This window comes from Enhydra lutris, unplaced genomic scaffold (genome assembly GCF_002288905.1).
Source record: "Enhydra lutris kenyoni isolate GAN:26980312 unplaced genomic scaffold, ASM228890v2 scaffoldscaffold51, whole genome shotgun sequence".
Classification (NCBI taxonomy): Eukaryota; Metazoa; Chordata; class Mammalia; order Carnivora; family Mustelidae; genus Enhydra; species Enhydra lutris.
The window spans coordinates 5,084,499-5,156,587 of NW_019154135.1; the positions used below are offsets into that span (position 1 = coordinate 5,084,499).

General features: G+C 41.8%; 1 protein-coding gene across 1 annotated transcript; it reads left to right on the forward strand.

Moving 5' to 3' along the window:
• The first annotated feature begins 4,071 nt into the window (after nucleotides 1-4,071).
• On the forward strand, nucleotides 4,072-42,424 carry LOC111157033 (biliverdin reductase A). Its single transcript, XM_022518238.1, has 8 exons — nucleotides 4,072-4,149; nucleotides 11,032-11,064; nucleotides 25,771-25,892; nucleotides 27,646-27,765; nucleotides 29,466-29,563; nucleotides 34,264-34,371; nucleotides 36,291-36,462; nucleotides 42,078-42,424. The coding sequence occupies exons 2-8, from the start codon at nucleotides 11,053-11,055 to the stop codon at nucleotides 42,334-42,336; spliced, it is 891 nt and encodes a 296-aa protein (XP_022373946.1). The 5' UTR covers nucleotides 4,072-4,149; nucleotides 11,032-11,052; the 3' UTR covers nucleotides 42,337-42,424.
• The last annotated feature ends 29,665 nt before the right edge of the window (nucleotides 42,425-72,089 follow it).

A 72,089-nucleotide genomic window follows, 5' to 3' on the forward strand; every position in this document is an offset into this window, starting at 1 on the left:
TGTTAGGTCACAAATTCAGTCTCAATATATTTAAAAGGATAGATATCATACAGAGTATTTTCTTTGACTACAATGGGATGAAATTAAAAGTCAGTAACAAAAACAAAACTGGAATATTCACAAAATTGTGGAAATTAAACAATGCATGTTTTAAATACCCAATGGATTAAAGAAGAAAATAGCAGGGGAATTAGAAAATACTTAAAGATTAATGAAAACAAAACCAAAACATTTATGGTACACAACAAAAAATGGTACTAAGGTGGAAATTTATAGCTAAAAACACTTATATTTTTAAAAAGGAAAGAGGGGCACCTGGGTGGCTCAGTTGTTTAAGTGTGTGGCTTTGGCTTAGGTCATGATCCCAGGATCCAGGGACTGAGCCCCACATCAGGTCCCCTGCTCAGTGGGGAGCCTGCCTCTCCCTTTCCTTCTGCCTGCTGCTTTCCCTGCTTGTTCTGCTTGCATACTTTGTATCTCTCTAATAAATACATAAATAATATATAAAAATTTAAAAAAGAAAGATTTTAAGTCAACAACCTAACTTTACAACCTAAGGAACTAGAAAAGAACAACAAACTAAATTCAAAGCTAGAAGAAAGAAGGAGATAATAAAAGATTAGAGCAGAAATAAATGAGAGAGAGAAGAGAAAAATAATAGAGAAAATGAATACCAAAAGTTTATTCTTTGAAAACATTAGCAAAGTGACAAACCTTTAGGTAGATGAACTAAGGAAAAAAATAAAAAAGATGCAAATAACTAAAATCAGAAATGAAAGTAGGGACATTACTATCTATTCTGCAGAAATAAAAAGGACTATAAGAGAGTACTAAGGAACAACTGTACAGTAACAAATTGGATAACCTGGATGAAATGGATGGATTCTTAGAAACACAAAAGCTAAAAAGACTAAATCATGGAGAAATAGAAAATCTGAAGCGAACTACAACTAGTAAGGAGATTGAACCAATAATCAAAAATCCCCACAGAAAGAAAAACCTTGGATTTGCTGGCTTCACTTCGTGAATTCTACCAAACATTAAAAGAGGACTAGTACAAATCCTCAAATTTTTCAAAAAATTGAAGAGGAGAGAATGTTTCCTGAGTCATTTTGAGGCTTATATTACCCTAATGCCAAAGCCACACATAGACACTATAAGAAAGGAAAATACAGATGAAAATCCTCATTAGCCTTGATGAAAAAATACTCACCCAAACACTAGAAAACTATTCAGCAGCATACTGAAAGCATATACACTATGATCAAGTAGGATGGTTCAACATGAAAATTGGTAAATTTAACGTACCACATTAAGAGATTAAAGGAAAAAAACTATATGATCACTTCAATTAATGTAGGAAAAGCATTTGACAAAATTCAAAACACTTTCATGATAAAAACTAGGAACAGAAGGAAACTACCTCATCTTCATAAAGGCCAGACATGAAAAATTCATAGCAAACATCATACTCAATGGTGAAAGACTGAAAGCTTTTCCTGTAAGATCAGGAGCAAGGCAATGATGCCTACTTTCACCACTTCTCTTTGAAATAGTACTGGAAGATCTAGCTAGTGCATTTATTTATATTTTATTTATTATTATTATTATTATTATTTTAAAATTTATTGTAGAGATAGAGAGACAGAGGGAGAGGAAATCCCAAGTAGGTTCCACACCCAGCACAGAGCCCAAAGTGGCAGCCAATGCATTTAGACAAGGAAAAGAAATAAAAATCCAAATTGGAAAAGAAGAAGTAAAATTATCTCTGTTCATGGATGATATGATTTAATATGTAGAAAATTTAAAATCCTACAGAAAACTATGAGAACTAATAAGTGAATTCAGGAAGGTAGCAGGATAAAATCAACACACAAAAAAATCACTTTCTATACACTAACAATGAATAATCTGTAAAGAATGACAAAAATAATGTCATTTTACAACAGCATTAAATAGAATAAAATACTTAGACTTTAACTTAACTATGGAGGTGAAAAACTTGCACAATGAATACTATAAAACCTTGCCAAAAGAAATTAATGAAGACATAAATAAATAGAAACGCATCCCATGTTCATGTATTAGAAGACTTAATATCATTATAGTGTCAATACCACCCAAACTAATATACAGATTCAATTCGGTCCCCACAAAAATTCCAATGGCTTTTTTTTTTTAGAGAAATAACAAAACTCATCCTAAAATTCATAGAATATCAAGCGACCATGAATTGCCAAAACAATCTTAAAAAATAATTTTTTAAAATTTAAATTTTTATTTCAAAATTCAATTATAAAGCTATAGGCAATTGAAACTGTGGCACTGGCCAAAAGACAGATATATCGACTGATGGAATAAAATAGGAACCCCAGAAATAAACCCTCACATATATAGTCAAATGATTTTTGACAAAAATGCCAAGTCCATTCAATGGGGAAAGGATAGTCTGTTCAACAAATGGTGCTGGGAAAATGGGATAGCCACATTAACTCAAAATGGGTCAAGGACCAAGACCTAAAACAATAAAATTTCTAGAAGAAAATAGGAGAGAAGTTTTGTGATATCAGATTTGGCAATGATTTCTGATATGACATTAAAGGTAAAGGTAACAAAAGGAAAATTAGAGAAATCGACTCCATGAAAATGTAAAAATATTTTGTATCAGAAGACACTATCATCAGGGTAAAAACGTAACTCACAGAATGGGACAAAATATTGCAAATCCTATATCTAATAAAGGATTAATATCCAGAATATATAGAGAACTCCTAGAACTCACCACCAACCAATTTGATTCAAAATGACTTGAATAGATAATTCTCCAAAAGAGATACAAATGGCCAACATGCTCACAAAAAGGTGTCCAACATTATCAGGGAAATGCAAATTAAAGCTATAGGGAGATGCAATCTCATACCCATGGGGATGGTTACCATCAAGAAAAGGGAAATGAGTGTGAGGAGCGTTTTCTCAGAGAAATGGGAACCCTTTGTGCGTTACTGGGGGAAATGTCAAGTGGTAGAGTCATGGAAAACAGTAGGGTCTCAGGTGTTTGTACACCCCTTTTCATAGCAATATTATTCACAACAGCTAAACTGTGGAAGCAATCCAAGTGTCCATCAATGGATGAACGGATAAACCTTAAATGTTTAGCCTTTAAAAGGGAGGAAATTCTGCAATATGGTGATATGGATGAATTTTGAGGACATTTTTCTAAATGAAATTAGCCAGTCATTAAAAGACATATACTGGGGGCACCTGGGTGGCTCAGTGGGTTAAAGCCTCTGCTTTCAGCTCAGGTCATGATCCCAGAGTCCTGGGATCCAGCCCTGCATCAGGCTCTCTGCTCGGCGGGGAGCCTGCTTCCTCCTCTCTCTCTGCCTGCCTCTCTGCCTACTTGTGATCTCTGTCTGTCAAATAAATAAATAAAATCTTAAAAAAAAAAAAAAAGACATATACTGTGTGATTCCACTTATAGGAGGTCCTTAAGAACAATGGGATCGTAAAGGCAAAAACTATACTTTGCCAGGGGGATAAGGGGCACTTACTGTTTAATGAGTGGAGAGTTTCAGTTTCACAAAATGAACACGGTAGAGGGATCGTGGTGATCAGTGCACAACAATGTGAATGTACTTGATATCACTGAACTGTGCGCTTAAAATTATTAAGATAGTAAATTTTATGTTATGTGTATGTTACCACACCGACAGAAGAAGAAAATAAAGACAAAACAAAAATAAAAATGCTTTGCCTGCTCTTTGATCTGGACCCGAAAAGGACGGCGCGGATTCACGTGTTGGGGGTCCGGCCCAGAAAAGGGGCAGAGCATAGAGTGCCCAACCACCTCCCCTCCCCCGACCCCAGCGCGGAGGCCTCACAGATCTGGGGCTACCGTCTTCTCCAGCTTCCCCTACCCGGGAGCAAGGAGAGTCTCTTGGCAGCCAAGTCGGTTCACAGCCAGCCCTGCGGCGCTGGACTCTGGGGCGGGGCTCTCCTCTCTCCGTCCCCCACCTGCGCTCTCCCCGCCTACCCTGCGATTCTTCCGGCCTCGCGCGCCTCGCCCAATCAGAGCGCGCGCCTGCCTCAGGGGCCGGGCCCGCGGCAGCTCAGAGACTGCGAGGAGCCAAGCGTTGTGCCCAGCGGCAGGTAAGGCGCACGGCGGACGAGTGAATGGGGGTCGCGGGCAGCTTTTAAGAAAACCTTTGAGCAGGAGCTTGGAAAACTTGGCCAGCGGGAGATCGGGCTCCGCCCTGAGGTCTCGGGCCCAAGGCCCAGGCCTAAACCCCCAGGCGCCTCCTGGACGCCTCCTCTCCAGCTCCACTGGGCCCGGAGGGGAGCAGGCTGTCCCGAGGCTTGGCTGACCCGGCATCGCGGCGAGCCCTCCCGGGAAGGGGCTCCCTCATATAGCCAAAAGGCAGACTGTTCAAAAAATTAAATCTATTTTATTTTAAAAGTGTTTATGGTTTCAGTTGCAATGTAGACGTAAGTCGGCCGGAGCTGTGTACGTGCACGTAGCTGAGCCCGTGGTTCTGTCGCGGTAGCGCGAACGTGGGCTGACAGCTCGGTCCACGCGACATGTGCGTGGCTGGGGTTCTGCTCCTCGGGTACGAATCCTGCGCAAGACCCTGAACCTCTCCTGGCCGCGCTTTCCTCTTGGGAAGCTGCAAAGTACGGGTATTTCATAGACCCTTGTGAGGGTTGCATGAATTAAGGACACTAAAAAACTAAGGCTGAGCTCCCAGCAACAGCAGGGTTAAATATATACAAAGATCTTTCCAGGTGCTGATAACCCTGAGTTGTTCGACGAAGGAATTAAGGAAGTTCACAACAAAACCGCGTAGAATAGTCAGAAATACATACATATACATATACATATACACGTCTAGTTACTGGGAACAGAGACAATGTAAGAACAGAAAATAAGTCTGGGCGCAAAAAAGAGTAAGTGTGTCAGTGCTGTCCGACAGAACTTTCTGTGATAGTGGAAACGTTCTATATTTAATTAACTAGCATCCATAACCATATGTGTCTCGTGGCTATCTGACAGCACAGCGCAGGTTTCTAGTTGGGTCTCATATTTGTTTCTAGGAAGGGAAACTTGGTTAGTTACATAGTTTGGTCATCTGAAAAGTAAGGCATGCTAGAGACTTCTCCCCACCTCTGCTCTGGCAACCATCACTTTATTCTCTGTTTATAAGAGCTTTTAACATGTTAGAAATATAAGTTACTCCTACATGTTCTGCTTGTGTGGAAGGTTTTTGTTCAGGTCCCCTCCCCCACTTGTTAGTCATGCTGTGGAGTTCATGGGTTCCTGTAGCTCTCCAGCAGGAAGAACCGGTCTTTTAGTAACAGGGAACCAAGGTTCCCGTCTTTCTGGGAAATCAATGTCTAACAACACCTATGGGCCCCAGAATGTTCTGATCTCAACCCAGTTTTGAAACGGAGTTGCACACTGTTTGCAATTATTTGAATTAATTAAGTTACTTTAAAAAAACCCAGAACCATACCCTTATAAATTTGAGTACACTAGAGATTTGTTCCTTAATAAGAGTATTTTTGACTCCTGTTATCTCATTTTTTCCTGTCATATCTATCAACATCAAGATCACTTTTTTTTTTTTCCCAGTAATTAGTGCTTTATCATCAATTCCAATAGAAAACAGAATTGCAGATCATAGAAAACCACAAATAAGGGCTCCTTGCTGGCCTGGTCAGTGGAACATGTGACTCTTAATCTTGGGATTGTGAGCCCAAGCTCCATGTTGGGTGTAAAGATGACTTAAAAATAAAATCTTAAAACACCACAAATAATCTATATCAGTCATCATAACTACAATGTTGAAAAGTGGTACTTTCAAGAAAAGGGAGAAGGTTTCAAAATGCTGACAAGGAGGAACTGGAGGGAACAGAGCAAGTAGGAGTGGCAGGAAGGTTGGGAGGGGAAGAGAGTGGCTTAGGTTTGGAGAGAGTGTCCAGGAAAGCTTTCCCTCTTCAGCCCTTTTGTGTGTTTTAGCTTCAATGGCAGCTGCTTCCCTGGCTCTGACAACTCCAGCCTTGTCCCAGTTTCCTTGTGTCGGTGCCCCTGAGAGAACCAGAAAAGAAGTTAATAACCTCCAGTGAACCAAGACAAACACTGAGAAAGCTAAACCAAAGGAGAACAAAAAAGGAGAAGTAAAGTGGGTTAGAATTACAACGTGTCAGCACCAAAAAAGAGCCTAGGGGTCATCTAAGTATGTCTAAGTTCATCTGTGCCCTTTCTTTTTTTCTTTTTGTGGTGCAGAAACCAACAAATGTACCTTGGCCTTGGTCATTTTGGTGGTGGATGCCCATGCCAGGTATAGGATTCTGGGTTCTTGAGTCACGGGCGGGCTGTTATCTCCCAGAATGATAGCTTAGTCTGAAGGGAACTTAGTGCATCACATTTTGGGGTCAAAGCTCATACTCCAGCACTGTTTGGTAGATCTGCTGCAGTAGATGTGGGGAAAGGAGAAACCTACTTTAAATTGCTTTTAGCAGGCTTTTTATTGCAAAAGTCCTGATTCTTTTTCTTTAGCTGTCTAGTGAACCACTGCAGCCTGAACTATCATTTGTCATTATGTGGTAATTCAGGAACTCACTCAAGATTCTTCTGTTTGTTTTTTGTTTTTTTAAGTACTTGATCCTAGACAGACATACCATATATTTCTGGATGGGAAGACCAATGAATTCACATTAATTTAATATACAAGTTTGATACAGTTATAGGCACAGTCCCAGTAGAACTGGATTTTTTTGCTTTTATTTTTTTTTAACTTGACAAAGATGTTCTAAAATCAATCTGGAAGCCCGAGCAAGCAAGAATAGATAAGAATACTCCACAAGTTAACGAGAGAACTTGAGCTACCAGAAAACAAAAACATATTGTTAAGCCATAGTCATATAAACAATGCATTATAGGCATGGGACTAAAGGTCAATGACACAGCAGAAAAAGTGGAAAAAAAAAAAAAAGAATAACCGTATTCATAAGACCTTATGAACGAGTCATGGGGGAAATGATGAAATAGTCCATTAATGATTTGGGAACAACTCAACTATTTGAGGGAAAAGGGAAAAATACAGACGGAGTCTTATCTCATGCCATACACCAAAATACAACTTAGATGGATTAAAATACAAAAATAAAAAGGTTAAAAATCTAAAAAATAAAAGTGTGTCTATAAATGTTTCTAAATATAATATCAACAGTCAGAAACATAAAGGCTTTTAGTGTTTGACCATTTAAATATTAAACCCTTGAAACAAACAAACCTGAATTTCTTGCTATAGGATTAGGTCTTAGATATTTAAACTAATTTTTTTTTAAAGATTTTATTTATTTTTTCGACAGACAGAGATCACAAGTAGGCAGAGAGGCAGGCAGAGAGAGAGAGAGAGAGGAGGAAGCAGGCTCCCCGCTGAGCAGAGAGCCTGATTGGGGCTCGATCCCAGGACTCTGGGATCGACCTGAGCCGAAGGCAGAGGCTTTAAACCACTGAGCCACCCAAGCACCCCAGGTCTTAAAGAATATATTAAAATATAGAATAAAATTCTCCCTGGGTTCTTTTCAAACTTTAATTAGTCTTGGCAGGACAGTGGGGAGGAGGAGAACGGTGTGATGAGCTGGGAGAGTGTAGAAAGGCAGAGCCAGATCTCTCCTGGCCGGGGGGGGGGGGGGTTGTACCTCTTGGCGGTGCCATCTTATTATAAGGGGAATTGAAAGCTGGAGGGGAAGGAGCATGGGAAGGATACCCCAGTTGAAGGATCTGGCCAGGATACCTCAGTTGAATGTGCTTTATACATGAGAGTAATTCATCCTAGGTAGTAGACTACTGATACCTAATGAGATAGGATTTCTTTTTTTTTTATTTACTTTTAAAAATTATTTTTATTAACATATAATGTGTTATTTGCCCCAGGGAAACAGGTCTGTGAATCATCAGGCTTACACATTTCACAGCACTCACCGTAGCACATACCCTCCCCAATGTCCATCACCCAGCCACCCCATCCCTACCCCCCATCCCCCAGCAACCCTCCGTTTGTTTTGTGAGATTAAGAGTCTCTTATGGTTCCTCTCCCTCCCGATCCCCTCTTGTTTCATTTTTCCCTTCCCTACCCCCCACAACCCCCTGCCCTACCTCTCAAATTCCTCATATCAGAGAGATCATATGATGATTGTGAGATAGGATTTCTCAGTGAGCTTCTGTCTCACACACGCACATTTCTCCAAGTCATTCTATGTTTTCTTTTGTTTCGCTTTCCCAGATTCTGTGGGGAAGCAGTTTATAAACAGTGTTTTGTAGACGTTTTTGATAGGAAAACTTTCCTGGAAGTTCTCATTTGAAAGGAAAGGCAAGTAGCAATGTTTCTACAAGGACGAAGGACTCAGGACAATTTAATGATTTCTCTTGAATGTGATGTGGGCACTGGAGATACATTGGAAGTGGCAGAATTGCTAGGTCGGGGTTGTGTGCATTTGGAATTGTCATAGATGTTGCAGACTGCCCTCTTACAGAACCGATCCCCATCTGTAGGCTCCCAATAATGTCAGAGAGCGTGTTCTTCCCTACCCTTTCACCATCGCCGCACCGTGGCGAACATTTTGATCTCTGGCAGTCTGATGGGAGCATCTTTGCGAAATAATAATTTGCATTCTGCGATCATAAATGAAGTTGAGCGTTGTTCTTGTTTTAAGAGCCTCCTGAATTCCCTTTTGTGGAAATCAGAGAACATTAGGGACGAGACCTGTCAGAGAACAGACCTTAGGGACAAAGTCCAGTCATTCAGCCTACAGATGAGGAAGCAGTTTGGACATGGTTCCTTAGCAGGACCAACACCAGTTCTGTTTGTCATGGTCGCTGTCTGAGGGAGTGTAAGACAGGATCTGTAGAGGTCTCTGGAGTACTCGGGGGTTTGGCTCTAGAACCAGAAAGTCTGAAAATCACAGTGCAGTGCTGCAGTGCTGAGACTGGGAGACCAAATGCTTTTACCCACCCTGAACTTCAGGAACCCCATCTGGAAAATAGAATTGGTGTTAGCTTTTTTGCCGAGGGTCTGTGGGTTAGTGTTAATATCAAGTAGTTGATACAAGTAGGCTCACAGCTGTTAGTATCCTCCTTGTATTTGTGTGTTTTGTTGTCTGACTTACCCACCCACATGTAAGCTCTAAGGGAGGCTTAAAGTTCTTAAAAATATGAGTAAAACGCTATGGAGTTTTGGGTAGGGCATCTGCCGGAGAGAGCAACCAGGGGGGTGTTCTCTGGGGACACCCTGTGGTCCAGGCTGCTGCTTAACACACATCCTCTTCTAGTTCTAGCTTTTCCCCCCAACTTTGCTATTAATGACTTCATTGTCCTTCCAAGATATGTTATGCGTAGGAAGACATCACAGGCATCCTGACTTCCTGAGATCTGAGAGGAAAGCTAACCTGCTTTGTTACTTCCTCCTTTTTAGGTTTGTCTTCTGCAGGTTCCCTTTTTCATGTTTTTCAGGAATCATGAAAAGACTCTGGGTTATTAAAGGAAAGACAGCATGCGTGCCGGGTAGGTTAGGTCATGAGACCCAATCTCAAAGCACAGAGGAGGAATGAGAAGAGGGAAGGGAAGGGAATTACTGAAAATGGGTTATTTTCAACACACAGCCCAGGTGACCATCCCAAATGTTCCTAGGGTTGTCAGGAGTTAATTTCTTTTTTTGTTTGTGTTTGTTATTTTTAATAACGGGTGTTCTTGATTTTGTTCTTCTCATTCGTGGTTATCATCAGGATGTCCAACCCTTTCTATATTTTGAAGCAGAATAAGATCAAATGCAAGGATGGGTCCAAGGACCGAGGCCACCACTGCCTTCCCTTCCCAGAGGACCTGGAGGGCCCTCCTCCCTCCCCTCCAGCTCTGGGCATCCTGTGCATCGGCTTCCTAGACATCCCACTCCAGTGAGGGGGCTGGAGAAGCTTTAATTCTCTCTCTGTCACCTCTAGTCATGCAGTCACCCTGCCATTGCCTGCCTGAGTCTTAGTCGAAATAAAGGGGCAGTTCTAACAGTGCTGACAAGTGAATGAGAAGGCTCATTTTATAGGCCTCTCAGTTCTACTCTCAGTTCTCATGTCTCTCCTATGTGCCTGTTTGCTCCTTCTTTCCTCCTCCTTCATGCTATGGGTTCAGAGTAGCCTCTTAAACTGTTCTTTTAACATAATACATTTAAGTCCTCTCGAAAGTCATCTAGGAGGAAGAAAAAGATGTTTTTCCTACTGCCTTGCTTGTCTCCATACAAGAAAGGCAGATCTGGGGCTCCTGGGTGGCTCAATCAGTTAAGGGAGCCTCTCGATCTCAGCTCTTGATCGCAGGAGGTTATGAGTTTGAGCCTCATGTAAAAAAAAAAAAAAAAAAAGAAAGAAAGAAAAAGAAAAAAGAAAAAGAAAGGCAGATACAAAGCTATCCCTTCCAAGCACCAACTTTGGGACACGCACCATTCTTTTAAGTACACATAGGCATTATAGTTACAGTCACTCTTCCAGTATAGGGGACGGACCTTCAGGGTTGGAAATGTCCTTCTCTAGAAACATCATTGGCATATGACATCCCAGCCTCCACCAGCCTCAGAATCAGACACTGGCCTGGGTACCATTACTGGAGGGTTAAATGTGGTGGAGGCATTTGGGGACGATAGGGCCAGTGGGATAATAGGTAGTGTGGGAGATGGGCGCCTGAGTGGCTCAGTTGGTTAAGCGTCCAGCTCTTCGTCTTGGCTGGGGTCATGATCTCAGGGTCATGGGATCAAGCTCTATGGTAGGCTGTGTACTCAGTGGTGAGTCTGCTTGAGATTCTCTTTCTCTCCCTCTCTTCCCCCCTCCCCCTCCCCCTCCCACTTGTGCACTCTTTTTCTCTCTAAAATAAATGAAATCTTAAAAAAAAATAGGAGTGTGGGAGAAAGTGGGATGGCAAAGGGAGTGTCTGCGTGGAGTCTGGGGCAGGTGTCATCAGAGTCCTAACCTCTGCTTTTGTCTTCACAGCCACGGAAGTAGGAGAACAAGATGAATGCGGAGGTGAGTACTTTCAAAGGACCAGTTTAAGGACTGCTTTTCTTGCATTTTTCCTCATTCTTCCTTCACTGAGTTTCTTCTCTCCCTACAGAACTTTCAAAAACATTGGCACAAACTTGAAAACGTTTCCCTTCCTGCCTGCCGATGTGCACATGGCTCTGGGCGATATGGAAAAATTGGGCCCTTCTGCGTTCTTATCTGTGTCTGACCGGCTTCAGTTAGATTGGAATTTACTGATTGTACCTCAAGCTGAAATAACACTGAAGGGCTGGGGCTGGAGTGGGCAGCAGGGTGTAGGGGTGCTGGGCCTAGAGCCTTACTTTGTGTTATTCTGGGGACATTTAACCTCTGCTTACTACGACATTTCTCTTCATTGTCTCCTAGGGGCTCTCAGTTGCACTATCCCTGTTCTTTGATCTGCTGAGATTTCCAGTCACTTTGCCCTTTTGTTTTTTTCTGACTGATCAGCTCCTTCCTGCCTTTACTCCTCTCCAAGAGGAGAGGATCACCCTTGGTCCAATGTCCCCAACTGCTTTTCCTCTTCTCCCATTGATCCACATGCCAAAATCAGGACAGTGGTCTTGGGTGAGTGGCACAGCTTCGTGCTGTTGGCAGCTGGCGAATGTGTCCAGACCCTCACGGGGTGCTCAGCACAGCCCCCGCCCCCGGCCTCTGCGGAGCTGCAGGTGGCCCCCTTTCCCATTGCCCTGAACGGCCAGCTCCCGTCTTCTCATTCCTCCCGGCTCCCTCCTCACTCTTAGTACGTGGACCACTTCCTACTTTACAGAGAAAAATGAGAACCATCAGACATCATCTCTCTCAATTCCTGCCTTCCCATTCGTCTTACTCCTCTTGTCACAGTGAAAGGGATGTTTATCAGTGAGAGAGCTCCAGGCTGTGAGTGTAGGAAAACCCAACTTCATGTGTTTTTCATCTGGGAAGTCCCATTGGAGGGCATGCTTCAGGGCCGGCTGATCCACTGGCCCGGCGATCGTCATGATCCAGGATCATGTCATCTCTCTGCTCTTCGTCCACATGTTAGCTTTGCCCTGGAGACGGTGCCCCGATGGCTATAGGATGGCTGCCAGCCGCAGTTGAGGCGACGTGCTTCCTCATTCACTCTGAGCAGGAGAGGAGGCAGCTTCCTGTAGCTCTCCCAGATAAGCAGGGGCCTCTGTTTTATAAAGTAACACCCAATGCCTCCTCAGGTCTTAGTGGCAAGAATTATGTCACATGCCCACTCCTGGACTAGTTACTGGGTTAGAGGAGCTAAAATGTTGCCATTGGCTTACACTAACCAGCCCCCCCCGAAGCAGCTTACCCCCATGCCTGGGCTGGATAGAGGAAGAAGAAAGGAGAGTAGGCCTGTTGTATCCAGTGTCCCTAGAAACCCCCGTCCACACTCTGAATGGCAAATTCTGTTGTCTCTGCAGACCTCACCCTGCCTCTCTAATTATCTCCTTTACCAGCTGCATTGTAAGCCTCATTTTTGCTGACTCATTCTGACTCATATTTCCAAAGGCTTTATTTTCTTTTTTTAAAGATTTATTTATTTATTTATAGAGAGAGATCGCAGGTGGGGGAAGAGGGAGAGGGAGAATTCTGGAGCAGACTCCCCACTGAGTGCAGAGCCCGATGCGGGGCTTGATCCCTGGACCCTGAGATCCTGACCTGAGCTAAAACCAAGAGTCGGCTGCTTAACCAACTGAGCCATGCAGGCTCCCCTCAAAATGCTTTAGTTCTTACTTTCTTCAGAAAAAACCACATGTGACATTTTGTCAAGCTGCTATAATCCTGTTTTTCTCAAGTCTTTCGAAGGGAGGCTTCTTGAAAGAGATGTCCGTAGGTAATTTCTCCATTTCTTCCTCTGTCCAAGTCATTCTCAACCTACTGCAGTCAGGTGTCTTTCTTAGTGAAATTCATCTTAAATAATAATTTTTAAAAAATTATTTTTGTAATAATCTCAATACACATACATAGTACGAAGCTCAAAAGCCACAAAATGGTAAAAGTCCAAAGTGAGTCTCCTACTGACTGATCCTACTAGCCTACTGGCCTTCCCCACTTCAGGGCTGACTTCCTTTAAGCACTTTCTGGTGCCTCTGACCCCTTATGTGAAGGGCCTTGTGACTCACTCAAATTCTCATGGAGTTCTGAAGAAAAATTAGAAACTTTGCATTGATAGTAAGCTTATACAGCCTGGCCTGGTAACAGTTCCCCCAGTCATCAGTTACCCCTTCTTTCCTGTCACTTTGACCCTTACTTCTTGGATGGCTTTTTCCTCTCAACCTTTGAAAACATTCCTAGGCCTTGGGTTCCCCTTTAACCATCCCCACTTCTCTCCTGCCTTAAACGCCCATCGTTCAGTGTCTGTGACCACTTTCTCACTTCCCTTTTATGTCAGCTTCACTGCTGTCTGACTTGGTTCTCATTGTTCCACCAAAACTTTGCAAGGAAGGACCACCAGTAGCATCCCTATTGCCAGATTTGGTGGAAAGTTCCTTTTTGAAGCATTTGACCCTGTTGGCCATGTTCTTCATGTAGTTCCCATGTTGTCCCAGGGTTTCTGCCTAGCTCTCTGCTCACGTCTTCTCAGACTCTTAGGCTTGTGGTCTGCCTGCTTTTGAAAGCTTTGTGTTTCCCAGAATACTCCTCCTCTTGCCCATCGTCCTGGGCTGCTCATCTGATCCCCCAGTTTTTGTTAGTCGTATGCTTAGGAATGTACCCAGTGGATTTGTTCGACCACATCCTACTCCCCACCTCCAGATCTGCCCACGAGAAGCCTGGATTGCTCGTCTCCACTGAGAGGTTCTCCAGGTGCTCCAACTCTTTCCAAAACAAGCTGGACCTGCTGTTTTTCTGCTGCCCCAAATAAGCTCCTCAGGGAATAGCACCATAGTCACCTGTGTGCGTGGCCTGGAAGCTCGACATCCTTCTCCCTCCTTTCCCACGCTCCATGCTGTAAATCCCGTTTTCTTGATTTAGTCACTAAAATGGAAGTGTAACAGTACACTGTACCAGGCTTTAGACTCGGCTTGATAGCGTTAATGGTAAAAAAATTATAGATACGGTACTTGTACTCATGGGATTTGCTGGTGAGACCATAATACCTTCCAAATCTGTCTTTTTCTTGCTTGACTTTCCGCCTCCTTGTCCTTTCCTCACTTCCAGTACTTACTCTCCTTTCCTTTCCTTACCCTCCTCTAGGTCATTCTCTCTCCCTCTTGGGGGGCAGAGGAGGACACCTCAAGCATAGAAGGTACTCCTCAGCCCCGGTTCGTGATGTGTGGTCCTTGCTGGTGTGTGCAGGGCTCCTCTCTTGTATTTATTTTCTGATTCCTTGTGGTCTTTATCCTTGTTCTCCCCTTTCCAAGACAGCTATGCTATTGTCCTATTGGATTAAATGATTACCTTCTTGTTTCCGTGTATTCATGAAAGTGTATGTTACTGTTTTTGTACAAATACCCTTTACATTTACATTTCGTAAAATGTGTTTTTTGTTTTTGTTTTTGTTTTTTTGGTGCACAAGTTGTGTGCATTAAAGCACATGCATCAGTTTGCATAGCCATTACCACAATCAGGATTTAGACCCTCACTCCGAAATACTCCTTGCTTTCGTTGCTGCTCACCGCGAGCCCCTGGCAACCACTGTGTAGTATACTTTTAATTTCACTAATTGTATTACTGTGTAATGGTTTTAGCTTGTTCTCTTTCTTATTTTTTCCACTCAGGACTACATTTTCAAGATAAAACAAAGAGTTAATCTGCTGCACAGTACCCCACGCTGTGCATAGTTTAATCCTCACAAGACACCTATGAGCAAGATGCTATTATCACCTCTGTTTTGTAGATGAAGGAAATGAGGGTTAAGTAGCTTGCTCAAGGCATGGGGTCTTGGGGGCAGAATGGCCATGCAAGCTCTGATGTCTGACTCTGTGAATGCCTGTCTTCTTGTGCATGTTCAGCTAATCGTTTGGTTTTTTTTTTAAGATTTTATTTATTAAAGAGAGAGAGTGAGGGAGAGCATGAGAGGGGAGAAGGTCAAAGGGAGAAGCAGACTCCCCGCAGAGCTGGGAGCCCGATGCGGGACTCGATCCCGAGACTCCGGGATCATGACCTGAGCCAAAGGCAGTGGCTTAACCAACTGAGCCACCCAGGCGCCCAGTTCAGCTAATGTTGTCCATGCAGTTCATTTCTGCGACATGAAAAGTTTCTCAGGTCTTTCTTTCTGGAAGGGATACCTCCTTCTCATTAACTCCCATTGCTCTTTAACTCTTTTTTTGTTACCTGCCATTCTCTGACATCTAATATAGCTCTCTGTGTGTCTTACTCATCTTAGCATACCCGCAGCACCTGGTGTGATGCCTCATACGTTGTTTGTACTCACCAGATGGCGGTCATCATTTAGTCAGGTGATCGGATGGTTCAGAAACTGTTCAGTAGTCTTGTAATGCAATCCAGAACTTAGACGGACTAGTGAAAATGCAGAGGAAGGAAATCACATGCCAGAAAATTTCAGGGAAGACTTGCTGTGGCTCAGAGTCTAGCTGGAGTAGAAGGGTGGAGAGGGATTTTCAGCCTCAGCTAGTCTGATCTCAGAGGAAGTCTGTTGAATACATGAACGACTCCAGGACTTTGAGCCTTTCAAGCTGGGTCCCTTAGGGAATTCGTGGAACCACTGGCCTTTGCCCAGAAGATCAAAGCAGAGCCAGCCAGGTGGGGTGGATGGTTGGCACCTGGCACAGAAGATTGTGATCCAGGTCGCAATGAGATGGCCAGGTGGAAATTGGAATTGACCAGCTGGCATTTCTTCTTAGCTGGAGCTTGGAGGAAAGGATGGCTCACAGCTCACAGGGATTTTGGAGTCCTCAGCATAAAGGTGGTCATGGAAACCTTAGGAATAAAGAGATCCCCTGTCCCTGAAATCCAGGGATATGGGGAAGAGAAAAGAACAGAGGGACAAGGATTGATCCCTGGGAAGTACGCACATCCAGAGGGCAGGGTGAAGAAGGAAAGTGGTGAAGTGTGAAAAGAAAACCTTGGGCGCCTGGGTGGCTCAGTGGGTTAAACCTCTGTCGGCTCAGGTCATGATTTCAGAGTCCTGGGATCGGGCTGTCCGCTCAGTGGGGAGCCTGCTTCCCCCTCTCTCTCTGCCTGCCTCTCTGCCTACTTGTGACCTCTCTCTGTCAAATAAATAAATAAAATCTTTTAATTAAAAAAAAAAAAAAGAAAGAAAACCTCAGTACGAGGTGAGAGAAGCCAAGAAAGGAGGGAAAGTCCAATTAAGTTTTAAATATGTCTGAGGTCCAGGGGAGTGTAGCTGGGAAAAAGGCCTTGAATTTATCAATGAAAAGATGGTCTGTGATGAAGCAGAGAGTCGTGGCAGTGGAAACCGGGTTACAGCTGGGCCAGAAAGTGTGAGTGGAAGCAGGAGTTGTAGCCTGGAGGTGTGAGGAGTCAAATGATTAGGGTCAGTGGACTGGACAATCAGGGGCAGGAGGTCCTCAGGGAGGGGCAGCAAAGATTCTGGGCACTGTAGAGAGACCCCCAGGTAGGGAGATGGGAGTAAGCAGAGTCCACAAGCTGTAGAGTTCCAGTCTGCTTGGAGCATCCCTTGGATGTATGTATCTATTTTAAGTGTTTTTATTTTGGATAACTAATATATCCACATGATTCAAAATTCCAAAGAATTTAGGGGGGGGAAAAAAGATTTCTGAAAAGTCCTCTTCCCTCCCAGCTACTCTGGTTCTCATGCTCCCAGGCAAACAGAGTTAACTAGTTTATTGGCTGTCCTTTCAGAGAGATTCTAAATGTATACCACAAATACTTCTTTTCTCTCCAGCTGTCCCCTCCTTCTTTTGCACAAACTGTGTTACACTGATCTGTGTCTTGCTTTTCTCACCTAACAATCTATCTTGGAGCTCAGTCCCTTTAAATACATAAAGAACTTCCTTGTTCTTTTCTATAGTGGTGTGATATTTCATTGTAAGGACATACCATGATGTACATAGCCAGGCATTAACAATATATATCTTATCTGCGATTTTCTGCTATTACAGGTAAGGCTGCAGTAAACCTAAGTCTTTTCATTGTGTATCTCTGTAGGATGCATTCTTAGAAACAGATTTACTAGACCACAGAGTATTCACATAAGTACTTTCCAAGTTGTTCTCCACAAAAGTTGCATATTTTTCTCTCCCTCTTGCATTGTATGAATACACCTGTTTTTCCACACTCACCAATGTGTTGTTAAACTTTTGATCCTTGTAAACAGTGGATGAAAAACGTTAGGTTATTCTTCCTGACTATTTGGAATCTCCTTTTCCCCTCCCAGAGTGGTGGTCCATCACTCGTCCTCATATCCTTACCCCCTGAAGTTCCTCCCAAATTATTTTATTTTATTTTATTTTTTAGTTTATTTAATTTATTTTATGTTTAGTTTATTTATTTTATATTTAATTAATTTATTTTTATTTTTAAATTTAATTTTATTTTTTCAGTGTTCCAAGATTGATTGTTTATGCACCACACCCAGTGCTCCATGCAATACGTGCCCTCCTTAATACCCACCACCAGGCTCACCTAACTCCCCATGTCTCTGCCCTCCAAAACCCTCAGTTTGTTTCTCAGAGTCCACAGTCTTTTATGGTTTGTCTCCCTCTCCCATTTCCCACACTTCACTTTTCCTTTCCTTCTCCTAATGTCTTCCATGTTATTCCTTATGTTCCATAAGTAAGTGAAACCATGTGATAATTGACTCTCTCTGCTTGACTTATTTCACGCAGCATGTCCATGTTGATACAAAAGTTGGGTATTCATCCTTTCTGATGGAGGCATAAGACTCCATTGTATATATGGACCACATCTTCTTTATCGATTTGTCTGTTGAAGGACATCTTGTTTCTTTCCACAGTTTGGTGACTGTGGCCATTGGTGCTATGAACATTGGGGTACAGATGGCCCTTCTTTTCACTACATCTGTTTCTTTGGGGTAAATACCCAGTAGTGCAATTGCAGGGTCATAGGGAAGCTCTATTTTTAATTTCTTAAGGAATCTCCACACTGTTTTCCAAAGTGGCTGCACCAACTTGCATTCCCACCAACAGTGTAGAAGGGTTCCCCTTTCTCCACATCCTCTCCAACACTTGCTGTTTACTGTCTTGTTGATTTTGGCGATTCTAACTGATATAAGGTGGTATCTCAATGCGGTTTTGATTTGAATCCCCTGATTGCTAATGACGATGAACATTTTTTCATGTGTCTGTTAGCCATTTGTATGTCTTCTTTGGAGAAGTGTCTGTTCCTGTCTTCTGCCCATTTTTTGACGTGATTTATCTGTTTTTTGAGTGTTGAGTTTGAGGAGTTCTTTATAGATCTTGGATATCAGCCCTTTGTCTTTAGTGTCATTTGCAAATATCTTCTCCCATTCCGTGGGTTGCCTCTTTGTGTTGTTGACTGTTTCCTTTGCTGTGCAAAAGCTTTTGATCTTGATGAAGTCCCAAAAGTTAATTTTCGCTTTTGTTTCCTTTGCCTTTGGAGACACATCTTGAAAGAAGTTGCTGTGGCTGATGTCGAAGAGGTTACTGCCTATGTTTTTCTCTAGGGTTTTGATAGATTCCTGACTCATGTTGAGGTCTTTCATCCAGTTCGAGTTTATCTTTGTACATGGTGTAAGAGAATGGTCAAGTTTCATTCTTCTATACATAGCTGTCCAATTTTCCCGGCATCATTTATTGAAGAGACTGTCTTTTTTCCATTGGATGTTTTTTCCTGCTCTATCGAATATTATTTGACCATAGAGTTGCAGGTCCATATCTGGGCTCTCTACTCTGTTCCACTGGTCTATGTGTCTGTTTTTATGCCAGTACTATGCTGTCTTGGTGATCACAGCTTTGTAGTAAAGCTTGAAATTAGGCAACGTGATGCCCCAGTTTTGTTTTTCTTTTTCAACATTTCCTTAGCAATTTGGGGTCCTTTCTGGTTCCACACAAATTTTAGGATTGTTTGTTCTAGCACTTTGAAGAATGCCAGTGGAATTTTGATCGGGATGGCATTGAAAGTATAGATTGCTCTGGCTTGTATACACATTTTAACAATATTTATTCTTCCAATCCATGAGCATGGAATGCTCAATGTAGTGCCAGGGTGGCTCAGTCAGTTAAGGGTCTGCTTTCAGCTCGGTTCATGATCTCAGGGTCCTGGGATCAAGTCCTGCATCGGGCTCCCTGCTTAGTGGGGAGTCTCCTCCCTCTGCCTCTCTCCACTGCTTGAGCCTGCATGTGCGTGCTCTCTCTCTCTCTCTCTCTAGCAATAAATAATATCTTAAAAAAAGAAGACAATACTTTCATAAAATTAGTTATCCTAGGAATCATTTCACATTATAAGAAAATTTCAGAACAGTAACTTTCATGAGCATAAATGCAAACATTTTTAATAAGATTTTAGCAAATAGAATCATCAGTATATAAAAAAGATAATGCAAGGCCAAGTGAGGTTTATCCTAGGAATGAAAGGTATTACTGTATTAATAGATTTTAAGAAAAGTTTAAATGATCACATCAGTAGACTCAGAAAAGGCATTTGATAAAATAGACCATTTATAATTTTTTAAAAATCTCAGCAAAATATGAATAGAAAGTATTCACATCCTGATAAAGGGTATTTACAAAAAAAATCTACATTTAACATCATTTTTCATGTTAAAGACCCAGTGTTTTCTCCCTGAGATTAAAAATGAGGCAAGAATGTCTGTTCCCACTAATCTAAGTCAGAATCATAGTGGAAGACCTACCAGTGCAATAAGGCAAGAAAGTTGAATAAAGCACTGCAGATTGAGAAGGAAGAAGTGAAACCATCTCTATTTATGTTTGACTTATGGTCTATGTAGAAAATCTGACTCAATATACAAAAATCAATTATATATTTGCAATAAACAGTTTAGAAGTGGAAGCTAAAAAAAAATACTATTTACAGCAGCACTAAAAATCACAAAATACTTAGGTATAAATTTAACAAAACAAGATTCATACACTGAAAATGACAGAATAAAAGAAATCAAAGAAGAACATATGAGGATATATACCATGTTCATGAATTTGAAGATTCACTATCCCAAGTTGTTTGTTTTTTTCCCAAACTAATCTATAGAGTCAGTGTAATCCCATTCAAAATCCTGGCAGATTTTTTCTTTTTGTTAGAAATTGACAAGTTGATGGTAAAACTTTTATGTAAAGGCAGAACTACAGTTTTGGAAAAGAAGGGGAAAAAGTTGGAAGGTTGACAGTAACTGATTTGAAAACTTACTATAAAACTGTGACAATTGAGACAATATCACAAAGGTGCAAAGGAATTTCAGTGGAAAAAAAAGTTATTCTCAATAAATTTTTGTTGGAACAATTGGATATCATATGCAAAGAGGGGGGAAAGCTCGTTATGGCTTCCAGAGCAGATGGTACATGAGCTGGGCGTGAAGTCTGGGTGTATTTACATACAAGCCTGGCATACCTCTGCCTCACTGTGGACAGTTGATTCAGCCTGTGGAATACACATTCGAGAGGCTGCCTCTCTACCTAAAAATGTTTTTAAAAGAACCTTGATTCATACCTTACACCATATACAAAAACTAATTCAAATGAGAACATAAAGTAACTAAAACTTTAAGCCTTCAAGTGTAAAACCGCTGAGAGAACACATAGGAGAAAGTCTTTGTGTCTTCGTGTTAGCCAGAAGAATGATACATTAAATTTTTTTGATAACTTGGACTTCATCAAAATTAAGACTTCAAGCTCCTCGAAAGACTAAGATCTTAAGAAAATGAAAAGACATGCTACGGACTGGAAGCTGTTTGCAAATTACAAATTTGACAAATGAATTCAGTATCAAAAATACATAAAGAACTCTAAAAACTCACATAATAAGAAAACAACCAAATAGAAGTTTGCAAATGATTTGGATAGACACATCGCCAGTGTAGATATACAGATGGCAGATAAGCACATGAAACAGCCCTTAACATCACTAGTTATTATGGAAATGTAAGTAGAAGCCACGGATATCACAACATACCAATTATAATGGCTAGAATGAAAAGGAGGAGAAAAACCTGATAGTACTAGATGTTGGTGAGAAGAAAACCTGGTAGAACTAGATGTTGGTGGAACCCCGACATTGGGCATGAGAATGCAAAATAGTACATAGAGTCATTCCAGGATTCACTTTGGTAAATAGTTTGGCAATTTCTCATAAAGTTAAATCTACGTGTGACATAAAACCCAGCAAACATAACATATGATTTACTGTAAGTCTCAAACACATCACTTAAAATATGACCCAGCACTCTTATACCCAGGTATTTACCTAAGTTAAATAAGAACCATGTTTAATTTACACAAAAACTGGGACGCCTGGGTGGCTCAGTTGGTTAAGCAGCTGCCTTTGGCTCAGGTCATGATCCCAGCGTCCTGGGATCGAGTCCCGCATCGGGCTCCTTGCTCGGCAGGGAGCCTGCTTCTCCCTTTGCCTCTGCCTGCCACTCTGTCTGCCTGTGCTTGCTCTCTCTCTCTCTCTGACAAATTAAAAAAAAAAAAAATTTACACAAAAACTAGTCAATGACGACTATAGCAGCTTTATTCATAATAGAATAAATTATGAATTCATTCAAATGGGAGCATGAGAAATGCTCTTCATTTGTCAAATGGATAAACATATCTGTATATTCATACAGTAAACTACTGCTACTTAGTAAAAAAAAAAAAAGAGAAGAAGAAGGAGAAGAAGAAGAAGAAGAAGGAGAAAGAAATTACTGATACATGTAACAACGTAGATAAAAAATGCATTGTGCTAAGTTCAAGCCAGACTCAAAACACTACATATTGTATGACTTCATTTATATGACTTTCTGGAAAAGCCAAAACTATTGAGAGAGTAAGCAAACAGCGGTTGCCTGGAGTGGGAGTCGGGTTTGACTACAAAGGAGCATAAGTAATTTTGGAGGAGGATGATAGAACTATTTTATATCTTGATTTGTGGTGGTAATATGACTGTATGTTGGTCAAAACTCATAGACATTTACTAAAATGGGTGAATTTTATTAGATGCAAAAAAAATAACCAATAACATCAGAAAGGGCTTCATAAGATGCCCAGGTCTTCAAAGCTTTGAAGGTTTACAGGTGGGCAGTAGGGAGGAGCTCAAGGGACACAGGATTTGCAAAGGCTTAAAGGTAGCAAATGTACAAAGTTTTACATACTTTGCAATTGTTTGGAAAGTTAGAAGTCTAAAGGTACGCGGTGGGAGAGGTGCCAGAAGTAGTAGACAGAGCCAAGTTTGGAAGTCCTCAATGTTTGGTAAAGAAGTCTTTGGTAAAGATTTTCCTACACTCTTATTTATTTATTAAATATTTGTTTTTAAATTTTACAGACAAAAGTGGTTTTAAAATATTTAAGTGATAAGTATTATATAAAGAAGAAAAGTTTTAAGATAAGAGAGAGATGGGAGATACCAGACAGCTTTATGTTTTCTTCTTTTTTTTAATGCAGTCAACCAAAATGGTTGTTTTTATTTTAATACTCTGGCCTTTCTGCTTGCTTGTTTTTAAATTGCCTTTTAAAAAAAAATTTAAATTCAATTAATTAACATATAGTGTATTATTAGTTTCAGAGGTGGAATTCAGTGATTCATCAGTCTTATAACACCCAGTGCTCATTACATCCCCTGCCCCCCTTAATTCCATCACCCAGTTACCCTAACACTTTCATATTTAAGTACAAGACGTGTGTTGTTGAATGTTTTATGATTGGATCCACTATTTCCAAGCCCTGCAGGTATCTGCCCCCCTTGAAGCCTTTGAAAGAATGCCTCCTTCTGCCTCATCTGCCCCCAGATAACTGTGTGGGTCATCTACTCAGTTTATTCAGGTCTTTGTTCAAAGCTGCCTCCTCAGAGAGGCTTTCCCTCACCACCCCTTCAAAACCAAAGCATCCCCTCCTATAATCTCCCTCTATGCCCTTTACCCCACTTCATTATCTTGGTAGTACACACTATCACCTGACATTTATTCATGTGTTGACTTGTTTGCTCTCTTCCTTCTTTAAGATCTCTGTTAAGAGCAGGGTCTGTCCACAATACATCCCTGGAGCCTGATACCTTTCAAAGTAAACCATACATGCAAAGGCCCTGAGGTACAAAATGACTGTGACATGCTAAAAGAGGGCCTTTGCATGTATGGTTTACTTAAGAAGGCCAATGTGACAAGAGGGAGAGGGCTAGGAGATGAGCTTAGAGAAATAGGCAGGAGCCAGATCACAAAGGCCTTTGTAGACCACAGCAAGTGGTTTGGGCTTAATTCTGAGTATAACAGGTGGCCTCCAGAGAGTTGAAACCTGGGAGGTGGGTGGGGAGGGGCAGATAATTAACTGATTATATTTAGTCTAAAGATCATTCTTGCTGCTGTATGAAGAGTAGACAGAATAGGGCAAAGAGTAAAGCAAGGGAACCAGTTAGAAAGTTTGCTGGAACTGTCGAATGGATGAGGTTGTGACTTGGGTTAAGGGGTAGCAATGAAGATGGACAGAAGTAGACAGAAGGCTTATGGATGGATCCTGACAACTTGTTGATGAATTGGGTATGGAATGGGGGACAGAGGAAAAAGGCAAGGATAATTCCCAAGTTTAGGGACCTCAGCAACTGAGTGAATGGTGTGGCATTTACTGAGATGGGAGAATCTGAGGGAACTACACCTTGGGTGAGGGACTGCGGTAGAGAATGAAATATTTTTAATGTTTTTGTTCCATGAACACCAAGGGCCAGAGAGGTTTTTTTTCCATCTTAAAGTATTTTTTAAATTGCGATTTAGTTGACATATAAGAATATATTAGTTTCAGGTGTACAGCATAATGATTCAGCATTTTTTTTTTTTTTTTTTTTTAAAGAACTTGGACTTCAGTATTTTTCTATCTTTAGCCAGTGTCTTAGTTTGGGCTGCTCTGAAAGCAGATAAAGTACCATAGACTGGATGGCTTATAAAAAACAGAAATTTATTTCTTCCAGTTCCAGAAGAAGTCTGAGATCAGGTTCCATGGTCAAGCTCTGGTTGAGGCTCTCTTCTGGTTGCAGACTGCTGACATCTGGGCAGAGCACAGAGAGAAGCAGCAAGATCTCTTGTGACTCGTCTAAGGGCACTAATCCCATGCATGAGGGCTTCTGCCTCATGATCTCATCTAAACCCAGTTACCTCCCATAGGCCCCATCTCCTAATACCATCATACTAGGGGTTAGGGTTTCAATATATGAATTTTGGGAGGACACCGTCAGCCAATAACAGTTGGGAAACGAAGGGCTTTAATCAGGGGAGGGACTGCAGTTTTATCTCAAGCAGCTGCTCTGGGAAGCCTGTGGGCGATGCATGGGAAGGATGGGATTGGAAGGAGTGAGACCAGGTGATTTAGGCAAAGAAATCCTGGGCCAGCCCTAGAGCTGCGGACACAGGGAGGGGCAGAATCAGTGGGAAATGGTGACAGACACATATCACGGGTGGCAGGAAGGGGTGAATCCAAGATGAGATTCCCATTTCTACACTCAGAGACATCCAAGGAGGACTGGGTTCGAGAGTTGTGTAGAGGTCATTTCTATCAGTTTGGATGAATTGAGAGGCTCTGAAACTTTAAGAATCGACTTGATTTTTCACTCTGGTACTATTTGCATACAGCCCCTCGCAGTCCACCCAAATACTGACTGGGTAAGCTTACCCGAGAAGTCGGCTGGAAGTCGGAAGCTGTAGTGGGGAGTCTGAGTAAGGTGACCGCTCCTGGCTTGCCCCGAGTTCTGGGTGGCAGCATCTAAGAATGAGCCCTTCATGGAGGACAAGGGGAGATGGAGAGGAGAAGGGAGTGGAGGGACATTGGAAGGGGAGGTGAACCACGAGAGACTATGGACTCTGAAAAACAATCTGAGGGTTTTGAATGGGCGGGGGGTGGGAGGTTGGGGGAACCGGGTGGTGGGTATTAGAGAGGGCACAGATTGCATGGAGCACTGGGTGTGGTGCAAAAACAATGAATACTGTTATGCTGAAAAGAAATAAAAAATAATAAATAAATAAATAAATAAATAAAATCTAAAAAAAAAAAAAGAAAAAAAGAATGAGCCCTTCTGTATCAGATTGCATGCCCCCTGGAGGAAGGATTCAGGGAGTACAGAGGTACGACTTAAAGAGGGAAATCTCTCATCGTTGGAGAGGTGGTGGTGGAAATGGAACGCTAAGTGTGAGGAGCCTTCTCTGTGGATGACACTGTCAGAGCTTCTCTAGAAATATGTGCTGGAGTTAAAGCCTCTGCCTTCAGCTCAGGTCATGATTTCAGGGTCCGGGGATGGAGCCCCGTGTTGGATTCTCTGCTCAGCAGGGAGCCTGCTTCCTCCTCTCTCTCTGCCTGCCTCTCTGCCTACTTGTGATCTTTGTCTGTCAAATAAATAAATAAAATCTTAAAAAAAAAAAAAAGAAATATATGCTGGGTAGAGCTCTTTGCTCCCCTGGCTCTCAGCTCAGGGAGTGTCTTAGTCCCCCCCATATGCTACGGCTTCATGTGTGTTCTGGGTCGGCTCTTTTCCTCCCTTGTCTGGACTCTACTGGTCCTGCTGATGTGTCTTTGTTTTGCTGTTCTCTGCTAGAGGCTTTTACTGTTTTTAAAAATCCTTCCTTGGTCCCTTATATTTCAGCCTGAGAGGAAGTTCGGAGTGGTGGTGGTTGGCGTTGGCAGAGCCGGCTCTGTGCGGATCAGGGACTTGCGGAATCCACATCCTTCCTCGGCATTCCTGAACCTGATTGGCTTCGTGTCCAGGTGGCTGGCATTTGTCCTGTGCCTTGTAATTCGTGGCAAAACCAATGAGGTGAATTAGGGCTTGGGACATAGAGCTTCTCCAGACCCAGGAAGAGAGAGAGCCAGCTCTGGGGTCATTCCAGGGAACCGTGCTCAGGGTCAACCCCACTAGATCGCAAGTTGGGATGAGTCTGGGAGCCGGAGTCCTGGACCTGCAGTGGGGATATACAGCGAAGACAAAGGCAGGGAAGATGAGAGTAGGGCCTGATGGTGACACAAGGGGCACAGTGAACACATGGTGGCTTGGCCTGAAAGAAGGCCATCAGTGTGTGCCATTTAATCATTGTATCAGTTATCGTCATAGCCATCCGTGCAGTGGCCCTGGGCTTTACAAGCCTTACCAGCTATTTGATACAGATAGCATTATGAACCCCGCTTACAGATAAAGAAACTGAGCCACAGAAAGGTTATATAATTTGCCTATGGACACACAGCTAGAAAGTCTAAGGCCTAACTTTGAATACACGTCTGTTTGATTCCAAAGCCCATCATCTAAGCAACATGTATTCTTTTCCCTTTGGTAATTTTGAGCCTCACTTTTATCTCCTGTAACTCAATCAAAATCAAACTTCTCACTGTGTTTCTTCTTCTCTGACCCACACTCACCCAGTCCCTTCCTCCACCACTCACCACTTCCTTACATACGCCAGTCACCAAACTCACATAGTATAAGGTCATTTATGCATGTTAATTGTGAACAAGATGTAGGCACTGTGTTGGCTGAGGAGAGAGGGTGGGGAGCAACCTAGGTACCTCTCTCTGCTTTTTAATGCTTTAGAAATATCAAACAAAGCGTGGTTAACCACTGTGATGGTCCACACAGACCATCCGGGGCACTAGAGAGACCCGGAAGTGGTAGGAATCTGCCCTTGGTCAGTCTTCTCCCCTCAGTAAGAGTCGAAGGTACTTGCACATAAATGGGAGATCAAAATGACTATTCACCAGCGCTGTAACTCCCATTGCAGCCCTACCTGAAGCTGGATTGAACACAACAGTTGGGTTCAAGGCTGAAGTGGGGCCTCTCCTTGTCCCTTAAACCCCAGTCCTCTGCTAGCTGGCTGCTGTGCTTGATATAGTGACGTCTTCTAAACTACTCAAGTCGTATGGGAAGATGGCCAGCTCACACCCCCTGCTTTACAGCACCCCTACCTTTATCACACTGTTCCCCTTCTCACGTGCCCTGTTTCTTACATCCAACTTGCTAAGTCCTACCATTCCCCCAGGAAGCCTCCTCCAAAACCCTAGATTAGATGTTCCTCACCTTAATTGAACTACCCACCTGAACCACCAAGCATGACAGCTCTCATGTTCGTGTAGTGTTGAGCTTACATATTTACATGTGTGTCTTCCTTCTTCTCTTAGACTGTGAGTGAAGTCTGATAGTCCTAGTGCTTAGTGGTCCTCGAGACCACTTCTCCTGTGATAAAAGGAGAGCAGTTGTTTTCATTTTAGAGACAGACTAATTCAAAGACTGCCAGGTCCTACAGGCTGTTAGCAGTAGTGTCGGGACTCAATGCCAGGTCTCTTGACTTAAACCTGTATTTCTCACTCTGTGGCGGGTAATGTCCTGGAATTGGGAGGCAGGGAGGGAGTTAATTTCTTCATTTCCAAAAGCTGGTTACCAGGACATAGTTGGGAGGCGAGGAAAAGGATGGTGCTCACTTATTGGATATGTTGTGGACTTTTGTGTTGCATTTTTGTTATTCTCAAATAGACGAGAGCTTGGGAACATTGATGAAGTCCGGCAGATTTCCTTGGAAGATGCTCTTTCCAGTGAAGAGGTTGAGGTCGCTTATATCTGCAGTGAGAGCTCTAGCCACGAAGACTATATCAGGTGGGTTTTCAATGTCAGTGGTCCTTACCTTGCACAGCAGTGCAGGAGCATAAAAATGATGGGGCAAACTGAAATCTCTTAAAGAAATTTTAATAACTGAAGGGGAAACTCACAGTGGAGCCATCACCTTTAAAAATTGTCAAAATGCTAGGGGCACCTGGGTGGCTCAGTGGGTTAAAGCCTCGGCATTCGGCTCAGGTCATGATCTCAGGGTCCTGGGATCGAGCCCCGCATCAGACTCTCTGCTCAGCAGGGACCCTGCTTCTCTTCCTCTCTCTCTGCCTGACTCTCTGCCTACTTGTGATCTCTGTCTGTCAAGTAAATAAATAAAATCTATTAAAAAATTGTCAAAAAGCTAAAAACTCTAACTATGAGTTACAAATGTGGAAGAAAATGAAAACTACGTCAAACTAATATTTATTTGGTATACTATAATTTAAAATAATACAAAGAATTGAAGGGTATTCTTTGTAGAAGAATTCATTGACAGCAGATTGAATAGTGCTTGCCTCTTGTCATACTGGGAGGCGGAGCCAGTATCTTCATGGCGCTTGGGCAAATTGTTGTAATCCTTTCTAAGTTTGGATCAGCTGTCACCAATGTATCCTTTGTGCTTTTAATATTTTAAGTATCTCCAAGAGTTCCTTTAATATGAACGGCTTTTGCCATGAGAGAGGTGCAGAAAGAAGGTAGTGGTGACATCGGAGAGGGCAGATGACATTATAAAGCAAGAGAAGTGACACCTCCCCCTGCCGCACCTTCAGATGCGAAGCCTAGAGCCCTTCAAGCCTTTGGGGGGACTGTGCCTGGAAGGGGGAGCCCCACGCCCGACCTGACAGCTGACAAGGCGGTTCCAGCCACTCCCCCGAGTCTCACTTCCCTTCTCGGTCCCTACATTAAATCGCAGCTGCCCGCGTGCCATTCCCCAGGACAGGCTGCTCCCTCCTGGCCGCTTCAGCTCCAGTGTGGAAAGAAACACCTTTCCTTGGTTCCCTTTACCCTACTTTGGCACCAGAGTGTATTTCCTTAAAAAGATGATTTTGTAGTTCTCAGTTTATAAATGTTTGCACCTTAGGAGTATCTGGAGAATAAAATCCAAACTTCAGAGCAGAGCATTCTAGGTTCTGCACAGTCAGGCTCTCGGCTACTTATATGACCTTGTTTCCCTCTCCTGCGGTAGTCTACTCCCCGGCTGTGCTGAAACTCATGCCATGACCCCAGTGGACAAATCTCCGTACCCTCATCTTGTAGGTCGCACCTGGAAAATGCCTCCTCGCATGTCAGATGATACTGAAACCTTTTCAGACTGGCTGAGGCAGCCCTGGCTGTTCATGGGTGTGGCAGGCTGTGTGTATGGCTCCCACGGGTTAATAGGCTATTTACAGGTTAATGTCTTTTGTTTCTCCTCCAGAGTAGCTGGCAAAGTGTACCTAGTTGACTATATGAGTGTAGTCATGAATGATGAGTATAGTCAGTGAATGGATGAATGTTCAAATGAACACATAACCGGAACACTTCTTCTAGCCTAGGAGAAAGTGACGGGAAGTACAGGTTAGCCTCTGGCCCCCACTCTCATCTGCATTCCTTTGTGACCCAGAGACTTACATGTATTTATCACAGTCCGTTCTCTGTCATGCAGGGCGTTTTACTGACGCTTACTTGAAGTGCATTTTCTCTCTGTCTCTCTCTTTTTTCCAAAGGCAGTTCCTCAATGCTGGCAAGCATGTCCTTGTGGAATATCCCATGACACTGTCTTGGGCAGCAGCTCGGGACCTGTGGAAGCTGGCAGAGCAGAAAGGTAACGTATAGTCTGTCTGTGGAACACGGACCCTCTTTTAGAGTTTCTGCAGGTAAAATGTCTTCGGTACCATCTTTATGCCTTTAAAAGTCAGCCCTATGCCAGATATGTCCCGTGGGCTCCCAGTCTCCTAGCCATCCCCTGTCCTGTAGGCACACATAATGGGTGTGTGTGGAGGGCTAAGAAGGTGGAAGGATGAGTGGGGATTTGCAAACTTTTGTGAGAGACTTACGGCTTTTACTCTAATGAGAAGCATGAATTAGCATCGACTTACGCTAGTGTCATGATATTATTCCACTGTTATTCATGCGATATTTACATTGCTAATGGAAAAATGTCCAATTGATTGTCTTATCTGCATACTTTGTAGTTTGTGCTGTTTCTCAAGAGGAGTATCATTTATCAAATACTTACTATATCCCAGCAACTTGGGAACTCTGCTAGGCACTTTATAAGTTATTTTATTTAATTCTCCTAGAAACCCTTGGAGGTAGGTATTTTCTCAAGCTTATGTAAAAGAATGTTACATAATTCCTTATGTAAATTTGTATCTTTAGAGTAAATACCCAGTAGTGCAATTGCAGGGTCATAGGGTAGCTCTGTTTTCAACTTTTTGAGGAACCTCCATACCATTTTCCAAAGTGGCTGCACCAACTTGCATTCCCACCAACAGTGTAAGAAGGTTCCCCTTTCTCCACATCCTCTCCAACATTTGTTATTTCCTGCCTTCTTAATTTTTGCCATTCTAACCAGTGTAAAGTGGTTCGAATCACTGTGTAAAGTGGTTTGAAATCCTGATGGCTGATGATGTTGAACATTTTTTCATGTGTCTGTTAGCCATTTGTATGTCTTCTTTGGAGAAGTGTCTGTTCATGTCTTCTGCCCATTTTTGATGTAATTATCTGTTTTTTGAGTGTTGAGTTTGAGAAGTTCTTTATAAATCTTAGATACCAGCACTTTATCTGTAATGTCCTTTGCGAAGATCTTCTCCCATTCTGTGGGTTGTGTCTTTGTGTTGTTGACCTTTCCTTTGCTGTGCAGAAGCTTTTGATCTTCATGAAGTCCCAAAAGCTCATTTTCGCTTTTGTTTCCTTTGCCTTTGGAGACATGCCTTGAAAGAAGTTGCCGTGGCCCGTGTTGAAGAGGTTACTGCCTATGTTCTCCTCTAGGATTTTGATAGATTCCCATCTCACATTTGGATCTTTCACCCATTTAGAGTTTATCTTTTTATAGGGAATAAGAGAATGGCCGATTTCATTCTTCTGTACATAGCTGTCCAGTTTGCCCAGCACTGTTTATTCAAGAGACTGTCTTTTTTCCATTGGATATTTTTTCCTGCTTTGTCGAAGAGTAGTTGACCATAGAATTGAGGTTCCACATCTGGGCTCTCTATTCTGTTTCATTGATCTCTGAGTTTGTTTTTGTGCCAGTACCAAGCTGTCTTGATGATCACAACTTTGTATTACAGCTTGAAGTCAGGCATTGTGATGCCCCCAGTTTTGGTTTTCTTTTTCAACATTTCCCTGGCAATACAGTGTCTTTTTGGGTTCCATACAAATTTTAGGATTGTTTGTTCCAGCTCTTTGAAAAATCCCATTGGTATTTTGATCGGGATGGCATTGAAAGTATACATTGCTCTGGGTAGCATAGACATTTTAACAATGTTTTTTCTTCCACTCCATGAGCATGGAATGTTTTTCCAAATTTTTGTGTCTTAAATTTCTTTCATAAATGTTCTGTAGTTTCTAGAGTATAGATCTTTTACCTCTTTGGTTAGGTTTATTCCTAGGTGTCTTATGGTTTACTATGTTGGACAATAATGGCCAGAGTGGGCATCCTTGTCAGGTTACTGATCTTAAGGAAAATGCTCTCAGCTTTTCCCTGTTGAGAATAACATTCGCTGTGAGCTTTTCATAGATGGTTTTTATGATATTGAGTAATGTTCCCTCTATCCCTACACTTGGAAGAGTTTTAATCAGGAAAGGATGTTGTATTTTGTCAAATGCCTTTTCTGCATCAATTGAGAGGATCATATAGTTCTTGTCTCTTCTTTTTTTTTTTTTTAATATTTTATTTATTTGACATAGAGAGAGAAGCAAGAGCGAGCACAGGCAGACAGAGTGGCAGGCAGAGGCAGAGGGAGAAGCAGGCTCCCTGTCAAGCAAGGAGCCCGATGTGGGACTCGATCCCAGGACGCTGGGATCATGACCCGAGCCGAAAGCAGCCGCTTAACCAACTGAGCCACCCAGGCGTCCCTTGTCTCTTCTTTTAATAATGTTTTTTGTCACATTGATTTGTGAATGTTGAACCACCCTTGCATCCCAGGAATAAATCCCACCTGGTCATCATGGGTAATCCTGTGTGTTGGATCCTGTTAGCTAAGATCTTGTTGAGAATTTTGGCATCCATATTCATCAGGGATATTGGTCTGAAATTCTCCTTTTTGATGGGATCTTTGGCTGGTTTGGGATCAGGGTACTGCTGGCCTCATAGCACGAATTTGTAAATTTTCTTTCTCTTTCTGTTTTTTGAAACAGCTTCAGGAGGATAGGTATTATTTTTTAAATGTTTGGTAGAATTCCCCTGGGGAATCCATCAGGCCATGGACTCTTGTTTTTTAGGAGGTTTTTGATCGTTGCTTCAGTTTCCTTGCTGGTTATTGGTCTATTCAGATTGTCAATTTCTTCCTGTTTCAGTCTTGGTAGTTTATAGGTTTCCGGGAAGGCATCCATTTCTTCCAGGTTGCTTTATTTATTGGCATATAGTTGTTGATAATAATTTCTAATAATTGTTTCTATTTCCTTGGTGTTAGTCGTGGTTATTCGTAGTCCCCTTTCATTCAAAATTATCTTAATTTGGCTCCTTTCTCTTTTCTTTTGGATAACTCTGGCCAGTGGTTTATCAATCTTAATTCTTTCAGAAAACCAGCTTCTAGTTTCGTTGATCTGCTCTACTGTATTTCTGGTTTCTATTTCATTGATCTCTGCTCTAATCTTTATTATTTCTCTTATCCTGCATGGTTTAAGTTTTATTTGTTGTTCTTTCTCCAGTTCCTTTAAGTGTAAGGTTAGCTTGTGTATTCAGGATTTTTCTGCTTTTTTGAGTGAGGCTTGGATGGCTATGTATTTCCCCCTTAGTACTGCCTTTGCTGTATCCCACAGGTTATGGACCGATGTGTTTTCATTCTCGTTGGTTTTCATGAATGTTTCAGTTCTTCTTTAATTTCCTGGTTGACCCAGACATTCTTTAGTGGATGGTCTTTAGCTTCCAAGTATTTGAATTCCTTCCATATTTTTTTTTGTGATTGAGTTCCAGTTTCAAAGCATTGTGGTCTGAAAATAGGCAGGGAATAATCTCAGTCTTTTGGTATCAATTAAGACCTGATTTGTGACTCAGTATGTGATCTATTCTGAAGAAAGTTCCGTGTCCATTTGAGAAGAATGACTTCTGTTGTTTTAGGGAGGAATATTCTCTCTCTATATATATATCTATGAAGTCCATCTGGTCCAGTGTGTCATTCAAAGCTCTTGTTTCTTTGTTGATCTTCTGCTTAGATGATCTGCCCATTGCTGAGAGTGGAGTGTTGTGGTTTCCTACTGTTAAGGTAGGATTCTCAATATGTTTCTTTATTTTGGTTAACAGTTGGCTTATGTAGTTGGCTGCTCCATGTTGGGGGCATAGATATTTACAATTGTTATATCTTCTTATTGGATAGACTCTTTAAGAATGATATAGTGTCCTTCTGTATCTCTTACTACAGTGTTTAGCTTAAAATCTAAGATGTCTGATATGAGAATTGCTACCCCAGCTTTCTTTTGAGGTCTGTTGTCATGAAAAATGGTTCACCATCCCCTCACTTTCAGTCTGGATATACCATTAGGTTCAAAATGAGTCTGTTGTAGATAGCATATAGATGGGTCATGTCCTTTTATTCAGTCTGCTAACCCTTACCTTTTCATGGGAGCATTTAGGTCATTCACTTTGAAAAATATGATTTTATTGCCATCATGTTGCCAGTGAAGTCATTGTTTCTATAGATCATCTCTGCCCTCCCGTATTTATCACATTATTCACGATAGCAACAGCTCAAATGCCCGGCAATGAATATTTTACAAAGGTGTGGTCTGTACACGAAATGGAATATTCAGTTGTGGGAAAGAAGGATGTCCTGCCATTTACAATATGGGTAGATCTTGAGCAAAATATGCTACGTAAGATAAGTCAGAGGAAGATAAGTACTATATGATATCACTAATATGTGGAGCCCAGAGAGTCAAACCTGTAAAAAGACCCAGTGAAACGGTGATTAACAAAGGATAGGATGTGTGTGGGGTAATATTTATGTTTCAGGGTATAAAGTTGTAACAAGTAGTAAATAAGCCAATTCCTAGCTGGCTCTGTGTTTCTTAGATTTTTATGCTGCGCTGCCCCCTTCTGGCTAGAAGCGAAGTTAGTGCTTCCCGGATCTTAATCTTGCCTTTGGGACAGGAGGGTACCATCTTGGGTTCTTAGGTTGCCATTTCTGTGGCAAGCCTAGAACTTGCACCGCCTTCAGCTGGGGTATGTAAGGGTACCGGGGTCCCCCGGCTGGTTCCGCAGTCTCTGTGTCCTGTGCTGGGGAAAGACAGATCTAGAATCTGGGATGCACGTATGACAGCTGATGATGACTGCCTTTTTTACACCCGTTCTTGTCATGACAGGGAAGGTCTTGCATGAGGAGCACGTTGAACTCTTGATGGAGGAGTTTGCATTCCTGAAAAAAGAAGTGGTGGGGAAGGACCTGCTGAAAGGGTCTCTTCTCTTCACAGGTCAGTTCGAGGTGGGGTCACAGGTCATGTGGAACCGGTGAGGCCAGCAGGCTAACTGGGCTCTTACCTAGTTCTCTCGCGTGTTTGGATTCGTTTTCGCTAAAGACTCTCTGACTGAAGGCCTCTTAATGTTATCTGCCCACGTGGCCACAAACAATAGAAATACCTGTTTTTCTTCTTTCTTCAAATGAGACTGAAGTGCTTGGTGGGCCTTAGGTGAAAAAGTATGTTAGAAATCTTAAACTGACCAATGCTACCGTCCGAACCTATTAGGTGTAGAATTTTCCTCGTTAAATCTTAACGAATTGGAGGTGATTTTTCCATAGGAGGTTCAAAATGGACTGAAACAGGTTCTTGGGGAGGAGAACATTTTTATTCTCTCTGCAGAGCAAATAGAATATGCATGGCCCCTTTCTGCCTCTAATAAGCTACAAGGACATCGGCTGCAGCTAGACTATGTGATCTACTGTACATTTGATTACGTCAAGTTGGTCATTATTTGAGTAGCTCCATTAGCAATAGGAAATGAGCATCCTTGAGGCTCCTGCTCCTGGGGTTATCTTTGTATTTACTCCTTATCTGGCTCTACCCTAAGGTAACTGGGCCACTTCTCCTGAGGGCTCTCCTTATGGAAGCAAAACCCTGACGTGGCCAGGCATTGTTAAGTGGTAAAACCATTCATCTCCTCATGAACGTCCAGAAAATAACAGTGGGACATCATTTCGAAATCCACCTTCATTGTTTAACTAACGATAGAGTCATTGTAACAAATAATAACCATTTGTCTATACAAGGCGCTGTGCTAAGTATGGGACATGCATTAGTTCATGTTAATTCATATGAAAATCCTATAAAGTGGGTATTAATACCCGCATTATACAGGAAAAAAAGGAAGATCAGAGATGTGAGTAGCTTCACGGAGTTGACAAGAGCATCCGAGTGGCGGAGCCAGACCGGAGCTCAGGCCTCTGACTTCATGGCTCAGACATCTGACGGCTGCTCTCGTCCTCTGTAAAGCATAAGACCAGAGAGGGAGCCGCTGAGGAGAAGTCTTTCTTTTGTGAGTTTGATGCCTACGTCCTCATGCTTTCGAACTGTGTTGTCTATGAAACTGATAAATGTGTTGGCTTTTACTTATAACTTACCTTTTTTAAAGCATAGTCATAATTAGGGATTTCAAGTCAGTTTCCAATTTATAAGAAATCAGTGGTTTGTAAACAGCATAGCAGGTCTGTAGCGTTTTAACTTTGGATTATGTTTAAAATTTGGGCCAGGGACAGTCAGGAGCACTATCTTGGCCACACGTATTTCTCACACCAATATTCTTTTGAATATACTTTTATATAGGAGATTATGAAGACTAAGGAAACAACACTGTATCAGTTTTCTTGATTTTTGACATATTTATAAGTATTGCTGTTTTTTTCATAGCTATCTCGGCGCCTTCACCCTATTGTCATTTATACAGATAGTTATATGGTATTTATAGGAATATAGACCTTGATTCTTCTTCTTTTACAAACCTTTAAGTCACTAACTGAAGAGGGTGTAGATGTTTGTAAATGTAAGTGTGTATATGTTCTGTCTGCAAACTATACATCCATATCCATATCTATATCTGGAGATATCGAATATATATATTTATTAGAAGCATGAAATATTTTTATTATCCCGTGGGCTAGATGGATGACTGTTTCCAATAAAATGTCTTTTCCTCCTAACACAATGGAGTTGAGTAAAGAAGGCAGAAGAGAAACGCTTCTAGGAAAGAGTTTTCATTCAGGCACTAACTATCAGTGGTCGCGTTGTGCAGCACGCTGGGAGGTGAGGTCTCTTTGCCCCGCTGTGGCCCCTGCCCACAAGCCCGCTCTGCTCGCCACCTTCCTTCCCAGTCCCACGGTATCTGTCATTCCCCACAGCTAGCCCGTTGGAAGAAGAACGGTTTGGCTTCCCTGCGTTCAGTGGCATTTCTCGCCTGACCTGGCTGGTCTCCCTCTTCGGGGAGCTTTCTCTTGTCTCCGCCACTTTGGAAGAGCGAAAGGAAGATCAGTATATGAAAATGACTGTGTGCTTGGAGACAGAGAACAAACGGTAGGTTGTGGGAAACTGAGGGGCAGGAAACTTGTGTGTCCACAAAGGTGAATCTAGACAAAGCCTGGGGGGCCTAAGCCCCCCAGCCCCGACTCTAGAAGGGCCGTCTGCATTTGTAGGTAGAACAGGTGCTAGAGTTTCACTTCGGTTGCCTCCTTTCGTCCTCATAGCAGCCTTGGAAGGTAAATAAGACAGACATGAGCCCCTTTGCCAGGAAGGAACTAGAGGCTTACAGAGTTCGGGCAGGTTGTGTAAGCCACACAGGTAAGCAGTACACAGACAGTGGCAGAAATCCAGTGACCTCCGTGACCTGACTTTTTTCCAACATCTTATTTTGAAAGTTTCAGATGTACGGTGAAGGTGGATGAATTTTGCGGTGAATTCCCAAAACCACTACCTAGATCTTGCCCTTGACGTTTTACCCTGCTTTGCTTCCTATGGCATCCCTCAGTGTGACCAAAATTTAAAGTTTTGTTTCTCAGCTTTATATCATACCGCCATACTGTTCCCAAAATGTTCTAATTCTTTATTTTTTTTTATACCAAGTATTTTAAAAACAAAAGCACATTCATAGTTTTCCTTGAAAAGCACCGAGGCTCTGTAAAATATTTAAAACAGCACGTGTTTTGTACCATTTCTGTTTGTGTTTCCAGGTAGCTGGGTCTCTTGGTAATAAAAGAAACAGGTGGGTTTTGACCAAACGAGAAAAGTATTTGAGTTCCTGAATGAAGCCCGATCTGTGTCCATTTGAGGAGTTTCCTCTGGGCAAGGAAAGGCAGAGGTCACAGATGCAGATAAAGTAGGCAGAGCTTCGAAGTGCCGCATTTGGGGTAATCACACTGGTGGGGCCTGGCCCTGACGCCGACGTTGTGAGTGTTAGAATGGTGGCTGTGGTCTCAGTGTCCCCGCAGCATGTGTAGCAAGAGCTAGAGGTCATGCGGGTGCTGCAGAAACTAAGGAAAAGGGAGTCTGGAGAGGTCAGGGGATGCTTCTCAGAGGAAAAGGTGCTTTGCTCAGCCTTGAAATCTGAGTAGGAGTCAGACAGGGAACAAGATGTCATTATTGCGAAGGCAAGCATCATGCGAGGGCCTGGGGCAGATGGCAAATGCTGTATTATAATAAATTCTTAGTTTCATAGAATACTTTGTACTTCACGGATTGTACTTTTAATCTCACACCACCACAACCACGGAGGTAAAGCCGTACGCTCTGTATTCATGTTCACTGATTAGGAAATTGCGGTGGAGGAAACATCTGATGTTTTGCATTTCCTCAAACTTCACATTATATGGAAGGACATGAGAAGTTTTCATAGGTGGATCAGAATAGTTTGAATATCTCTAGTTTGTATCCAGTGTTAAAGCAGTGAATAAATGGCATTAATGTTAATTTTTGTCATCACACTATGAAATGTTTTAAAGCCTGTGTGCTTCTAAAACTAGCCGTGGGCTGGGCGTCAGTGGGTTAAGTGTCTGCCTTTGGCTCAGGTCGTGATCACAGGGTCCTGGGATGGAGACCCGGATTGGGCTCCCTGCTCAGTGGGGAGCCTGCTTCTCCCTTTCCCTCTGTCCCTCCCCCTGCTCACACTCTCTCTCTCAAATCAATAAATAAAACTCTTAAAAAAAAAAAAAAACTAGCTGGGGGCTGAAACTCGTATCATGTTAAATGTCAACTATACCTCAGTTAAAACAAACAAAACTGGCCATGGAAATTAATGTTTAAAAAGGGAGACCAACTTTTTGTAAGAGTTTGTAAAAATTATTTATTTTTAAAAGTCTGAGGCATAACCAAATTTTTTAGATGAGAGGTGGAACACCTTAGTTTTAGTGGTTTACTAATTTAACTACTGTCTCTTAGATTCTCTGTCTGACCTGAATATGAATTTTTGATTTATAGGCTATCATTGATTCATACGTGAATCATTTCAATAACTTTCAGAATAGAAAGCTCAGCTGACCTGCAGCTCTTCAAAGCACATGGGTTTCTGCTCGGCTTACATGGCCCTTGGTAGAGTGTGCCCCGTGACAAAGAAAAGCCGGCTTATCCCGTGAATGCGGTCTTAGCTGCTGACAGTACCTGGGAGGAATGCTTGGGATCTGTGGGCTGCTCTTCTGTCTCCCCCAAAGCTTGTCTCAGTCTGCAGGCCAGAGTTCCTAAAGCTGCAAAAAATGTCCTTCCAGGGTTGTTACTGCACATTAGGAGACGAGGCATGATCTTGAAAGGTTAAAGTAAGAGGATTAGCAAGACAGATCGTTACTTGAATCCCCATTGTGCCAGTGCTAGTGGATGTTTACTGAGCGCTTCCTGTATGTGTGAGGCACATAGCCCTTTAACAAAGACTTTCTCATATAATCTTTATACCAACTCTCTGAAGTGGCGTTATTACTCACACCTGGGAAACTGAGTCTCTGAGCGGTTAAGAAACTTGCTAAGGGCACAGAACTAAGTGATTGTGTGAGAGTCACACTTAGGCAGCCTGTCTCCTGTCCCCAAGTTGTCACACCTTCTCCCCAAAAATGCATGGGAAGGACACAAGAAAGTTACACCCTAGAAAACGTCATCAGGCCTTGTCTTTCCCTTATGGCAGTCCTCACCCACCAGCGGGGCAGATGTCACCGTCTTAGATCCCAAGGTCATCCAGGAAACCCCAGTGCAGCTGATTCTCAAGCCCGTGTTCTTTCCATCTTGCCGGTGGTTTTCACACTTCGTAAAAGACACCGAATACTTCTTTAACCCAAATCCTATGTGGATAGTCAGCGTACAGCAGTTACAGGTTTCAGCTGTCGTGTTGAGACCAGCTGGCAGGAGTGCTATGGAAGCCATGCGTTCCCCTGCCTGCTCGTCCTTCCGGGCCTGGGGGGAGAGCACTGTTAAAAATCACTGCCTCTGCTGGGCCGGCAGACCTGTGCTGATACTGGGCATGTGGATGTGGTTGAAGACCTTCCTGGAGAGGGTGAGAAGTAGGAAGCATTTTTGTAGCCGGTCCATGCCCAAGTTGACAAATGCAGATATTTGCAAATGAAGGTTTCACAGAGAGGAAGCGTGGAGAAGACTTCTGTGAGTTTAAAGCTTGCGTTTTTTGTTTGGGATGTCTGGAGCTAACTGTTGTCTAGGCTCAGAGCTTGAGCGGACCAGGTCCCATCCTCAGCTGGCAATAAAGTGCCAACATTCAGTATTCTCACTTAAACGTGACTAGGAGATTAGGAAACCAGGGCTTTTCAAGTTCTTCACAGACAGGACCAGAAAATAAGTAAGTTTTTCTGTCAACATCTCTCCTGATGTCTCCCTACATACATGGGTATTGGCTTGGCTCCCCCTCTATGTACTTCCTCTTAAACACACACCTCCACACTCTAGTGTAGGCCTTGGGCAGCTAGGTTAGCCAAAGGGGAGGACCCCTTTTCCCAGCTCAAAGGGAGCCCTGAGTTCTGTCCAACACCCAAAACATTCTTGAGTGACCTGCTTGGGTCCTTTTCCTTTTCCTATGACCTCATACCTAAATCTTAAACTATACCGGGGACCATCAGTCTGGAGGCAGAAAAACCCAAAAGGTAGCTTCCCTTCTTCCTTAGTGACACTGGTCTAATCTGCCCACCCCAGGCTTGACCTATTGCAGCGCAAAGGAAGAGGAGAGAGGACATCTGAGGAATGGTGGCAGGAAAGGAAAAGGCTAGAGAACTTGAAGTGTACTCAAGATTTAACACCTTCCCTGTTCACACTGAAAACTATCAGCACAGTCGTCCAACAAAATTGCTTTGTCCTTCACCCTGACTCTTGCTTTAGGAAAAGAAAAGGGAGGGGAAAGCAAAAAGAAGTAGCCAGAGGCCAACCACAAGCCATCTCATTCCCAGAACTTCGTTCTAAGAAGAAGAGGGGAAGGACGCCTCGGTGGCTCAGTTGGTTAAGCAGCTGCCTTCGGCTCAGGTCATGATCCTGGGATCCTGGGATCGAGTCCCACATCGGGCTCCTTGCTCGGCGGGGAGCCTGCTTCTCCCTCTGCCTCTGCCTGCCATTCTGTCTGCCTGTGCTTGCTCGCTCTCTCTCCCTCTCTGACAAATAAATAAAATCTAAAAAAAAAAAAAAGGGGGGGGGAACTATATATGCATGTATATATGTGCGACGATGTTGAATGCAGAGCATTCGTGTTAATTTAAAATTGAAGAGGCTTAAATATTTGGCAGTAATAAAATATTATCAGTTGTGCATGATATGCCGAAAAAATAATCAAAACACCGTCCTAGGATCATACAAATATTGTAAAACAAGTAGAAGCAGCATAATCAAAAAGTATTTTTACTTGATGATTTTATGCCATCTGCATATAGGCAAAAATTTGGAAGGATTATCTCAAGTTGAAGATTGTTTTATTTAGGTGAAAGAACCGTGGATTTTTTTTTCCATCCAGAATATCCCTAAATAAGTACCATATTGTTTTTAGAATATATATATATATATATTTTTTAAACTTTATTTATTTATTTGACAGAGATCACAAGTAGGCAGAGAGCCAGGCAGAGAGAGAGGGGGAAGCAGGCTCCTTGCTGAGCAGAGAGCCCAATGCGGGGCTGGATCCGAGGACACTGAGACCATGACCTGAGCCGAAGGCAGAGGCTTAACCCACTGAGCCACCCAGGCGCCCCTAGAATATATTTTTAAAAGCAGATTTTGTGTTTTTTTTACTGTCATTTTATTCAGTGGAACTTCTTTAGGTCAGAGCCTACCTAGGAGATTTCTCTGTGTTTCACTAAGCAGATAACACATCTTTGACCTACTACAAAGACAGAAAGGATAATCCTAGAGAAAGGAGGGACTTTGGAGAAGTGGAGTCTGTCCTATTTGGATTTTAGGGTTTTGTGACTGCTGACCGTAGCAGGAAGCTGGGGGGGAAGCAGATTTGAAACAGAAACAGGTGCTTTGTTAATCAGCAGGCAGGTGCTTCTGGCATGTGTGCTGGGCTCATTGACTTCTTTGAGAATGTGACAAAAGCACTTCTTTCCATTGAAATGCACAAACACAGGGAAAAAACAGTTTTGCACACCATCTCAGGTGGTATATACATTCCCTGTAGCCCTTATCTGGATCCCTTTATGTATGAGACTCAGGATAAAGACAAATGAGAAAGAGAGAAAGGAAGGGAGGGAGAGCGAGGGGGAGGTGGATGGGGGGATGGGTGAAACAGGTGATGGGGATGAAGGCGCTCACCTGTGACTGGCATGGGGCGATGTGCGGAATTTTTGAATCCCTATATTGTACACGGAAGCTAATCAAATACTGTCTATTAACCAACTGGAGTTAAAAACCTTTTTAAAGAGTTACGGATAAGCCAGTCTCAGAAGGAAAAACCAAAGTGATGTTCACACAGAAATCACTGAACGAATTCCCTTGCCTGGTGGCAAAATTCAGCGGAGGACGTTGGGCAGCAAAGTTGGGAACAATCCCCCGAGGCCTTGGGGAGGCTGGTGAAGGTCCAGATGCCCCCTGGGGCCTCTCTGTGGAGCAGCAGCTTCCGGGTAGATGGGAGCAAAATGAAACCTGTCACCAGGGCCTCAGGTGCCCGAGAGCATCTGCTGGCTCTCCCTTGTGACCTGACGTCTGTGATTCTTTTGTCTTCGCAGTCCGCTCACCTGGATCGAGGAGAAAGGGCCTGGTCTAAAACGAAACCGACACTTAAGCTTCCATTTTAAATCTGGGTCTCTGGAGAATATGCCGAATGTTGGAGTCAATAAGAATATTTTTCTGAAAGATCAAAATATATTTGTCCAGAAACTCTTGGGCCAGTTCTCCGAAAAGGAGCTGGCGGCCGAGCAGAAGCGCATCCTGCACTGCCTCTGGCTCGCGGAAGAAATCCAGAAGCACTGCTCCTCCAAGCAGTGAGCCGAGGACGCACGCGGGACCACAGTTTCCTCTTTACAAAGAGCTGGCCTTCATCTCGAGTCTCACAATTAAACGTGTCTTGGGTAAACAGGCTTTTTGTTTACTGTCCCGAGCTGTGTTGGGAGTGAGATTTGCGAGTTGGGGGCACGTGTTGTAGGGGCGAAGGAGGAACCACGCTTGGTCGAACTGGGCTAAACGGTTCACCTAATTTCATTCACTCTTCCCGACGGCTCTGCCAGATGGTTGTGGCCAGGTTTGTTTTCAGTAGTACGTTAGAAAACCTTGTCTGAAGTCACCCAGACAGGAAAAAGCAGAACCAGCCTTTCAACCCCACTCATGTTGGGAACCACTGCAGAGGAGTGTGTTGGAGCCTCCCTGCTTGAAGGAATTTTATTTCCCCCAACAGACTTTCACTGGGTCAGTAAGGTAGGTGCTGGGGATCCTAAAAGTGAGTAAGACCTAGCCACTGCCCTCGATAACTCACAGTGTCAAAAGGAAACAAGTCATGCCAACCAGTCACTGTAATGTCATGGGTCCAGGAAAGGAGATACGCCCCCGGTCATCTGCAGGAAGGTTCAGGGAAAGCCTCCAAACCGATCTTGACAACTAGGTTACGCATAGGAGGGCTTTTCCGGCAGAGGACCCGAGCAAAGCAAAGGATATGAGAGGCGGCCTGGTGAGTCCCTGGAGCAGTGTTGCCGGGGCATTGTGTCTGGAGGAGGGAGTCCAGAGGGGTCAATCTGATCGTGGGATCCCGGGAAGCCAGCGGAAGGAGCTGGGGTCTTGTGCAGAGGCACTGAAGAGTGCTGTTTAAAAGGCGAGTGGTGGGTCAGATTTCCAGTGTAGCTAAAGCACTCGGAAGGCTGCCAGGAGGAAATGAAATTGGAGACCAAGGAGGAGGCAGCCAGTAGAGACCCAACAAACGTGTTCGTATTTGCAGTCCTTGGCTTGTCTACACTCATTGCTCCTGTTGCGAGACTGCTAACCTTGAGGCAGAGCTGATTCCCAAGAGGCTGCCTTTTCCTTTCATTGGTGGTCCTGTTCCATTTCCTTCAAAGCTTGTGTTAGATTTCTTGCCTTTGTAAGTGTCTCCCTCTTACCTTTTGCCTACTACCACCCCATTGTGAGGTTTGACCAGTTCCAGAGCTAGGCAGTCATTGATTTTCTACCTCCATCTCCATTATTCTATACCATATACCATAAGATAAAGCAGACAGATATAGAAATTTAAATATAAAAAACCAAAAATCCTTCAGGGTATTTCTTTCTTTGACATGTAAAACAATTTGATAAATATTGGCCAGTTGGTTCTCTTGTTTTATTATTCACATCAAATATTCCTTGAGGCCAGGAAATAATGTATCTATTTTTGTGTGCTGTATAGCATCTAGCATGAGGCAAACATCAAATATGATTAAAATATAGTGCAATAGCAACTCCCATTTGGGCCTGATAATTCTGCTGCTTCAAAAATGTTGGCCATATTTGATCCTAGAGGTGGGGATGGGTGTCAAAACCAGAGCTGTACGGTAAAGTGGTACAAGCCGGGTTTATTCCAGACTCCTGCAATAGCAGAAAACAGACCCCAGTACAGAACCAGGCTCAATTCCGAATACAACATGGGCAAGTGGGGGATTTGTAGCCAAGGGGCAGGGTAAGTGGGGGATTTGTAGCCAAGGGGCAGGGTGGGGGTCAGGATGGAAAATTACTAAGAGGAAACATCAGGGGTGGGGGGATTCTGTCTAAATCAGCTTGATAAGGCTCTTGCTAAAGGCAGGCCAGCATGACCAGATTCCAGGGGTGGAGGATGAGGGATTTGATCAGATGCTAAGGGTAGGGATTCTTACAGAACTGACTTAGTAGGATTTCTGCTAAATCAGGCACTACAAAGACAGACATGGAAGTCTGAAGGTCAAGGCCTAGTTGAGAAGAGGGTTCAGAGAAGCCAGACGGAAGTTCGCTCATAGTCTTTGTCACAGGATATGTGGTTACTAGTTGATGACGACTCATCTCAAGTTTGTTTCATGCATGGTCAAGAGATTAAAAATGAAAACAACCATCAGTGTTACGAAGTGGCAAGGATGGCAGAGGGAGAAGGGAGGGGAGATAGGAGAAAACCAGAGAGATGGAGCAACAGTCCTTTAAAAATTTTTTTTAATTTAAATTCAACTTAGTTAACATATACTGTAGTATAGTTTCAGGGGTAGAATTCAGTGATTCACTGGTTGCATGTCACACCCAGTGCTCATCACATCAAGGGCCCTCCTTAATGCCCATCACCCATTTTGTCCACCTGCCTACCACCTCCCTTCCAGCAACCCTCAATTTGTTCCTTATATTTAAACGTCTCTTAAGGTTTGCCTCCCTCTCTATTTTAATCTTATTTTATTTTTCCTTCCCTTCCGCTATGTTTATCTGTTTTGTTTCTCACATTCCACATATAAGTGAAATATGATACTTGTCTTTCTCCGACATATTTTGCTCGGCATAATACCCTCTAGTTCCATCCATGTCGAGGAGCAGCAGCCCTTCGTACTCTGCTGTTTACAACTGCCTTTGTCTTCCTTTGGGGCTACTGGGCCATCCTGGCTCTACTCCGAGTACTCCTTCCTCCGGTCACCCCACCCCCCCCACATCTCCAAGCCCAACTCTCTTCCAGGGTTTCACTGAAGAAGCCACAAGCATCTGTTCCATTTGTATAAAGTACCCAAAAGTTGGTGACCTTTGCTTTAAGGATATCTTGACATCCTTGGAAGGTTTAGTGGGAAAAGGGGGATTTGGGGTCTGAGATTTCAGAACAAATTTGGCTTTCTGTCCAACTAGAAAGAGCCTTTTATTCCACTGTACTTGTACGTGTTAGGAGGTCTTGTACTGTACCTGTACTTGATCCCACTGGGTTTGTAAGTGTTAGGGGGTCTTCCAGGAGGAAAATAATTTAACAGTAGTGCCCTCAAGCCCTCTCTGCTCCTCATAGTTCTGTGGTAGGAGCAATCTACCTTAGTGGTAAAGCTGAGAAAGAGACTAGGCAGCAAAACCCAGTCACCCTCTAGGTGCCCCGAGTCTTGTTTGTCCACGTGGTGGATGACAGGGGTAGGCTCTTCCTCTGCAGTGGGGTGGCCTGATGCTTTAAAAGAACCTGAAGTTACTCTAAGAGAGGGCAGAGTAGCAAACCTTTCTGGCTATAGATCCCAGCCACATTGCCCAACCAGCTTTATCATAATAAAACTGGAAAAAAAAAAAAAAACCCACAACAACATCTTTGTCCTGCATTTGTAACTGAATTGGTCCCCAGAACTGCGAGGGAGAAAAAGGAATGTTCCTTGCTGGTCCCTTAAATCCCATGGTCCATTGCCTGAAGGAATCAAGTGGAAAAAAAAAAAAAGAAAAAAAGAAAACATTTTAGTCAATAACACTAGAGTTCCTCAAGAGGAGGCTTCTTTTGGGAAAGTCTGTGCTAAGCCAATCTCTTAATAATGTTGATGTTGCAGATGGAGGGGGATAGGAGGAGAGACTGTAATAGAAGAGAAAGCCTTGGGGACCTAGGTTGATGGGTAGAAAAGAAAAGAAAAAATAGACACATCTCTCTGCAAAAGTAATTAACAAGAATTTAATGGGAAGAGGGGAGTAAGAGGCCCAAGGCAACTAACTCCTTGATACTCAAAATGTGGGATGCTGACCAGCACCCTTGGCTTTGGCTTGGCCTAGAAACTTGTTAGAAATGCAAATCTCAGGCCCACCCACCTCAGACCTACTGAACCAGAACCTTCATTTTAATAGGATTGAACAGTGATTCATGAGCATATCAGTCTCTTAGAGCTTGTGGACTAGTAAAGAAGAAAAATGTGACTCAGATAATAAATGTTAAAGCACAACAATGAAGAATGCTAAAAAGTGAATTTTAAAATCTTGTGCTAGGGAGGGTTTTTCTAGGCAAGAAGTTCGGAAAGCCTTCCCTAAAGAATGCACTGAAGGCCTGACCTACAGGTTTGTGAAGGGGTTTCTGAACTTTAAAAGACTAGTCAAATGCAAGACATTAATATGTACTTAACTTCCTAAATTCCTTTGAAGTCTTGTAACATTTCTCTTCTTTCTTCAGCTGCATATAGACCTGATAACACTGCAAATTATACTTGCGAACGTATAGAAATGTTTTGGCATAAACTGCCTTACACAGAAAAATTACTGTTATTTTCAAATAACAAATAACATACTGCCCTGCTGTTTAATGTGACAAAGATAAGTTTAATAATTAAAAAATACAGATCTGAGGAAGGCGCGATGGCAGATAAGGGAACCTCATTCATCTGGTCCCTCGAATTCAGCTGGATATCTATCAAACCATTCTGAATACCCACGGATTCACCCTGAGTTGTAAGAAAATATATCTGAAACTCTACAAGCAGAAAAATGACTGCTTTTTGCAAGGTAAGAGGTGCAGAATCATAAATCAGCAGGGAGATATTGGAAGATAAATGGAGGTGGGAGGGGCGGTCCATAAGCTGGCTACCAGAAAGTGATATAACACCAGAGTGCAATTTTGGAACCCTTAGAAATCTGCTCCAGTGAAAGTCGTCCCTTTCTGAAAGAGGTTCAGGGGATGAAAAGGGCAGAATTCTAGGTGGGTTATTGTGGTCTCAGGATTCTGGGAGACACAGAACAAATGGGAATGCCTGAACCGGTATAGTGCCCAAGCAGTGGAGCGGGGAAACGGGTTATGGTCAGCAAGCCCAGGAGGGGACACTCCGCTTAGGTTGCCATAAACCATGAACCAGGCCAGTAGGGAGACTGCTCTTTGCCTCAGCACCCTGAAAAGGACTTGAACATGCAGGCCATTTACCATCCACTGAGAGGGATGAAATGGCTGTACCCACTACTGGGCAGCAACTCTCAGGGTGGCAGTAGCCCTGGAAATGACAGTAGGGTGGCACCTAGCCGGGACCTGGGAGCAGTGGAGAAGGGTGCAAGTGTGAACCCACAACTGCACACAATCTCAAAGACAGTGACATTCGCAGGTCTCTGGGACTCCTCCAGGAGGATCGCTGTGGGCATGAACCACGGGAGTCTGCAGGGTTTGGTGCACACAGAAATAGAGACTGTTTGACCTGGAGGGTTTATTGCAGAGGGGGAACTGTGATCTTGAGCCTCTGCGCTAGAGATTCACACACAGCCGTGTTTGCTCTGACCCTCTGAAGAGGCATGGAAAGCCTCCAGAGAACAAAAGCTACACAGAGGAACCGCTCACCTTGAGCCCATCCCCCTGACAAGGGGTGGAGCAACTCTGCCCAGGCAGAGACACTGAGAAGCAGCAGAGCAGGCCCCTCCCCCAGAAGACAGACTGGAAGAACAGGTGAATGACAAACTTAGGCATCCCCAAGACTGCAAAACTCCAGCACCAGGGGAAAATAGTATATTGAGCTCCAGGTGTTTCCTCATGACTCATTTTCCTTCAGTCTCAAATTTTCCATTTCTTTTTTTTTTAAACTTTTCCCCATTTCAACTAAATTCTTATTTTACCAACTTGTGATTTTGTTGCTTTTTAACTTTCATTTTTTCACATCTACATTTTATAGATTTATGCTTCATCCTAGTCTTTTTCTTTTTCACTCTATTTGATTTTATAGATAGATAAGTTTTGCTTTCTTTGCAATTTTCAGATATAGTGTCTTTTAACACAGAGACTAAAATTCAATCAGGAGCAAGTGGATCACTCTGCTTTGTCTGCCCTGTGAGATTATAATCTCTCTTTCCCCACCCCGTTTTTTTTGTTTGTTTTGTTTTGTTTTTTGGTTTGTTTGGTGTGCTTTTCTGTTGTGGTTTCTAACTGCTTCAGATTGTATGGGGTGTATTTTGCTTGGGTTATGATTGATATTTTGGACTCTGCTCACCCACTCACGCATCATTCTCTGGGCAGAATGACTAGAAGGAGGAATCCACAACAAAGGAAAGAACCAGAGGCAATGTTCTCTGCCACAGAGCTAATCTATACGGATAGAAGTAAGATGTAAGAGATGGAATTCAGGGTAGTAATTATAAAGTTAATAGCTGGGCTTGAAAAAAACATACGTGATAGTAGAGAATCTCTAAGGGTGGAAATAAGATCTACTCAGGCTGAACTTAAAAAGGCTATGAATGAGATACAGTCTAAATTGGGTGCTCTAACAGCTAGAGTCAATAGGCAGAAGAAAGAATTAATGATCTAGAGTACAGGCTGATGGAAAGGAAGGAAGCTGAGGAAAAGAGAGAAAGACAACTCAGAGCCCATGAAGAAAGGCTTTGAGAATTTAATGATGAAATGAAACGATTGAAATGAAACAATGTCAGAATTATTGGGATCCTAGAGGGAGTGGAGAGAGAGGGGGATAGAAGGTGTATTTGAGCAAATCATGACTGAGAACTTCCCTAATCTGGGGCAAGAAACAAGCTTTCCTGTCTAACACCCCTCCCCAAAGCAACAGAAATAGATCAACAACAGGCAAATATATAATAGTGAAGCTTGTAAATTTTAGAGAAAACAAGAGAATACTGAGAGCAGCTCAAGACAGGAGGCTCCTTACCTACAGAGGGAGGAACATCAGACTAACATCGGACCTATCCAAAGAAACCTGGCAGGCCAGAAAGTGCTGACATGATATTTTTAGGGTATTCTATGAGAAGAACATGCAGCCAATAATACTTTATCCAGCAAGGCTGACATTCAGAGATAAAGAGCTTCCAGGACAGACCGAAATTGAAAGAATAGAGGACAACAAAACCCTGCAAGAAATACTAAGGAGGATCCTGTAAGTGAAGAGAGAGTCCAAGAGTCACATAGACCAGAAAGAAACAGAGACAATCTATAGGAACAGGGACTTTATAGGCAATACAATGGCACTAAAGTCATTACTTTCAATGTTAGTCTGAATTTACATTCAGCTCATTTACACGGGCTTAATCTTCCCATCAAAAGACACAGGGTTTCAGATTGGATAAAAAGCAAGACCCATCCATATGCTGTCTAGACGAGACTCATTTTAGACCTAAAGGCACCTCCAGATTGAAAGTGAGGGGATAAAGAATCAGTTTACCACACTGATGGACCTTAGAAGAAAGCTAGGGTAACAATCCTCATATCAGACAAATTAGATTTTAATCCAAAGATTGTAGTAAGGGATGAAGAGGGACAGTATATCATACTTAACGGGTCTATCCAATTAGAAGATCTAAGAACTGTAAATACTTATGCCAAACTTAGGAGCAGCCAATTAAATTCACTAATTAATAATAAAATTAAAGAAACACATTGATAATAATATAGTAATAGTAGAAGACTAATATACATGCATAGCAATGGACAAATGATCTAAGCTGAAGATGAACAAGGAGACAAGGGCTTCGAATAACACACTAGACCAGATGGACTCCCAGATATATTCAGAGCATTTCATCCTAAAGGAACAGAATATACATTCTTCTTGAGTGCACATGGAGCATTCTCCAGGATAGGAGATCATATATTGGATCACAAATCAGGTCTCAGTTGGTACCAAAAGACTGGATTATCCCCTGCATATTTGCAGATCACAATGCTTTAAAACTTGAACTCAATCACAAGAGGAAATTCAGAAGGAACTCAAACACTTGGAGGTTAAAGAGCACCCTGCTAAAGAATGAATGGGTCAACCAGGAAATCAAGGAAGAATTAAACAAATTCATGGAAACAAATGAAAGTGGAAACATGACAATTCAACCACTGGGATGCAACAAAGTATATAGCAATACAAGCCTTTCTCAAGAACCAGGAAGAGTCTCAAATACATAACCTGACCTTAGAGGTCAGGGAGCTGCAGAAAGAACAGCAAATAAAGCCTCAGTCTTGGAGGAGAAGAGAAATAAAGATTAAAGCAGAAATTAATGAAATAGAAACCAAAAGAACAATAGAACAGATCAATGAAACTAGGAGCTCATTCTTTGAAAGAATTAATAAGATCCCTAAGTCCCTAGCTGGACTTATCAAAAAGAAAAGAGAAAGGACCCAAATAAATAAAATCATGAACAAAAGAGGAGAGATCACAACCAATACCAAAGATGTTACGCAATCTGGAACAAATAGATAAACTCCTAAATAAGATCCAACAGTACATTAAAAGGATTATTCATCATGACCAAGTGGGATTTATCCTTGGGATGCAAGAGTGGTTCAACATCCACAAATCAACCAATGTGATACACTAAATTGACAAAAGTGGTGTAACTGGTGATGAGCATTAAGGAGGCACATGATGGGAGCGCCTGGGTGGCTCAGTCAGTTAAGTGGCTGCCTTTGGCTCGGGTCATGATCTCGGGGTCCTGGGATCGAGCCCTGCATCGGGCTCCCTGCTCAGCGGGAAGCCTGCTTCTCCCTCTTCCTCTGCCTGCTGCTCTGCCTACTTGTACTCTCTCTCTCTGTGTCAAATAAATAAAACTTTAAAAAAAAAAAAAAAGGAGGCACATGATGTGATGAGCACTGGGTATTATACCCAACTAATGAATCATTGAACACTACATAAAAAATTATGATATAGTATATGTTGGCTAATTGAATTTAAAAGTGTAAAATAACCTAAAAAGTACTAGAACCATAAGATCCTCTCAATTGATGCAGAAAAAGCATTTGACAAAATACAGCATCCTTTCTTGACTAATTCTCCACAGTGTAGGGATACAGGGGACATACTTCAATATCATAAAAGCCATCTATGAAAAGCCCATAGCCAATATCACTCTCAATGGGGAAAACCTGAGAACTTTTCCCCTAAGATCAGGAACATGACAGGAATGTCCACTGTGACCACTGTTGTTCAACATCGTACTAGCAATCCTAGCCTCGGCAATCAGACCAAAAAAAGAAATCAGAGGCATCCAAATCAGTAAAGAAGAAATCAAACTCTCACTTATTTGCTATCAAAGTGAATGACAGATGACATGATACTATGCTGAAAACCCTAAATACTCTATCCCAAAATTGCTAGAATTCATACAGGAATTCAGCAAAGTGTCAGGATATAAAATCAATGCACAGAAATCAGTTACACTTCTATACACTAACAGTGTGACTGAAGAAAGAGAAATTAAGGAATCAATCCTGTTTACAATTGCAACAAAAACCATAAGATACCTAGGAATAAACCTAACCAAAGAGGTAAAGGATCCATACTCCAAAGACTATAGAACACTATAGAAAATGAGGAAGACACAAGGAAATGGAAAAAACATTCCATGTTCATGAATTGGAAGAACAAATAATGCTAAAATATCTATGCTCCCTAAACAATCTACACATTCAGTGCAATACCCATCAAAATACCAACAAAATACCAACAACTTTTTTCACAGAGCTGGAACAAATAATCCTAAAATTTGTAGGCAACCAGAAAAGACCCGGAATAGCCAAAGGAATGTTGAAAAAGAAAACCAAAGCTGGTGGCATCAGAATTTCAGACTTCAATGTATATTACAAGCTATAATCATCAAGAGAATATGGTAATGGCACAAAAACAGACACGTAGAGGAAAAGAACAGAATAGAGAACCCAGAAATGGACCCTCAGTGCTATGGTCAACTAATCTTCAACAAAGCAGGAAAAATACCCAGTGGAAAAAAGACAGTCTCTTCAATAAATGGTGCTGGGAAAATTGAAGAGCCACATGCAGAAGAATTAATCTGTCCTTTGACAGATGAAGGTGGTATGTATGTGTGCGTGTATATATATATACACGCACACATACATACAGTGGATTGTTACTCAGCCAATAGAAAAGACAAATATTTATACCAACATGGATGGAACTAGAGGGTATTGTGCTGAACACAATAAGTCAATCAGAGAAAGACAATTACCATATGGTTTCACTCATATGTGGAATATAAGAAACAGCTCAGAGGACAATAGGGGAAGGGAGAGAGGACTGAATGGAAAGTTATCAGAGAGGGGAAAAAACCATGAGAGACTCAAATATAGGGAACAAAACGAGGGTTGCTGTAGGTGAGGTTGGTGGAGGGATGGGGTAACTGAGTAATGGGCATTAGAGAGGGTATGTTATGTGATGAACACTGGATGTTATACAGAACTGATACATTATTAACACTACATCTGAAACTATGTATGTACTATGTGTTGGCTAATTGGATTTTAAAATTATAAAAAAATAAAGAATGAAACTGGTCCACTTTCTTACACCATACACAGAAACCAACTCAAAATGGATGGCAGAGCTAAATGTGTCACAGGAATCTATCAAATTCCTTGAGACGAACACAAGCAGCAGCCTCTCTGACCTGCAGAGACCTGCAGCAACTTCTTGCAAGACACGTCTCCAAAGGAAGAGAAACAAAAGCAAAAATGAACTATTTGGACTTCAGCAAGAGAAACAGCTTTTGCACAGCAAAGGAAAAAGTCAACAAAACTAAAAGGCAGCAATGGGATAAGATAGTTGCAAATATCTTATCAGATAAAGGGGTAGTACTCAGCATCTATAAAGAACTTACCAAACTCAACACCAAAAACAAAGCTCCAGTGAAGAAATGGGTAGAGGACATGAACAGACATTTCTGCAAAGAAGACATCCAAATGGCCAACAGAGACATGAAAAAGTGCTCAATATCACTCAGCATCAGGGAAATACAAATCAAAACCAGTGAGATACCACATCACACCAGTCAGAATGGATAAAATTAACCAGGCAGGAAACGACAGGTGTTGGTGAGGATATGGAGAAAGGGAAACACTCCTACACTGTTGGTGGGAATGCAAGCTGGTGCAGCCACTCTGGAAAACAGTATGAAGGTTCCTCAAAGAGTTGAAAATAGAGCTACCCTACAACCCAGCAATTGCACTACTTGGTATTTACCCTAAAGATACAAATGTAGTGATCCGAAGTGGCACATGCACCTGAATGTTTATAGCAGCTATGTCCACAATAGGCAAAATATGGAAAGAGCCTAGATGTTCATCAACAAATGAATGGATAAAGAAGATGTGGTATATACATACACAATGGAATACTATACAACCATCAAAAACCTGAAACCTTGCCATTTGCAATGAAGTGGATGGAACTGGAATGAAATAAGTGAATCAGAGAAAGACAATTATCATATGATCTCATTGATATGAGATATTTGAGCAACAAGACAGAGGATCATAGTGGAAGGGAGGGGAAAATGAACCAAGATGAAACCAGAGAGGGAGACAAACCATAAGAGACTCTTAATCTCAGGAAATTGAGGGTTACTGGAGGGGAGGGGGATGGGAGGGATGGGATGGCTGGGTGATGGACTTTGGGGAGGGTATATGCTATGGTGAGTGCTGCAAATTGTGTAAGACTGATGAATCACAGACTTGTACCCCTGAAACAAATAATACATTTTATGTTAATAAAAATACATATATTTTAAAAATTTCTTTAAGAAGATAGAAGTGATTTCTAATATACATATGGAAACATTAAAATGCCATATAATTAACTCAATGAAACAAAACTTTGCAAAAAAAATCATTCTTCTCTTTTTTTTTCAATATTTTATTTATTTATTTATTTGACAGACAGAAATCACAAGTAGGCAGAGAGGCAGGCAGACAGAGAGGGGGAAGCAGGCTCCCCGCTGAGCTGAGAGCCTGATGCGGGGCTCGATCCCACCCTGGGATCATGACCTGAGCTGAAGGCAGAGGCTTTAATCCACTGAGCCACCCAGGTGCCCCTTTTTTATTTATTTGAGAGAGAGAGAACACAAAACAAGCCAGGTGAAGGGCAGAGGGAGAAGCAGACTCCCAGCTGAACCCCCGGATTCGGGGTTCAAAACTGGGACTCCCTGTAATTAACTCAATGAAAGAACATTGTTTACAAAGCATCTCTCAACTAACATCTTCTCGCATGATGATAGATGTGTTTTCAAAAGTTTATGTGTATGTAAAAGGAAAATGCTCTATACTCAGCGAAACAACACTGCGAAGGAAGGATCTTTCAACTAACCTGTCCTCTCATGATTATAGGTATGTTTTCACATACGTTCTTATATGAAGGTAGAGGTGTTTTCTAATGTATGCATGGAAACTAAAGGAAAATGCCCTATACTTAATGAAACAATACTGTGTAAAAGCATCTTTCAACTAACATCTTCTTTCATGATGACCAAGTGTTCAAAAGTATGTGTGGATTCATAAGGAAAATGCCACATACTCAGCGAAACAACACTGTGTTGAAAGCATCTTTCAACTAACCCCAATGTTTATAGCATCAGTATGCAACTAAATTCTACCTCTGAAAATAATAACACGGTGTAGGTAAAGTAAATTGAATTTAAATTTTAAAAACTGGAAAAAATAAATGGGTTATGGGTATTAAGGTGGGTACAGGTGATGAACACTGGTTTTTTTTTAAGATTTTATTTATTTATTTGAGAGAGAGACAGTGAGAGAGAGCATGAGCGAGGAGAAGGTCAGAGGGAGAAGCAGACTCCCCATGGAGCTGGGAGCCCGATGCGGGACTCGATCCCGGGACTCTGGGATCATGACCTGAGCCGAAGGCAGTCGTCCAACCAACTGAGCCACCCAGGCGTCCCAACACTGGTTTTTATATATAAAGGATGAGTCACAGAATTTTACTCCTGAAACCAATATTACAGTATATGTTAAGTAACTACGATTTAAATTAAAACTTAAAAAAAATAAAAAGTACATTGTAAAGTGATAATTAATTTGAAATCTTTCATTTTTAAAAATTTTATTATGTTGTGTTAGCCACCATACAGTACATCGTTAGTTTTTGATGAGGTGTTCCATGATTCATTGCTTGCATATAATAGCCAGTGCTCCATGCAGTACGTGTCCTCCTTAATACGCATCACTGGGTTAAACCATCACCCCACCACCCTCGCCTCTGAAGCCCTGAGTTTGTTTCCCGGAGTCCATAGTCTCTCATGGTTGGTCTCCCTTTCTGATCCCCTCCCTTCATTTTTCCCTTCCTTCTCCTAACGTCTTCCATGCTATTCCTTTTGTTCCGCATATGAGTGAAGCAATATGATAATTATCTTTCTCTGCTTGACTTACTTCACTCAGCATAATCTCCTCCAGTTCCATCCATGTTGATGCAAATGGTCAGTATTCATCCTTTCTGATGGCTGAGTAATATTCCATTGTGCATATGGACCACATCTTCTTTATCCTTTCGTCTGTTGAGGGTCATCTCAGCTCCTTCCACCGTTTGGCTATTGTGGACACTGCTGCTATGAACATTGGGGTGCATATGGCCCTTCTTGTCTCTATATCTGTATCTTAGGGGTAAATATCTGGGAGTACAATTGCTGGGTTGTAAGGTAGCTCTATTTTCAACTTTTTGAGGGACTTCCTCACTGTTTTCCAAAGTGGCTGCACCAGCTTGCATTCCCACCAACAGTGTAAGAGGGTTCCCCTCTCTCCACAACCTCTCCAACACTTGTTGTTTCTTGAAATCTTCCTTATTTACTTATTTTATATAGATTTATTTTTTTAATTTAAATTCAATTAGCCAACATATAATTCACTGTCAGTTCTTATTTATTAATATAAGCCTTATGGCTATAAAGTTCCCCTTATCAGCAACACTGCTGCAACCATAAGTTCTGGTAATGTTCTGTTTTCCTTTTCATTTATCTCTAAATCTATTCTAATTTCCCTTGTGATTTCTTCTTCGATCCTTCAATTACTTAAAAATTTCTTGTCTAATTTCCAAAATTTTGTGAACATTCCATGGTTGGTTTTTGTTGTTGTTGTTGTTATTCATTTCTAACTCACCCCATCAATGTCAAAGATATCATGATAGCATCTTTCTAAATCTATTAAGATTTAATTTGTGACGTGACATATGGCCTATCCTTGAGAACCTTTCAAGAGCGTCCCATTTGCAATATGAGATGGCCACCATTAGCAGAGGGCAGGAAGAGGTCAAAGAAAGAGGCCACTCCAGGTTGGTAGGTGGTTGTTTCAATAAGCAAAGTGAACATATATATAAGGCTTATCTCGAGTGGCAACAAGAAGAACGAATCCCCACACCTGTCTACCAAATTTTAGAAGTTAAAAACAGGCCCTCCTGGACCTCAGTCCATATCCCGTGCAGGTATTTTCAACACTGCATCACTGTTTCATGGCTGTGTTCTTGGAGTAGCCTCTAGGAGTGGTAAAGGTAGATGGAAGCCACACTTAGGTACAGGAGATGGAATGAGAAGCCTGGATCTGGCTCACCGGTCAGTTTTGTTGATGTTCCCCAGAACGCCAGCCCTCGCGACTGGCTCTTACAATCTCATCTGCTCTCTCTCTTGCAATGCATGCTGGCTAGGCTAGTGAAGATTGGCAAGCTTGAGAAGATAAGCGGGATGGGCTCTGCCAGTCTGAGATGCCCACGTTCTCCCCTCTTTCTTTCAAGGTGTTTCTTCCATTCCAAGCATAGGTTATTTCAACAAGTCCAGCTTGCTGATGGGTGGGTGATGAGATCCAAGGGGAAGTTGAGTAGTTCTCCTCTACCCAAGGGTGCAAAGTACCTTATCCATCCCAGAGGGATGTCCCATTGTAAATTTCAACAGATAGTTCCTTTTCCAGGTGTGATAGGACTGGGTATTCTCAACAGCATAGCATGTTGATCTTAAGTGAGAGTCAGGGTAAAGGCTGTTTCCCACAATTTTTACTCCTTTATTTGCTGGATATTTCATGGGAGAGGGGCAGTCTGGTCTATGGAGCAGTGTGCCTTCCTGATTCATTCTCCACATGTATTAAAGCCTAAGATGGTGCTTTAGCACAGCAGCCAAGATCAGTGTTCTCATTAGTAATTTAATTTCTTACCTTAATATTCTTTTTTTTTTTTTAATTTTCTACCAACCCTGCCATTTGTGGGTTATAGGGGAGGTAAAACGTCCATTCAGTGCCATGTTCTTTTGCCCATTCTTGCATATTATATCTTTGAAATGTGACCCTCCCCCATCACTGTCTATTTTATGAAGGTATTGTAAGGGCCTATTCAGCCAGAGCAGCCCCACCCCGGTTGAACTGCCATTTTGCTGTAAAGCTTAAATTGACCTTGCCTACCCCCCCACCCCCCACCCCCCCACCCCCGCCGGGGAACTTATTTAAAAGCAAGTCTGGGAAACCAGTCCCAGGTAACAAAGTCCAAATACAAGGGTGGGTCAGGCCAGGTGGAGGTATTCAATCAGTGGGGGGGCGCATACTGTCTCCTAGCTACCAAGGAGTATGGCCCCCGCCCTTTGGGAGCCTTTTGGCGCCAATCCTAACCAAGGTGTGATAGGCTGGTTCAAATGTCTACTAGGGTAAATTGTAATTCAATTGGTCACCTAGCATCACTGTGGAGTTTCCTGTGTGTGTTATAATCTCATTGGCCACCTGTGTGTGGCCAGGCCTAACCACATGGCCTTTGCTCTATAAAAGTTAGTCTGGAAAGCAGGGAGGGGTCGTCCTCTCTGTAGGGGCGGCCCCAACCGGTCTGTTTGACGGTCAGTCTGACTCCTGATGGTTGGCGCGAAATAAAGCTTTGCCTGACCTTCGCTTTGTATCAGTCTCGCTCCTTTAATCATGGACCCATTATTGGGGTACCCAATTTTGGGGGACCCAACAGTATCGATACATAGCATTCAGTTTCTCTAATTCCCTAATGGTGGCCGCCTGGATTGCACGGCAGCAAGGGAAAGCTTGGGTTTGGCTAGATGCAGTAACCCCAGAAACTAGGGCCCATTTAGAACAATCACTCAGAGAACGATCAGTCTGCACTGCAATTTCTTACCTGTTAGGAATTTCAGGGAATGGCTCCAGATGTTTTCAGCAGTTTCTTTGGGCATGGTTTAGAACTCAGGGGATAGGCCAGACAGGCTGTTACTGCATTAAACAAATCCATGTACTTCAAGGGTAATTCAGCATGCCTGGCAAAATGCCATTTCATCTGGGTATTGGAGTGGCCATTCTTTCTATGCACCCAATCCGATGTACTACTGAAGGGCCAGTAGTTAAAGCTTATACCCAAGGTAGGGCATCACCTTTCTGATTGCCAGGAGATGTCAGTGTCTTATAATGAAATGAAAACAGCAAAGACTGCCTTAGGCTCCTGCAGACAGATCCAGATATCTTTCCACATATCTTGATTCTATAAGTGTTTATTTGTAATCATCGAAACAGCTTTCCAATGTCTGAGCCATATCGTCCATCTCTTTAGGAAAGCCCCCAGCTTTCAGGGCAAAGGGTTAACAGCCAGAGGGCTGCTGTCCACCCACTGAGCATTACGGTTTTTTCCTGTTTCCATCCAGATGGTGTCAGTATTGGGCGAATAGTGGTTGCAGGCCTTGTGAGTGGCTTCCCTTGACTAGATCCATCCATCTACCAAGTATCAGTGGGACTTTCCCCTACCCACTCTTTACAGGCTAGTAAAGGTCTAGGTGCGGGGACATCTGGAGGTTCTATATACTCCATAGGGCCTGGTAATGCCTGTATGCCTAGAGAGAGTGGGCTGGTGGACAGGGTACTCCTCTGCTGAGAATGGGCATGCCACTTAGTCGAAGTATGGATTTGAGCCAGAGCAGAGATGGGCTGGTGGAACATATTTTTAGCCCTCTTCTTGAAAGGCATGGAAATTCTCATCACAATGCATTTTTTAGTGAGAGGCTCCATCTGGAGGAGTGCTGTGAACACTGCTACAAACTGTTGCTCTATGGTGGTATGTAGGATTTTGACCAAAGTCCTGAAGGTACTCCCTCCTTCTTTGTCCCCGCCACAACGCCCAACCCATGACTTCTGGAGTCAAAGAAATATCTAACTCAAATAGAAGCATTGCTTGACAGAACCCAGAGCTTTCAACTGCTTTACTATTATTTTTACTTTCTGAAATGTGGCTTGCTGGTCTGATCCCCCATCCCATATGTTTTTTTTTTTTTTTTAAGTCGGGTGATATAAAATATGGAGGCACTGTGCCAGGTGATGAATAAAACTTGTCCAAAACCCCCAAATCCCTACAAAAGCTAATACCTCTTAGAGTTTGGGTAGGCTTGCATCTTATTAATTACATCTTCTGGAATAATATGAGTCTTGCCTAGCTAAAACCCTAATGTAGGGGCTGTGCCTTGAATTTTCCATGGATTTATTTTACATCCTTTCTCTTGCAGATGTTCCAGTCCACTGCAAGGTGTCCTGGAGGAGAGGTAAATCTTTGCATGTTAGAATTATATCATAAACATAATGGTCCCATCTCCCCAGTGTGGGAAAGGAGAACAGAGATAGGACCCCAGATACCATCCACAACATATGCAGTTGGCTATTCAGCTTCCTTGGTGTGGGGAGAGAGGGGATTTGAAAGCTCATCATGGTCCCTTCCACATGAAGGCAGACTGATCTTAGCTATCAGACCTCACCAGAGTCTTTTCTATGGATGTCCTAAAAGACTCACCAGAATCTTTTCTATGGATGTCCTAAAAGACGAAGCAGTTTTGCAGAGAACTTTTTTTTTTTTTTTTTTTTTTTTTTTTTTTTTTTGGCCAAAGCATCAGAACAGCAACAGCAAACATTTCAGGGAAGACTTAAAAATGGCCAGAGTTAAAGATCTTATGAGATGTCATTATAATGCAGTTGATAAGGCACAGTGTTAACCAGACTTCCTCTAACCCACTTTTATTTTCTTCAGTCTCTGTGGGCAATGTTGTGATTATCTGCTGGGGCATTTACATTTCAAAGACGTCATAAGATTTACAACTTCAAAATACATGTTCATATAGCTTCTTATGAATTTTATTAACTGTCTTTCTGAGTTTACTTGTAGCCTGTTGAGTTTCTTCAATCTAGCTCTTTTGAATTTTTTTATCAGCTGTATTGCAGATTTGTTGTTTTTCCAGTTGCCGGAGAAATACTGATAGCTTTCGACCATGGCACATTTTCTTGAGTTTGAAATTCCTTGTATTACTATATTGCTGTTTTCACATTTGGAGTTTCTTTATTGGTTATCTTCAGGTAAGGAGCTATTTATTAATGTTGTTTCTGTGGGGATCGTAAGTTTATTATAGATAGACTGCTCTATTGAATTGGAGAAAATATTTATAAATTATATATCTCAGGGGCACCTGGATGGCTCATGCAGTTAAGTGTGTCCAACTCTTGATTTTGGCTCAGGTTTTGATCTCAGGGTCATGAGAACAAGCCCTGCATCAGGCTCTGTGCTCAGTGGGGAATCTACTTTGCTCCCTGTCCCTCTCTCTCCCTCTCTTTCCCTCCAACCCTTCCCCCACTCATGTGCTCTCTCTCTCTCCCTAATATAAATGAGTAGGGGTAACTGGGTGAGGGGCATTAAGAGGGCATGTGATATAATGAGCACTGGGTGTTATACACAACTGATGAATCACAATAATACACTTTATGTTAATTAATTGAATTTAAATAAAAGAAAATATTTTTAAATTACACATAAAAAATAAATTTTAAAAATCATATATCTGATAAAGGATTGATATCCAGAATATATAGAGAACTCCTAAAATTCCAAACAACCTAATTAAAAAATGGACAAAACACTTGAATAAATACTTCTAGGTAGATATACAAATGCCTAAGCACGTTAGAAGATGCTCAACATTACTAATTGTTAAGGAAGTGCAAATCAAAACAATAGTGAGGTATCGCCTCACACCTAGTACAATAAATATTATTGAGAAAAAATAGAGACATGTCTGGGCATCTCAGTCAGTTAACTCTCTGACTCTTGGTTTTGGCTCAGATTATGATTTCAGGGTCATGAGCTTGAGTCCTGGCTTGGGTTCCACACTCAGTGGGGAGTCTGCTTGAGACTCTCTCTCCCTCCCCACTGTCCCTCCTCCTGCTTTCTCATATGCTTTCGCTCCCTCTCTCAAATAAATCTTAAAAAAAAAAAGAAGAAGAGAAAAAATAGAAAATAACAAATGTGGCTATTGGCAAGAAAGTGGAGAAATTGGAATCTTTGTACAGTTGTTGGTAATGTAAAGTGGTACAGCTTCTGTGAAATCAGTCTAGCATTTTCTCAAAAAATTGAATATAAAATTACCCTTTGATCTAGCAGTTGCACTTCTAGGTATATATCTAAAAGAATTGAAAGCAGGTTCTCAAAAAGATATCTGTACAATTATGTTTATAACAGCATTATTCATAATATCTGTAATGTGGAAGTAACCCAAAGTCCACTGACAAACAGATAAACAAAATATGCTATATATGTACAGTGGAATATGATTTAGTTTTGAAAAAGCAGGGATTTTTGACATATAATATGGATAAACCTTGAGGACATTATGCCAAGTGAAATAAGCCAGTCACAAAAAGGTAATTACTTTGAGATTCCGTTTATACAAAATACCTAGGATAGTTAGACTCATAGAGATAAAAAGTAGAATGGTAGTTGCCAGGTGTTGGGAGGAGAAGGGAATGGGGAATCATTGTTTAATGAATACAGTTTCAGTTTTGAAAGATGAAAAGTGCTCTGGAGATGGACAGTGATGAAGCTTTCACCATATGAACATACATAATACCACGAGACTGTACACTTATAATGATTAAGATAGTAAAGTTATGTATATTTTACCAGGGTAAATATATGTTATTTAAAGAAAATAAAAAGCAGGGGGACCTGGGTGGCTCAGTGGGTTAAAGCCTCTGCCTTCATAATCATGATCAGGTCATGATCTCAGGGTCCAGGGATGGAGCCCTCATCCCGTTCTCTGCTCAGCAGGGAGCCTGTTTCCCCGCCCCCTTTTGCCTCTCTGCCTAATTGTGATCTCTGCCTGTCAAATAAATAAAAAAAAAAAATCTTTAAAAAAAATAAAGAAAATAAAAAGCAATGGGAAGAAATTGGGGAGTTTTTAAGCAAAGGAGATTTTCCCCCCTTGTATTTTAGGAAGATTATTTTGTCAGTAACATGGAGAACAGATTGACAGCAAATAAGAGAAAATATTGAGGGAAGATGTAAAGACCTGAACTAGGAACATTTTTTTTTTTTTGTAAGAAAGAGTAGAGGGCACACTCAAGAGACTCTTATGTAATAAAATTAATAAGCAACTTGAGAGGTAAGAGACAGAGAAATAGATAAAAAGCCCTCAGGATTTGGTCTGGTGACATTTACGGGGTGGAGAAAACAGGAAAGGGGGCTGACAAAGAAGATATAAAGTTCAGGGTTTTCCATGAGCTTGAAGGTATGTTACCCAAATGAAATTCTCTAGTAGGACACTGGGTGTGGATAAGTCAGTGTCATGCTCAGAAGTACCATGAGTTGAGATAAAGATTTAAGGATCATGAACATATCAATGGTAAAGATCTGAAAATGAAAGAAATCATCCACAGAGGCTCAATAATATCCTAGATATTCCACAAAATGTAAAAGGAGTATATCATCCTCCCAAAAGAGCCAGTCCCTTACTAAAATTTTTCTTTCATATTAGTTTGAATTAAACCTTTAATTTGATGTGAAATAATGACCAATACTTTTCTAGAAATTATTTTTCACACTCTAAATATGCAAGTAACTATAGTTTTCGATAAGAAAATAAATCTTCTTATGGGGTAAGAATTATAACCTTAATTTAAAAAATATTCTCAGCATAAGAAACAACAGGTGTTGGTGAAGGTACTCTGTTGGTGGGAATTAGAATGGTGTAGCCACTCTGGAGAACAGTTTGGAGGGTCCTCAAAAAGGTAAAAATAGAACTACCCTAAGATCCAGCAATTGTACTACTAGATGTTTACACAAAGGGTACAAAAATACTGATTCAAAGGGATATTCACGCCCCAATGTTTATAGCAGCATTATCAATAATAACCCAAATATGGAGAGAGCCCAAAGTCCATCGACTGGTGAATGGTTAAAGAAGATGTGAGATTTATAGATATAATTATATATAATGGAAAGTTACTAAGCCATCAAAAAATTGAAATCTTCTTCTTTGCAATGACGTGAATGGAGCTAGAGTGTATTATGTTAAGTGAAATAATTCAGATGGAGAAAGACAAATACCATATGATCCCACTTATGTGGAATTTAAGAAAGAAAACAGATGAACATATGGGAAGGGGGGACAAAAAAAAGGAGAGACAGAAACAAGCTATAAGAAACTCAATAGGGGAAAAACTGAAGGTTGGTGGAAGGAGGTGGGTAGGGGATGGGTTTAATGAGTGATGGATATAAAAGAGGGCACTTGTCATGAGCACTGGGTGTTGTATGTAAGTGACGAATCACTGAATTCTACTCCAGAAACCAATATTGCACTGTATGTTAACTAAAATTTAGATTTAAAAAAAAGTCTGTTAATCTCTGTGGTATTGCATGTTTGGAAGTACTGCAATAATGTCATAGCACATATTCTTAAAAACATACACTTGTAATTTTTCTACTTAGTCCAGAATTTAATAGCTAATTATTCTAATTATTAGAAACATCTAGTTCTATGAAAATGGTAGGAACTGGTAAAATATTAGCTGTATCTATGATGAGGAATTTAGGCAGCCTGACGACAGAATTATTGAGGAATACATTTTCTCTCCTAACAAAAACTTTGCAGAGCCAAACATTAAAATGTTTTGTTTTGTTTTTGCAGAAACTATTGTATAGTAGGTGGTCAACAATTCTGCATGGAGGGTGTCAATATTGATAAAGTTTTCTTGTTGAACACCATGAAAATATAGTGATTCTCCTCCTTTGATAGGAGTTAACCATCAAGTAGCCAATAAATATTCTTTGAGTCAAATCTGTAGAAGGAAAGTAAGACACACCCATAACACTATGGTCATTCATCGTTTAGAGAAGGCTATGTTAGTGGGGGAGAGAATTATCTCTGAGTTTTAGGATGCAGAAATTGGCAGTTCATGTTGGCAGATACTCTTGAAGGACTCCTCTCTGTAGTTACCCAAGATTTCATTCAGGGATAAATACCACATGGAACATGTTGGGCAGAGCTTTCCAGAGGGAAAGACTGGAGTGTCCAGAGGAAAACCTGATGGAACTTTGGAGGTCAAAAGTAGAATAAAACATCTTAAGGGTCTTCATATATCCAAATGCTGTCTGGAGAGAGAGTTCACAATGCATTAAAACTTGAACTCAATCACAAAAGGAAATTTGGAAGGAACTAAAACTCTTGGAGGGTAAAAACCATCCTACTAAAGAATGAATGTGTCAACCAAGAATTAAAGAAGAATTTTTAAAAATTCATGGAAGAAATGAAAATGATAACACCACTGTTAAAAACCTTTGGGATAGAGCAAAGGCAATTCTAAGAGGGAAGTACATAGCAATACAAACCTCTCTCAAAAAATTAGAGAAGTCTCAAATATGCAAGCTAACCTGACACCTAAAGGACTTGCAGAAAAAAACAACAAATAAAACCTAAACCAAGCAGGAGAAGGTAAATAATAAAGATTAGAGCAAAAATCAATGAAATAGAAACCAGTAGAACAGACCAACAAGACTAGAAGCTGGTTCTTTGAAAGAATTAATAAGATTGATAGTCTTCTGGCCTGAATTATCCAAAAGAAAAGAGGAAGAACCCAAATTAATAAAATCAAGAATGAAAAGGGAGAGATCACAGCAACACCAAGGAAATACAGATAATATTAAGAACATATTATGAGCCAACAATTTGGTAATCTGAAAGAAATGGATGCATTCCTGGGAACTTATAAACTACCAGGACTGAAACAGGAAGAAATAGGCGATCCGAACAGACCAAAAACCAGCAAGGAAATTGAAGCAGTAATCAAAAGCCACCCAAAAAAACAAGAGTCCAGGGCCAGATGGCTTCCCAAGGGAATTCTACCAAACATTTAAAAAAGAAATAATATCTATTCTACTGAAGTTGTTCCAAAAATAGAAATGGAGGGAAAATTTCCAAACTGGTTCTCTGAAGCCAGCATTACCTTGATCCCAAAACTCGACAAAGTCCCCATCAAAAAAGAGAATTACAGACCAAATTCCCTGATGAACATGGATGCCAAAATACTCACCAAGATACTAAAAGACCCTGAATCACTAGGGGAATGTTGAAAAAGAAAACCAAAGCTGGGGGCATCACAATGTTTGATTCAAGCTGTATTACAAAGCTATGATCATCAAGACAGCATGATACTGGCACTAAAACAGACACACAGATCAGTGGGCCAGAATAGAGAGCCCAGAAATGGACCCTCAACTCTATGGTCAGCTAATTTTTGACAAAGCAGGAAAGAATATCCAATAGAAAAAAGACAGTCTCTTCAACAAATGGTGTTGGAAAAATTGGACAGCCACATGCAGAAGAATGAAACTGGACTGTTTGCTTACACCACACACAAATACAAACACAAAATGGATGAAAGACCTCAGTGGATACAGGAATCCATCAAAATCCTAGTAGAGAACACTGGCAGCAACCTCTTCGAACTCAGCCACAGCAATTTCTTGCTAAACATGTCTCCAAAGACAAAGGAAAGAAAAGCAAAAATTTACTATTGGGATCTTCATCAAGATAAAAAGCTTCTGCACAGCAAAGGAAAGACTTAACAAATCTAAAAGGTAACCTGTGGAATGGGGGAAGATAACTGCAAAAGTCATATCAGGTAAAGAGCTGGTATCCAAGATCCATAAAGATCTTATCAACTCAACACCCATAAAATAAAGAATCTAGTCAAGAAATGGGCAGAAGACATGCACAGACATTTCTCCAAAGAAAACATACAAATGGCCAAAGACACATGAAAAAAATGCTCCACATCACTTGTCATCAGGGAAATACAAATCAAAACCACAATGAGATGCCACCTTATACCAGTTAGAATGGCTAAAATTAATAAGACAGAAAACAACAAATGTTGGAGAGGATGAGGAGAAAGGGGAGAACTCTTCACAGCTGGTGGGAATGGAAGCTGGTACAGCTACTTCGGAGATCAGTATGGAGGTTCCTCAAGATGTTAAAAATAGAGCTACCCTATGACCCAGCAATAGCACTGGGTATTTATCCCAAAGATAGAGATGTAGTGAAAAGAAGGGGCACCTGCACCCCAATATTCATAGCAGCAATGTCCACAATAGCCAAACTGTGAAAGGAGCAGAGATGTCCTTCAACAGATGAATGGATAAAGAAGATGTGGTCCATATATCCTAATGAAATATTACTCAGCCATCAGAAAGGATGAATACCTACAATTTGCATCAACATGGATGGAACTGGAGGGTGTTATGCTAATTGAAATAAATCACAGAAAGACTATTATTATATGGTTCCACTCAGGTGGAACATAAGAAACAGTACAGACTATTATAGGGCAAGCAAGGGAAAACTGAATGGGAAGAAATCAGAGAGGGAGACAAACCATGAGAGACTCTGGACTCAGGGAAACGAACTGATGGTTATGGAAAGGAGGTGGGTGGGATGGGGGGATGACACAACTGGGTGATGGGTATTAAGGAGAGTGCGTGATGTGATGAGCACTAGGTGTGATAGGCCAATGATGAAATACTGAACACTCCTCACGAACAAGTGATGTAGTACATGTTGGTTCATTGAATTTAAATTTAAAAAAGAAAAAGAAGAAAAGGGAGGCAGAGTGAAGTTATATGTCTGCCTGCACTTTTGCCACAGCACTGCTATGAATTCACTGATAATCACCATGCTTTCCCCTCTGTGTATATAATTCTGTGTAGGACATGAAATCATTTTCCATACATGTCCACTGTCTCATTGCATAGTACATCAAACGATCCTTTTACTTGATGTATAAAAAGAGACCCAACTGATTAATGTTTAAGCATAACTTTGGAACATATAAAAAGCTTTTCTCCAAGGAAAAAAAAACTTTTTTAATGAAAAAAACAAAAACAAAAAAACCAAAACCACTGTACTTGTTGACTATCTGTTTGGATATTCTGTCCTTGATGTAAGTGGGGTGGTACGGTCCCCTAATACTATTGTATTACTATTAATTACTCCCTTTGTGCTATTTAGCTGCTTGATGTATTTGGGTTCTCTCATGTTGGGTGCATAAATATTTACAATTATATCTTCTTGTTGGATTGTTCCCTATACAGTCCTTTGTTTCTTGTTACAGTCTTTGTTTTAAAGTCTAACTTGAACAATGTAAGTATTGCTACTTTGGCTTACTTATGACTTCCATTTGCATGATAAATGCTTTTCTTTCCTTTCACTTTCCATCTACACATGTCTAGGTCTGAAATGAGTCTTTTGTAGGCAGCATATAGATGGGTTTTTTTTTGTTTTTGGTCCATCCTATCACCCTATTTCCTCTGATTGGAGTGTTCAATCCATTTACACTCAAAGTAATTATTAATAGGTATATATTTATGGCCATTTTGTTACTTCTTCTGTTTTTGTTTTTATAGTTCTCTGTTCTTTTCTTTTCTTGCTCTCTCCTCTCATGGTTTGTTGGCATTCTTTAACGATATACTTGGATTCCTTTCATTTTAATTTTTGCACATCTATTATCAGTTTTTTTTAAATGATTTTATTTATTTATTTGAGAGAGAGAGAGAGAGCAAGCATGAGAGGAGAGAGATCAGCGGGAGAAGCAGATTCCCTGCCGAGCAGGGAGCCCGATGCGGGACTCGATCCCAGGAGTCCAGGATCATGACCTGAGCCGAAGGCAGTTGCTTAACCAACTGAGCCACCCAGGCACCCTATTATCAGTTTTTGATTTGCAGTTACCATTAAGTTTGTATGTAACATCTTCTGCATGTAGTCCTTTAGCTTTTGTTTATCTGGGAAACTTTTATTTTTTTTAAGATTTTTATTTATTTATTTGACAGAGACACAGTGAGAGAGGGAACAGAAGCAGGGAGAGTGGGAGAGGGAGAAGCAGGCTTCCCCACGAGCAGAGAGCCTAATATGGGGCTTGATCCCAGGACACTGGGATCATGACCTGAGCTGAAGGCAGACGCCTAATGACTGAGCCATCCAGGCGCTGCATCAGAAACTTTTTTTTTTTGATTTTTTTTTTCAGTGTTCCAAGATTCATTGTTTATGCACCACACCCAGTGCCCCATGCAGTACATGCCCTCCTTAATACCCACCACTAGGCTCACCCAACCCCTCACCCCCCTCCCCTGAAAACCCTCAGTTTGTTTCTCAGAGTCCACAGTCTCTCATGGTTCGTCTCCCCCTCCGATTTCCCCCAACTCACTTCTCCTCTCCTCTCAATGTCGTCCGTGTTATTCCTTATGCTCCACAAGTAGGTGAAACCATATGATAATTGACTCTCTCTGCTTGACTTATTTCACTCAGCATAATCTCTAGTCCCGACCCTGTTGACACAGAAGTTGGGTATTCATCCTTTCTGATGGAGACACAATATTCCATTGTATATGTAGACTATATCTTCTTTATCCATTTGTCTGTTCAAGAGCATCTTGGCTCTTTCCACAGTCTGGCAATTGTGGCCATTGCTGCTATGAACACTGGGGGTTATGGATGGCCCTTCTTTTCACTACATCTGTATCTTTGGGGTAAATATCCAGTAGTGCAATTGCAGGGTCATAGGGTAGCTCTATTTTTAATTTCTTAAGGAATCTCCACACTGTTTTCCAAAGTGGCTACACCAACTTGCATTCCCACCAACAGTGTATAAGAGAGTTCCCCTTTCTCTACATCCTCTCCAACACTTGTTGTTTACTGTCTTGTTAATTTTAGCCATTCTAACTTGTGTAAGGTGGTATCTCAATGTGGTTTTGATTTGAATCTCCCTGATGGCTAGTGATGATGAACATTTTTTCATGTGTTCTGTTAGCCATTTGTATGTCTTCTTTGGAGAAGTGTCTGTTTGTGTCTTCTGCCTATTTTTTGACGTGATTCTCTGTTTTTTAAGTGTTGAGTTTGAGGAGTTCTTTACAGATCTTGGATATCAGCCCTTTGTCTATAGTGTCATTTGCAAATATCTTCTCCCATTCCTTGGGTTGCCTCTTCGTTTTGTTGACTATTTCCTTTGCTGTGCAGAAGCTTTTGATCTTGATGAAGTCTCAAAAGTTCATTTTCACTTTTGTTTCCTTTGCCTTTGGAGATGGAAACTCTTTTTTGTAATTTAAATTCAATTACCCCACACATGGTACATCATTAGTTTCAGATGTAGTGTTCAACAATTGATCAGTTGTGTATAACACCCAGTGTTATTTGAGACATATCCCCCTATCTCCTCGTTTTGTCTAACTCTCTGTGTCTGTTTCTGTGTGTTGGGAAAGTCAGCTACATCTCCTGCTCTCAAGCAGTGGCCTTGTGAAGAAGTCCTGTGGTGCCCTGTATGATGTCCCCTCATCACCAGAACATGGTGCTTCAGAGATATCTCATGTGTGCGTTGCATGCACCCTACTGTTGAGGCTGAGCTGTGTTTGCCTTCAGTCCAATCATCTGCAATGGCTCTCTTTGCCTATTGTGGGCAGGCTTTGGGTCCTGTGCTGTTGTGAGCTTGTGTTGAGTCAGGCATTCACTAGAACCACTGTCACACTGAATTCCAAAGTGCTCTCCCTGTGTTGTCCCTTGAAAAGCTTTCACCGGTAGGCAGGGCCTGCAATCAGACCAGATGTCTGCCCCTGGCCCACTGTACTAATGGGGCCACAGTGGAACTTGTGTGTATGATTATCCTCCCCTCTCCCCCGGGCAGGAGTAACTTTGGAGCTGTGCTGGAATTTGTCCAGGCTGCCATACTTGTGGCACCTCTTTGGATGGACTCCTGCTGAGGGTGTGTTGGGTAGGACAAGTCTGCAGGAGAACACGGAGCTGTGGTGTACACTGTTAGCAAGGTTTGCACAAGTCCACTATGGGATGGGATCTCTAGCTGCTTTGAAGAACTACCAGGGGTGCATTCACAAGGGAATGCTGGTGTGGGTCACCCTGTTTGCAAGCTAGGTGGAGAGTTTCATTGGTTCCCACAGGTGCCCATGTATCTAGTGGTGGTGGGGGGGAGAGCTGTGGGCAGGAAGAAGAAAATGGCATCTACTAGCTCTTTTGTTCTTGGATAAGTCTCCTAACATTTTCTGCCCCTCCAGCACATGTTCTGAGATTAATAAATAAATCTCTATCCCATATGCCCCAGGCATTTTTCAAATTGCTGCTTCTATGTTGTATCTTAGTGATGCTGTTTGCTATACTATTTCTTTAAGGGTGAAGACTCCGTTTGGTCTCACCCATCAGTTCTCACAGAGCTGAGTTCACTGATTTTTAAAGTTTCAGGTGTTAAGCCCCACCAATTGCCAAATGTTATGGGGACTCACCTTCCTAGTGTGGGTCCTCAGTGCCTAGGGTACCTGGTGTGGGATCTGCTCCTCTCCCTTCTTTGTATGTATGGGGTTCCTACCTCCCACAGGCAGTCTCATGTGTCATTTTCGTTCCTGACCATGTGTCCACCTTTCCTACCTTCTTCAGTGAGGCTTCTTCCCTACACTTTGCTGTGAAGAGTCTGTTCTATCAGTCTTCAGGTTATTTTCTAGGGTGTTTACACTGATGTGGGTTTTTTTCCTAAAGGATACACCTGGGAGGAGAGGAGCCTGGGATCCTTGTACTCTATTAGAAGTCAAATGTAAAATTTTTAATTCTATCATTCCTTATACACTTATTAGCTGCTGCCAGTTATCACATAAGGAAGATTCCTGGATGCTTACATTCTACTGGGTGTGTTATGACTTTGTGTTCCCCCATGTGGAAATTCATATGTTGAAGCTCTAACTTTGAGTAACTCAGATTAACACTGTATTTGGAAATAAAGCCCTTTAAGGGAGATGATTAGGTTAAAACAAAACCATTAGAATCCAGTCGGGTTGGTGTCTCATAAGAAGAGAGAATTTGTAGATCTTGGATACCAGCCCTTTATCTGATATGTCATTTACAATCACCTTCTCCCATCAAAGGTTGCCCTTTAGTTTGTTGATCTTGATGAGGTTCCAGTAGTTCAGTTTTGCTTGTTCTCCTGACCTTTAGAGATGTGTCTTGCAAGCTGGTGCAGCCACTCTGGAAAACAGTATGGAGGTTCCTAAAGAAGTAAAAATAGAGCTACTCTACAGTCCAGCAATTGCACTTCTGGGTATTTACCCCAAAGAAACGGATGTAGTGAAACAAAGGGGCACCTGCACCCCAATGTTCATAGCAGCACTGTCCACAATGGAATATTACTTAGCTATCAGAAAGGGTGAATACCTACTATCTACATCAACGTGGTTAGAAATGTCGGAGATTATGCTAAGTGAAATTAGTCAATCAGAGAAAGACAGTTATCATATGGTTTCACTCATATGTAGGAGGACATGGGATGTGATGAGGCCTGGGTGTTATACGCAACTGATGAATCATTGAACACTACATCTGAAACTAATGGTGTTAGTTATGTTGGCTAAATGAATTTAAATTAAAAAAAGAAGAGAGAATTTAGACACACAAGGAGACATCAGGGCACAGAGAGACAACCACGTGGAAAGGCAGCAAAGAGTGAGGCCTCAGTAAAACCAACCCTGCCAGCACTTGGATCTCAGACTGACTTCCAGCCTCCAGAATTGTTAGGAAATAAATTTCTGTTGTTTAAACCACATAGTCTGTGATACTTTGTTATAGCAACCCTAGCGCACTAATGCAAATACTGTTGCTGTTGTAACACAAACCTAAAAAACATGGAAGTGGCTTTGGAACTGAATAATGTGTAAAGGCTAGAGGAGTTTTGAGGTACATGTTAGGTAAGCCCTGGATTGCCTTGCAAAGATTGTTGGTAGAAATACAGACATTGAAGTTCCTTCCAGTGA

Excerpts from the sequence above, each read along its gene's own strand:
- LOC111157033 (XM_022518238.1), top strand. Across the intron at positions 25,893-27,645 it reads CTGATTGGCTTCGTGTCCAG|ACGAGAGCTTGGGAACATTG; the intron begins GTGGCTGGCATT and ends ATTCTCAAATAG. Across the intron at positions 34,372-36,290 it reads AGGGTCTCTTCTCTTCACAG|CTAGCCCGTTGGAAGAAGAA; the intron begins GTCAGTTCGAGG and ends CATTCCCCACAG.